Genomic DNA, 70,024 nt, shown 5'->3' on the forward strand with positions numbered 1-70,024 from the left:
AAACAATGCGAAAACAGAATGTACTTTCTTTTCCTGATCAGGATTAGGGTCAACATGAAAGATTCAAGCACTCTTCCCAAAACGCATTCCTATCTCAGCTATTGTTTGGGGTTTGGGGTTTTCTTTCCCCCCTCCCTCCTAACTTTCTCCCTCCAGCCCTCCTCCCCCTCGCCCCCCCCAGCCCGCCCCAGTCCACCCCCTCCCTGCCTTGGAGATCAAGGACAATTTCAAACGGTCCATTTCCACCACACTGCCATGCGGATTTTTTTTTTTTTTTTTTTTTTTCAAAGACGACAATTTTCTTAGGGCTCTCGGGCTTCTGGCCACATCCGTCGGCTGGCTTGGACCTTCCCTTTAGTGCCGGGCTTATAAAAGCTGCCCCGAAACGCTACCGACACCGCAAGCATTTCCCGAGCAGTTCTCCTGGACGCGTGTGGCGGGGAGCAAACAGCAATGTCACATCAAACCCTCGAGCACAGGACCTTGCCTGCCGGCGTTGGCAGGACAAGGAAAAGGCCTAACTTGCAGCGAGCTATGAACATACTTCATTTTCCTGTGACCCGCTGAAACGATGCTTGAACACGCCTAGGTTCACTTGTTAACTGCAGAGACGACTTAACGGCGAAGTTCACAAAAGAAGAATAATTCGCCCCAAATGACTGAACAAGGTCATGAGGAATTTCGGGTCCCAGAGTTACATCGGATAAAAGAACATGCAGTAACGTAACACCAGAGTAAAAATATAAAGTTTCCATTTTTTTATTTTCCTTGTGCGCTGTTCCACTGTATACATGCAACCAAATACTTTCGCATATTAAAAGAAAACTGTATATACAAATAGATGATACATATTGAAAACAGTGATGTCATATAAAGATATTGCATTTTGTGAACGTGTCAAAGAAATTACATCCATTTGGTAAATTTATTAATCAAAAAACATTCTTATCACCACTTCGTTGCACATGTAAAGAAATCCCACACCCTCTAGCCCCAAAGGAACAAAAAAAAAAAAAAAAAGGGGGGGTAAAAAAAGGCATTCGAACAAAATAGGTCATGGGTTCTTTTTTTATTATTTACAAGTCTTGTAAAACACCGTTCCTGTATGAAATATACATTCAGATATTCTCAACAGCAAATTACCTTAACGATAGAACACCGTATCCTTTGTAAACTGATATAGAATTTTAAATATTTTCCTTTTTTTCTCTTTTATTTCTTTTAAATTGCTTTTTTTTTCACGCTTTGGTTCCTGCAGGGAAATATATATATTTATAGATATTTAAAATAACTCCGAACAACTTTCCATTCTTTGCATATGTCGACTGGGCGACGAAGTAGAGCTCGTGACATTTAAAGTAGACAACAACAAAATTACCATATTTACATTGTTTGGCTTCTGTTTAAACTCCTCACTAGTCACCTTTAAACGAACATGCAATCGAGTTATTTTAATGATCCAATGTTAGTGCATTGCACAACTCCAAGTTTCAATTAAGTGTTGTGTGGTATTTGCTAAACTGTCGTTCTCCACAGGTATTTCCTGAAGAAAGTTTGTGAGCCAGAAGCCAGAAGGTTAGTTTCCTTTATGGAGTTGTTTCTTTTTAAACGCAGAAATTCACACTTCCTTTTTTGCCGTTTTATTTTTAGTATTTAAATATGATTTGTCTCCGAAAAGATGGCAACGCATAGTCAGTTGTCATAAATAAAACGAGAGCTAATTAAAATTTGCTAATTTTTCTTTTCAGTGATTGTTTCTTTACGATATATGGCGAATTTATACCTGATTTTTTCAGTAAATAATTAAGTCTTTCATTTACTTCTCTTTCTTCCCCCTACCCTGTCCCTCCCCACACCCCCAAAGGAAACACTATTATACCCATCACTACATCCATATTACAACTGCTCGCGGTTGGCCTCGTGAAGGTGTAGCCATGTCATTCCCTCCCTTCCCTTTAATTCTGTGTATGTGTGTCCCCCCATTAAATTCTCCTTTCAAAACCATGGACAATGGAGTAATGCCTCTAACCTAGACATTTTCCGCCAAAGGGAGAACAAAAGATTATCTCTCAAAGTTTATATTCTGCAGTGGTCCTGGTTGCGTGAGCTCGACCTGGCGATCTCCAGACAACTGTTCCGCAGCAGCACAGGGGCGAGGGAGGGCCGGGGGGTGGGCGAGTCCGGGGACGGAGGGGTGCCGTCCCCGCCTGTGCCTGCCGAAAGCGGTAGCAGGGTGAGCCGCAGTGCCTGGAAAGGTAAGAGGTATGGATTTTGCACTCAGAGGTGACGTGCACGTTTAGAAATGGATGCCATGTGTGTCAAAATCAAATCGATTCCAGTTGATATGTAAATATATATATAAAAATCATCATTGACGTTCCAGAGTAGATTTACATGTATGTAAAACCTTGGATTCTTCTAGTCCCGTCAGATACACACCTCCTTCCTCCACGTAACCCCGTGGCTTGACCTTGTCAAGGGCGAAATCTGAATTTAATCTCGTCTTGAAAAACGCTATGAGTTTTAAAGTAGTGGATTAGCTGAGTAATATTGTAATCGGTCCCTGTTAATTTTTTTTTCTTTCATTCTTCTGTTCTGAAACCATATTTTCACTTGGCGGTCGGTCAGATTGAGCATTCGGGAGAGCTGGAGGCGTTTCTCTTTGTTTATGTAGACACTGAAGAAGAATTCCCTTTCTAACTCTCTAATCTGATATTTGGTGTATGGGCATCTCTTTTTACGGGTACGTTGTCCACCTGTGGAGTGAAAAAAGGCAGAAGCGTTTGAGACCCGCCGGTGGCCGGCGGCGGGGGCTGAGGAGGGGTGCGGGGGGAACACTCTCAGGCAAAACATATTAATATGGAAAAGACGCGTTTTGCCCGCTCCAGGGCCGGCGTTGGCAGGTCCGAGGCTGGTCGCCAGCCCTCCGCCTTGGCGGGTACGGGCAGCCAGGGACCGGGACCCGCCGCGGCCCCGGGCAGCGGGGGAGGGCGAAACCCCCGCCGAGACGCGGGGATCCGGCCTCGTTGCCTCGGCGGGGAGAGCGGCCGGAGGAAGGGGTGGTGGCGGGGGGTTCCTGCGGATTTCACGAGCTGGAGGAAAGCCTTTGTAAGCTGCTCCGCCGGGCGCCAGGCACAAGGAGCTGCCCCCGGGAGCAGCCATCACCTGGCTGCCCTGCGGCACCGGGCGGGGGGACCCAGCGCCCAGCCCTCCCCGAGCCCGGACCCGCTCGGATCTCGCCCTCGTTCCCCAGACTAAGCCCGGATCTACGTCCCCAGCCGAGGAAAAGCCTCAGAGCCCAGGGCTAAGGCGCCTCACTTCCCCCAGCCAGCTTTTTTAAAGCACGCTCTCCACCGCATCGAGGTATTCTCCTCTCGATTAGCCATTACGGTTTTAAAGTTCATTAAGCAGAATATAAAAGGTTTCAAGGTTCAGGAGCTCTTTACATTAAACGTAGCTGCTATCCCTTTAAAAACTTCCTTTTCTGGTACAGTTCATTGTCGAGGTATTTTTTCCCCCAGCCGTATACTAGCTTTGCCTTTTAAAAAGCCCACATAAAAAAATCAGACTTTGACAGATTGAATAACAATTGTAAGTAACAAACTGTTGGACAGAAGGCAACACGTAATTGCCACAGTGCCTTAGTAAAATGGCTTCCTTTAGACAAAAAGGCCAGCTTTAGGTTAATTTGTTTCTTTTAATATATTGCTACAGTTCAGGCGGCTACTTTATCTGTTAAACGCTATTCTAGTACAATCGTTAAAACGGCGAAGGCTTTGAATTCAGCTCCTAACTAGACTCCTGGTGCAACACATGGCTTTTATAAAATCACTGGATTACATTGATATCAAAGGAGTCGGAATCTCCTTTTTTGCCGAATTTACAGGCACCGAACGTACGTTATTATATTTTCGAGAGTTGACCACAGAGCTCTTTTTTATTATTATTAAAAAAAAAAGAAAAAAGAAAAAAAGGAAGGAGAAAGAAAAATTTTTTTAAGGCATCCATTGCCCGGTGGGTATTTCACGGCCAATTTCAGCACTAAACACGTGATCTCGCCTTTTATAACAAAGTTTTGTTGGGGGAAATCTAAAGGCCCTTCATAAACCTTATATGCTTATAAAACAGCATATAAAAATTTAACAGCGGCGGTGCGCTAGATTTCAAGCTGCCTTTCCTAAAAGCGCTCGGGCGCTGCCTTTATACGTACTGGAGCTGCCGGATTTCTCCTCATTGTTGCCGGAAGATGACTCGGGGCTGCTGCTGCTCTCCGGCCGCCTCCGCCTCTCCTTCTCCGCCGCCGCCGCCGCCGCCGCCGCCCTGCCGCAGCCGCCCTCCGAACTTGAAGTTGCCGCCGCCGCCCCGGCGGCCGCCGGCGCCTTCTCGCCATTCTTGTCTACCGGGTAGTCCGCCGAGGCCAGGTTTTCCGCCGTGCCATAAGCCGTCTCGAAAAACTGGTCGAAAGCCTGGGGTAGGACCCCGTTCCTGCCCACCGTGCTATAGAAATTGGAGGAGACGTTGGTGCTGGGGTGGTAGACGTTAGCTGTGTTTTTGCCGAACATCTCGCCCATGCTAGCAGTGTTGGTGGCAGGCAAGCAGTCTCTGTGCATGATCTCCTCTGCGGAGTAGCAGTGGGGCAGATTGTTCCTGGGGTGCCATTTACTGGAGGGATCAATGGCATATTCCCTGAAGGTAACTTCTCTCACAGGTTGGACCTGGGGTAGGTTGGAGGAGTAGGAGTATGTCATAGGGCGAGAAGACGGGGTCTGGGGCAAAAAAGAAGGGAGGCTGGAAAAATCAGGACCCGAGACGTAGTAAGTACAACTTGGCAAATACATGTTAGAGGAACAAGGAACACGCTCATCAAAATCCATCATTAGGGCTACCTCGGCTTCTCCGCATTAGCTGAGCTTAACATGATTCTCTAACGCAGCTGCCTCTTTGAAGCAGATCCGTGAAGTAAGAGATGGGGAGACGTAAGCTGACGTGGAAAGCTCTCCCCGGCGGCGGCAGGGAGGTGCGGTCACGTGGCCCGACGTTGACATTGACGAGCGGCGGGTCCGGGCCCCGCTCCCTTTGTGGCCATCGCGGGGGGAAGCAACAGCTCGTCGCCAGCGCCTAAGGGCGAGCCGAGCGCAGGTTGGCCGGGGGTGGGGGGGTTGGGGGGGGGAGGTTTAGCCTTAGAGGACACAAAGCCGCCTTGCCACTGCCCCAGAACGAGCCGCCCGGCCCGTGGCACCCGCTGGCTCTGGAGCAGAGAGGCTTAGCAATGCCCCCCCCCCCGCCCCCCCGCCAAGGGTTTTAGGTGAGACCTTTCTGTTTGTCTGTGTGCTTGCTGGGGCGGTCGGCGGCCGGCTGGCAGGCTCCGAGACGGAGGGCACAGGAGAGATGCAGACACGGTTTCTTCTGGAAAGCTGCTTCCGAGCAGGAAACCCTCCTCAAGAAATCGGCCGGTGGTTTGGTTTTGGTTTTGTTGGGCTTTTTTTCCTTTCTTTTTTTAAATTTTTTTTTAGTTTGTTTTGGTTCGGTTTGGTCTTTCCCCCTCCCCTGGAAAAAAAAAAAAAAGAAAAAAAAAAAGAAAAAAAAAAAGCCCTCGCCCCGCAGGGTTTTTCTGGAAACCTTGCTAGGAAGAATGTGCCAGGGTCAAGTCTGTACTGATTTTCATGGTGAATAGATTACATGCTTGCATTCATGTTCACTTCCGAAGCGCTTAGTGTCTTCCTTCCCTTACTCACATATTAACCTCAAATACCCCGCGCGGCTTCAGCCAAGCTTTGCTGGAGGTAGTTAACAATGTCGGGTTCCCAGGACGCAGGTTCTCTCTCCTCACACCCCTCCAAACCGTCCATTGCCTTATTCGCGACGCCAGAAAACCCTTTAAATCGCAGACCACGGAGTTAAAGAGTGTTTGCTGATCTCTCCGCCCCAACGCTGCCGCTAAATACTTGGAAAACCAGTGGATGTTGGGCTACTCCGGCTTGACAAATACTCCGAGTTTAATTGCCAGAAGCCTAGTTAAAATTATTTGACATACTGTTAACCCCTAGGAACAAACTTGCCGTACCGAGATACTTTCCTTTTTGCTTCGTACCGTCGCTGAAGGCTGAGACCCAGGGAGACCTATTTTAAAAACGTGGTTAAACTTTTACTATTGTTGCATGAAAGGGATGATATAGAAAGCGGATTGTACAGGGCAGAAACTAAAAAGTACTTCTCTGCCAATAAAAATGCACACCCCACCGAATGAGCAGAGCCAAAGAAAACAGAGAAATACGCCAAAGAATACAGCACCTTTTGAGGCACGGACATCCCTAGGCTCTTGGAAAAAATATTTTTTTGCTATTCTGATGCTCGATTTCAGAAAAGAAATATTTGGGTTCCGGCTGGATTTCATCAAAATAGAAAAACAGAACGGCAAAAGGCTATTGTGAAGTCGGTGCTTTTAGGAAATTAGACGCAGTTCAAGATCCGTGCCCCCGTGGACTATGGAGGCTAATGGAAGGGAAACGAAAATGTTAGGGAAAGAGTATTTGGATTTTCCCCCCTCTTCCTCTGCAGTGCCGTAGAAGTATTTATATATCCGGAGAAAGTTCTCTAGTAAATTCTGGAGATCTTCGGTATTTAAATGTCAACATCGATTTGTTTATTTATTGCTTGGCTTATCGTAACTGACTCAATAACAAATCTAATCATGTTGTGCACAGAGAAAATATTCTCATTATGTATTTTCCCTACATTATAGTTAACTATTGCGTTTGAATTCAAGCTGTAAATTCAATATTATCAAGTAATTACTTTGTAGTGGAGTAAACTAATTTATTAGCATTAATGTTTATATGCCTTTTTCTTATTTTACAAGGGTTACCGTTCACAAATCAAATGCTCTGGACGTATCCCTGTAATGAACTCTTTATTTTGGTTTGCTGCAAGAACTTCTTGTGCTTACTGCATGTCTGCGAGCTGAACTTGAAATTAATGAATTAATCTTCCAGCTTGACATATTTGCTAGAAAGTGGATGGAAAGAGATTGCATGTCGTCAAAACCGCTAGCAGAAGACTGCAGTGTCGTTTAGGGATTGTAAAAGAGTTTGGGGGTTTTCCCTCGCTCTCCCTCTCTCTTTTTTCTTTTCTTTTTTTTTTTTTTTTTAATTTGGGGTGGGGGGTGCGAGAGCTCTGGTTGGCTTTTTTCTTAATGATATACTTTTGCTAGTATTTAATTCCCCCCCAGCTTTTGCGGGGGTGGGGGGATGTGGGGTGGGGTTGGGGGGGTCGGAAGCCCTCTTTTGGTATCCAGGCACTGTTTATTTTCCCTGTGTCCCCCCTCCTTCAATTCCGTCGATGAAAAATCTCTCCCCACACCCTGCACACACGCAGACACCCCTCCCTTCAAACAAAAAGGAATGTATAAGGATTTCAGTGACTTTGAGATAACAAAGGCGCCACCATTGCAGAGCCTCGCCCCGCCTCTGTGTGATGGCAAACAAATTCTTGCACTTGTATTAGGGCTTTTAAGGCTATAATTGAACACGGCGCGTCTAGGAGAACCGAAAACAGTTCTAGACTGACCTGCGGTTTTATAGCACTTTGGCAGTCAACTTCAGCTTGTGTCAGAGCAGACATGACAGAGCTGCCCAACGCTTAATCGCGGGACGCCACCTCCTCGGACTCACTGCAGCCCCCCCCCAGCCCCCGCCCTTGCATTTCAATAAATTTCAAACCTTGGGGGCTAGAAATGGGGAGCAGAGCTGGCACAGGTTTGTATGGGGTTCTTTCCCGCTGCTCTCGGCAGCCGGGGCTGTGGCGCCGTGCGAGGCTCCGCCGTGCCAGAGGTCGGGGGCTGGCTCTGGGAAACAAAGGGAAATTAAGGCAAGAAGGGCGAGAAGGCAACTGTAAATAGGCGTGTGTGTGCCTGGGCGTGGGTGTGCGTGTGTCTGGGCATATGTGTGCTTGCACAGCGTGCACACGTGCAGCCCCGATGCCTACTTTTGAATTGCTTCCTTCCCCCCCCTCCCCAATCAGGCAGCCTAGTTCTTCAAGCGGGTTCGCAACGCAAGGGGACCCCAAAATGCCTCCCGGTTCCGCCTGCAGGACAAGCTGGGAGGGTGATGGGGAAGGCTGCGAGGGGCGCAGCTCGTCTGGGAGCGAGTAGACACCCAAGGCACAGGCTGTTCTCTTCTTTATTTGCTGTTAAGTGAAACAGAGATAATGTACGCTTAAAGCCCCGGAATGTGTGGGTAATTGCAGGGAGCCTGCTGTTAAGTTGCTGTGTTCAGCACAATTATCAATGTTGATTATTTGGTCTAATGTTGAATTGCTCTTTTAATACAGTAATTGGGACTTCCGCGTTGAGGAAGGGGGAAAATCGAGCCTTCCCCTCGCTAACCTCCCTGAAAACAACATAAACAAAGGCAGGCATTTCGTTTGGAGAAGCAAAATGCATTCGTTACGCCTTCCCGTGTATTTCGGCCGGATTAGAGAGGGTAAAACCGCTCTGAATTTGGGAGCTCTGCTGCAGGACGTTTTTGCAAAGGACAAGCGTGGCCAAGAGGTGGGGAGACTGTGAGCACATTTACCCATAGCTAAGCTAAACAAAGCGAGGGAAAAAAAGCTACATCTCTTCTTTGGAGGAATATAAACAGAGCTAGGACGCCTCGATAGCCTAGCTTTTATATATACAGATGGCGTGCAAAGGGAACTGTTTAACTTACTACCGCTCGTCTCCAAAAGGTCAAGTTCTATAGCATCTAAATTGTTGTCTTTTTGTACCCTATTTTGCTCGAAAAAAATTTGAAGCCGACCATTCACCTCGCCAGTAAGGGTGGGTGCCTGTAATTAACTGGAGAAACGTGTGCTAAAGGGAATTTGCGTCAAGGGGAGCTAATTAAAATATTACACGATTGCTGGCTTCCATCGCTGCTGCTCCTCTCGCATAGGAAGGGTGAGGGGTGTTACGGCTCGATCAGGAGAAAATATCTCAGGAATTAGGACAGTGTTCGTAAACTTGCGGGTTGATTACAGTCTACAAGGGCTTGTTAGAAAAAAGTAATATTAGGGAATTCGCAACGTTGTTGCCAACGAAAAGCGCAGCCCCTTCCCACCTTTTCCAATGAAAATAAGGCCAGAAGGCGATAATTCTTCGCAAAATTTGCCAGGAATGCAGCTTCAGAAAAGCGTGCTTATTGTTTGGATTTTAAATATTTCGGGCTCAGAAGTTCTTAACTGGCGTTTCTTCATTTCTGTTTGCCTTTTTGTCCGTTGTGGAAAGGAGCTATAACATAGCCGTCCATATTTTTTTTTAATTTTTATTTTTTTAACTAAATATGTTCCCTTAACACTGTAATAGAAGGAAGGGTTACGATAGTTAGCTAAGATTTTTCAAATAATTTAAATAATAGGTGAATTTTGATATCGGCAAGATGGAAGCCCCGTGCTGTGATATGGGACAGGCTATTTATTGTACAAAACCTGAAGCGGTATGGTTGTGATTTTGCTAGGAAACTCCAGAATACGTGTGAAGAGAAAGGGCAGATGTAAACAGGATTCAAGTCAAGGTTATTCTGACTTTTTGCGTTGTATTTAATCGCATTACATTATTTCAGAGGCTTCAACATCTCAAAATGCTGCGCTCATCTGGGCGTAGAATATTTTAGATTGATTTTTAATATCAATTAACGAAATCCTTTCCTTTTCTCTGTCACCGTCTCTCTCTTTTTAAGTCGCTGAGATGGAAAAGCTTCAGGGGGTGGTTGTTTTTTTTCCTCCTCCCAACCCTCCAGTTCAGTTTGACCATTAGGCATAAACGGCTACAGACCCAAAGAGATCTACCCGTAGTTGGCGACCAACCATGGTATTTTGCATCCCTTTGCGCTGATGAACATCCGAGGGCTCTATCTGAAGGCAGACCCTGACTCCCACAGCTGCCGAAATATCGAGGGCTTTTTTTTTTTCCCCCGAAGAGGAAGCTTATTCCAGACAGAGAACTTCTCTTTTTCAACAACTATTTTCTTGCCCTTTCGCAGTCAACGATTTGCTTTTGTGACCGACTCCCGGCGCCTTCACAAGCGCGGGGAGTTTCTCATAACGCCGGGTCTCCTCACACCTCCCCCCCTCCTCCCCCCGGCTTCTCCAGCCCTGCTCCCCCCATGCTCCAGGGCGCTGAACCCCTCAAAAATTTTCTTAATATTTACTGCTCGTATCTTGCGCCTGAAAAAGAATAGAGGCAGATTTGGCAATACGGGGCATATAAGGAGGTATTTTCTCAAAAGACCAAGTGTATCAGAAATTGATTGACTGATTATGCTACCATAAATGTCTCCTTTTCTCCCCTTGAACGCTCTGCGAGACTTTCCCGACACATGAAAACGCACATCCAGTAATTCATTTTTTTCCTCGTCTATCCAGATACAGGTGCAAGAGACTTCTGGCAAAAATAGGGTGCGGGAAAGGGGTTTCTAGACTAAACGGCGGGCTCTAAAACGAGTGCGAAAGCAAATTTCCCTGATTATAATCCCCCGACACAGAAAACCAGGCACTTTCCACCGGCTCTCACCCGGACACACAAAGAACTGGGTCATTAGCGCCGTTTATAGTAAGCAGGTTCCAGTCCTTTTTCACGCCGATGTATTTTACGTGGAATTAATCAGAGCGGTTTAGGGAACATCCCCAGCAATCCCTTGAAAGTGCGGTGCCATTAAAGGACGCGGTTATCCCTACGGACAGCCACATCTCAGACGATGTTCCCATGCAAAGTTCACCCGCAGCCCGGAATGCCGCTTTACCCTACACATTAAAAAAAAAAAAAAAAAAAGTCCGCCAAAACATTCCCATGTCGACTTACATTTAAAAGTATTGCTACAACTGATGCCTTGAACTTGACCTTAGATTTGTTAATCCAGGAAATATATTCAGTGAGAGGAAAAAAATCCCACTGCGTTGCCTCTGACAAACGACTATTTTTCTGCCTACAAATTCAGGATGCAAACGACACAGCAGCGTTATGAGATATATAATGTACCCTCTAGATTAAGAGCAGAAAGCTCTACAGAAAGTGAAATGCCTCAACGCCGAGGCAAGCTTGTCGTAGCTAGACTGTTCCAGTGATGCCAAGACTTCGCCACAGAAATTCAAGTCAAGGTAATCGTCTGGGATTCTCAGCTAAATTGAATTTTATAGGATATAAGGTTCTCTCTAATGCACATTGAATTTTAACAGTGATTTATAAAGGTATTTCTTTTTTTTTTTTTTTATTTTGCCCAACTCGCCAAGAAACACATCGGATTTTACTGTACCACACTGCTAACTTTATAGGAGATCCTTATTCACATATCGTGAAACCCACCGAAGTAAAGACATTTCTTCATCAAGGATTGTTTCAGGGGGCGGGTACAGGAAGTATCACTATACTGGGGCTGTCAAATCAACGACTTCAAAGCCCCAACTTCATATTTTGATGGACTCTCAGAACTGCGTTATAATGAGCGTACCTGTACTTGTGTAACCTTTATAGGGAGCTATTTGTCTAACACGAGCTTAAAATACGCGCTTCAGTTGAGGACGCAATCGTATGCCCACGTACGGCTCAGCCGGCTCTATAAGGACGGCTCCTTGTCTGTTCTCTCATATGTCACGCAAAGATACCCATAAAAATAGCTCTCCCTCTAAGCCTAATATGGCTGCTCTTGCCTATGCCGGGGTGGAAACCCGTCAGCCGTCCCGTTTATTTCCCTTTCCCGACTCTTCAGCAAACGCCGATATTAATATCACTTCGTACAGAAATCGGGGCGCATCAGCACCACAGGTCCGCACCGCAGAGGCGGGCGGAATTTGGGTAAAATCCCCCGAATCAGACCAGGCGGAGTGTGTGGGTTACTCGTCCTTTCTCTTTCGGTTTTATTTTCCCATCAAGTGTCCATACAGTACGGTATTTTCGTTTTACAAACCCTCACATATTCAAACATAAACCATCCCCTAGCTGGAGACGGGGCCCATCCGAGATGGCTTTGTATTAAAATCCATCATTTTTTTTTACGCCTGCCCGAGGGCATCTCGAAGGCTAAAACCAGACTTAAAATACCCTGCTTTTCCATTACTCCTCGCCCAAGCCGACTAGGGAGGCCGATTTATACGACCGGGGATAAATAAAAGCACTTCGCTTGGTGCGTTCAAATCAAGGCGATTACGACGAAGTTCAGATTAATTTAAACTGGCAGGTTACAACGCCCGGCTGGCATTTTTCTCTCTAGATACACACAGCGATGGCGAAAAGCAAGCAGGTTAAACATCCTTTCCCCCTGCTTTCTTCTGCACAGAGCCGTTCGCCCTCCTCCCCGGCTCTTGAACGATTTAAATAATTCCAGAGGCGAACGCGCGGGAATAAAACAACCGGGAATAAAAACCAAGAGCCACTTTTCTACGCAGCCCGACCCGACTCTGCGAGACAACCCGGCGCAGCACAAAGCCAAGCAACCAGCAGCTCCATCTGCAAGCCTGCCCGCGTCTTGGGCTCTGACCCCAGCCTCTCCTGGCCCACTTTCCTGCCAAGAAGCCTTTTTTGCTTTCCACCTATGTTAGGCTGGGAAGCAGCATCTCTGGGAAAGGTGGAGCCAGCGCCCAAGCTAGGAGAAGCAGTCTTACTTTTCTGAACGGGCTCTTCGGCTGTATTTAGCATCAGCCCAGGCAGCCTTCTTCACCCAGATCCCCGCCGCAGAAACGGCACTTCGGCCTCGTACACCGTGGGAGAAAGGGAGCGGGGTGGGTGGGTGGGCTGGGGGGGGGGGGGGAAGAGCGGGGGCCTGGGAAACCCTCCACAAAGGCCTTCCGAATGACTTTGCTCCAGTCATGCAGGGGGCTTCGGGAGGGGATCGGGTGGGTGTTTGTTGTTAGCGTGTTTGCTTAATTCACCACCACCGAGCAGGGGGAGAGGAGAAACATTCAGCCGCTTCCAGGAAGAGCATGAAAATCTTACCCCAGCATCCAGAAGTCTCTCGCCTGCGCAAAAATATATCCCCACGGTGACTGACAGCTAGGATCCCGCGCTGGGCTGCAGACCTCCAGATCAGTGAGGATGGATTGCACATTTTTTTGGTTTCCTCCCTTATAGATTAAATATACCCGGTCCACAGAATATTCCTTCTCGATCTCTCAGTGACTTGGGTTGATGTTGAATTGGGGTTTTATATATATTTTTTTTTTGGTTCAAGTTGTTGTTGGTCTGCCTTTAGACGCAGAGAAATCTAGCCACTAGGGCACATCGTCCTTCCTGCCAGCTTCAGACAAAATGCAGCAATATCACAGGCTAATGACGATTATTGCTGTTACTATTAGTACAATTATTGCTATTTAGTTTTTCCTCTCTCTCTCTCCTCGTCCCCTAGGATTTCCGATGGCGGTTTGCACACAAGGTGATTGCAGGAGGCTAAAATGCTGTCTAATGCCACGGATTCCCACCGCACGAAAAGGAGAGAAAAAAAAAAAGTAAAAAAAGTCCCAGTGTTTTTGATCACGGGACACCCGGCCGTTCCTCCCCAGTACACCCCGGGTCACAGTACAGTAATGACCGTGGGTTGTGCGTTGTAGGACTTGACCTTTCCTACGTAGAAGAGGGCGCTTTCCTCTACGCTACGGGGAGGGAAGGGAGGGGGGAGCGGCGGGAGGAAGAGAGATGCTCCCTTTGGGGATGTTTAATCACAGTTCAGATCTAGGAACGGGCAAAGCTTCTGCCTTTCAGCACGCCATGTTGAAGCTATTCACTGGCGCACAAAAAAAAAAATCTTTTTTTTTTTTTTTGTTTTGAAGGGGGGTGCGGAGGCGGGAGGGAGGCCGGAGGGAGGAGGGAGGGAGGAAAGACTTAATGAACATTTGCATTTCGTACCCTCGTTCATGAATCAACTGCATTCAAGGGGGAGGGGGCTCGGGGGGGCAAGGAAGGACTCACGGCGTGGTTAAAACACCCACGGACGGACCCCTGCGGCCGGGGCGCATCGGCTGGGCCCGCACCCACCGGTCCGCGGGGAAAAAGCAACCCCTGGTCCCCCGCTCTTCTCTTTGGACTCCTTTACCGGCCGAGAACGCGCAAGGCCATCTCCTCAAATCATCATTAAACTGCATTAAAACGCATCTAAAAGCTATGAATGGCAACCAACGGCCTTTTAGCGCCTGCCAATATTTTTTTTGTATTAAACGCTGTCTTGATTTTATTGCTAACGCTGCCCACGGAGAATGCTGAAATGCACCAGGAATGGGGTTTTATTTAAGCCATAGCCATTTTTTGTAAATAACTTGAATTTATAGGCTAAAGGCCGAGATGCTTACCCGTTCGTCCGGGAGCATACAAAATAAAGTCGTTGCTCTGGAAGCAATGGGCGATTTTCTTTTCTGAGTATTTCGATGCTCAGCACCATATTTTTTCCGTTTGCTTCAGAGGCCATCTCAGCTAGCGAGGGTTTTTTAAGAGGGAGTCTTTCTGAGCAAAAGGCGGCCGAAAAAGACATAGCTTTGCAGTTCTACTTATCATTCTCTTTTTTTTTTTTTTTTTTTTTTTTTTTCGGAAATATGCTCCTGTCAAGGTTTATTTCCCATAGCAAACCACCTTTGCTACTGCCAAGAGCTCGAGGCGGGGATAGATTAAATACCGGATTATTCTCTTAGTGGGAAAAAATACAAAACATTCGCTGTACCCGTTCGCCCGCGTCAAAGACGTGAGGCCACTCTCTGTCCATGGGAATTTCAAATCTGAGGGACCGAAGACGGCCAGAATTAGGTGATTATAAACCAACATATGCAGACACTGAGAATTAAAGTACATGTCGCTGAATCCCGCAAGAGTTACCTGAAGTGAAAGTGACCTAATATTTTTTGTCTTTAATTATGTTTTGCGTTTTACACTGGGAATGAAATACTGCTCTGACATTAACGTTTCAATAAATACGCTAAATATACAGTAATAACTTGCTCCCTCTGTCCCTTGCGTCCCTCTGCACATCCGGTAAAATGTTATACGTAACATTTTAATTTCTCGGGGAGCTGAGAAAATAGAGACCCTACTTTGTTTAGGTACGCTTTGTTTTTTAATTTTGTGTTTGTTTTCCTTTCAAATCCTTCTTCCGGCACATTTTTTTTTAACGTCTGCAAATAAAACTCCTCGCACATATAACTCTACACAGCAAGCCAGGCACAATAAGTTCCCCACCACCATTTTAAAACATTCTCGGTAACGCGGGGAATATAAATAATAATTATCTCCGAACTGCGTGCAGGGACGGACGTCGTGAAGTAACGTATCACGTTGCTTAATTATTTTCGTTGGTGATATATTTACTTGTAAAACATATTAGGGATGTATTTTAGGACGCTGGCGGCAGATTGGTGAGAGGGGAATATGTAATACAACAGCAATTTGTACTTGAAAATGTATGTGCCAACAGCTTTTGGACGGTAAATGAAGGTAATAAATAACACGAACACACACACACCTACACACCCGCTCCCCCCCTCCCAACCCTCGCTGGCCGCATCTACCCGGCGGATGGATGGAGGGACGGGGGGCGCGGAGGGCTGCGTGGGTGCAGCAGTGGGTAGCCAGAGATGCGGGAGGACCGAAGAGGGGGCACCCCAGCCCCGCGGACGGGGAATCTTTCACCAGTCGGGAAACCGCAGGACAACCCCCGCTCCCCGCCCCCGTCTCGGTACCCAGAGCCACCGCACGGACGCGGGGCGGAGGGCTCCGCCGGGCACCGGCGCTCCCCGCAGCCCCGCTCCCTCGGGGTGCCCCGGTGAGCAAGGCACGGAGCTCCTGGCCTTTACTCACCTGACCAAGCCACTCGTCCCCGGGGGCCGTTTGCCTAGCGGCGCCTCCAGCCGGGCCCGAGGAGGAGGCGGCGGGTCCGAGAGGAGCCGCTGGCCCGGCGGGACCGTGCGTCGAGCCGCCGGCGCGGACACCACGGGACCGGGTGTCCGGGGGAGGGTCACCCCGGCGGGGAGGGGGAGTCCCGCCGCCGGTCCACAGCGGGCCTGATCCTGCTCCCCCGTTGGGGCTCTCCGCCTCCGCAGGACCGGGAAACACGACCCGCTCCTTCCGCTGAAGCCTGTGAGAGCCTGGACGCTGACTTACATGGTAGCAAGGGTCCGATCCAAAACGTTACCTTACTCCTGCCAGCGATCGCTCCCCTTTTTACCCTGTGAAATATATATGCGGCAGAGCTATTTGAACAGTAGTGGGAATTTAAATTCGCTAATCCACGGTCAGTCTAGAAATGTTTAGCAGATTTGGACGGTAGGTAGTTCAGTGTGAAAACATAATCTTCAAACGCTAGCTCCGATTAAAAGTTACCTTAAAAAAAAAAAGAAAAAAAAAAAGCTGTTATTTTACTAATGTCGGCCATATTCTTCTTGTGCGTTTCTTTCAAGGCGCCCCTGAATTATATCGCTCTGGGGCACGGTTTGAAAATAGAAGATCCTGCCTAAGATACAAGGGACTCGAATCCTGCCTATCACCCTCATCTCCGACCTGCAATACATGTAATTCGCGGCGTGTCTCATGCAATAATTACACAGGTTGCGAAATATAACGGAATAAGTAGAATTATTCACTCGGAGCGAGAACAAGTGTAATTCGCAAGTGATTTCTCCAGGCAATTTCGCGCCTTCTGGAAAAAGCGTTGCAATGAGAGGGAGGAAAAGCGCTTATCCGCTGCCTGCGACCGAGGCAGACCGGTAGGGATCTGCCCACGGACGGCAGGTACCGTCGGTGAGACACCGGCCCCCGTAGCCAGCCTGCAGCCCCCGACCTCCGCGCAGGGTGCAACCGGGAGAGGCGGCTGCCCGCGGCCCCGGCAGCCCAGCACGGGAGTTTGCTGCTTGCTCCAGCTCCGCTGAAAACCCCAGGCCGCGGGGCTGCTGCGGGGGTCGTGGATGGTACCGGCTCCCACCCGGCTCCCCTCGGCCGTGGGCAGCCCAAGGCCTTGCCCGCCGCGGACGCGTTATTGCCCCCTCGGGCAGCGTTGCGCCCGTGGATCTTTGCCCGTGGTCCCTCGCCCGGCGCCGCAGGCCACGGGCAGGCCGGGTCCTTGTCATAGGGGCTGTCCCCTGTCACCTCACAGGGGCACGCTGTCACCCCAAAGCACAGCCCGACCGCACGGCCTGGAAACCGGCTACCACTTATGCACCTCTCCCCGGCTATTTTCGCGGCGGGACGGGGGAAATCTGGCACAGAAACTCCCTGACCGGCCTCCGAGGGGATGCAGCTGGTGTTCCCACGCTCCGCGGCCGCGGATTACCCGCGGCCTGAAAAAAATAAAAAATAATCACAGCGATCCGCGGCCCCGAGAGCTGCGAGCGGCGGGCGGATAACGCGCCCGCACACCGCGGGAAGGCTCAAATCCCGCACGGAGCGCAAAGCCTCCGACACGCCAGCCTCCTGGAAAACAGATCCCGCTCCTGCAGGTACTTTTCATGTAAGTTATGGCACGAACGCGCTACGGTCAGATCTGAGCGGCGGAAAGGGCTCTGCGCTGATCCCTGCAGAGGTGGGTCCTTTTGAATTTCAGAAATGTAAGGCAAGAAGCGCACGGTTAGCGCGGTATATGATACCCTCTAAATGTACCGTAAAGGTCCCCCAATCGCTCTAATTAGAGCTGCAGACCACCGCAGGAGACAGGCGGCGAAAGCAAATCTCTCTTTGTGCCCAACCGAACTCTTCCGCCGCTCACAACACCGGCCGCCCGGCGGCTCCTCGCACCGCACGACCATCCCCCGGCCGGGCAGCGGCTGAACACCGATTGTCACCCCTCCGAGCCGCGGCCTCGCCAGTCTCCCGCCGCCTCCAGAGAGAGATCAGGGGAGCACAACCTGCTGCGCGCTCCGCCTTGCCGGTCCAGGACATATTATAGATACAGATAGATAAGGCTATGCGGCGGTCCCCGCGCGTGAGGGGAGGATGCGGGGAGGATGCTGCGCGGGTGCGTGCAGCGACGCGGCCAGGTGCGGGCGGGGCGCGGCGGCGGCCACCAGGTGGCGCTGTCGGCCCGCGGATGCCGCGGCGCGGCGAGCTGTCAAAAGTCAAGGTCACAAATCGGCTCTTTTTTTTGTTGTGTTTTTTTTTTTTTTTCTTTTTTTCCCCTTCAAGGTCAAGGTTTCAGGCCTTCCCCGTCCTGTCATCGCCACGCAGCTCTCCCCCCTCCCTCCCCCCCCACGCCCCCTTCCCGCCGAAGCATGGCCGGGCCGGGCAGCGTCCCCCCGTCCCAGGGGCCGGCCGCCGGACTCCATTTGCCGGCCAAGGCTGCAGCGTTGCACCGGTATCATCCTGCTCTTCCTCCCCCTGGTCCCCAGCCCCGCTGCAAAACCACTGTTCAACATTACTTAAACATTAAGCGTTTAGGAACTCTGGTTGTCAGGCGTGCCTGCCCCCAGAGAAATTCTGCCCGTCCAGAAAAATAACCCCACCATATATACATAAGCTACATGATGGAAGACAACAGTATTACAATTACAAGACAGATACACTATATTTTTTTTCTTACGAAATGCACGTAGGTATAGAAAAATAAAGAGCATTTCTTTCATGTTTTGTTACAGTGACTATTTTATTAACAGTAATAATACTACTATACCTATCTACACGTCTTGGGTTTTCATTTTTCAGTAGAAATATAAAAAAAAAATGAGGGTGCACAAGTACATTTTCACAGTGCGCTGATTTTTTTTTTTTATTTACAAGATAGCTTCTTATAGTGAACAAAAACAAAATAATGTGCTGGTTGAAATAACTGATTGGATTAAAAGGTGCTGTAAAAAGAATCCCTAAACGTTCTACTGCGGCCTCATAACAGACAATAAACAAGGAGAAAAGACTAATTAGTTATAGATCAAAATATAGATTATATAAATCAAAATACTTCTGGGGAAAAATGTATTTCAGTTCAAAGTTCTTGGATATTTTTTTCCACGAAGTTTTTGTTTTTTGTTTTTTGGTTTTTTTTTTGGTATTGTAAAGAAATGCCAATGTTCACGTTTTTTGTATCCACCCAGAGTCAATATTTTAAAATTTCCGGGGACTTAGAATATTAATTCTTGAAGATTATTTGAGCTTAAAAATAGGCAGAGTCCTTTAACAAGTATCTATTGTACGGTCTGCAGGAGAAAAAATAAACAACAAACCCCCCCCCTTCAGATGACAAATCATCTTTTGAAAATAAAAAATAAAACCAAAAGGCATCTCCAAGCAAATATTTTCATTTCTACCCCCACTAGTTTGCGATGTTTTAAATTTGCTATCAAGATAGTTCCTCCACAGAGCTTCCTTCATTACTGATGTCTCTGAAATCCTTATTCAGTACCTTCGAGGTTTATTATTACTTTTTGACATTAAACGCATTGCTTAAAAACATACAGTAATTGTACATTTTTTTTTTCACTATGGTTTACCTGAGCAGTCATTCAACATACAGTTTGGATTGCAATGGAAGAAAACCAGCTTATGTGTCCACATCGACCTCCTCACGTTAACCAGCTCTCGCATCGTGGCCACGAAAAGTCTTCTCAAATAGTAAGGTCGTAGAAGTACTTACAACTTTCTCAGAAAACGGTGTGTCTCAATTGAAAGTGTATCTCTCGGGGCTGGGCGTGTGGGCTTTACAGTCTGTCAGTGATACTGGCTGGCTGCTTGGGATTTCAGGACAACTGTCAGTTTTAACCATTTTGCTACAGCAATATTTAAAAAAAAAAAAAAAAAAAAAAAAAGCTATAACTCCAAAGATACAGATCTCTTGTTCTGAAAAAAGAGGTTCATTGTCTTTTCTCTTTTTAATTATTATTAATAATTATTTTAATCTGAACACGAAAAAAAAGTTCTGAAACTTTTGAGTTGCTGCTTCTCCATTTTTAATCCATTAACTGGTAGTCTTCAATTTGTTGATCACTTTTTTCTCTTTGACCCTTCTGTTTTGGAACCAGATTGTGACCTGTCTCTCTGACAGATTTGTAGTTGCCGATATCCTCCTCCGTTTGTCTTTGGTTATGAATTTATTTGTAGCATATTCCCTTTCGAGTTCTTTTAACTGGACCTTTGTGTAAGGCACTCGTTTCTTTCTCCCACGCCTGTACGAGTTCGCATCGGAGGGATGCGAAACGACGTCTGGAACAGAAAAAACCATGCAGGCAAGCGTTAGAAAATCGCTCGAACCGCTTAGGACATCTTCAAGTGGTACAAGGGTTAGAGTTACAGCTCACTCCTCCGCCTGCCCCGCTCCAGTTTAGCTACTAAAACCCGGCTCAGCATTTGGGATTCCTCTCTCCTGGCCGCCGCAGACAGCTTTTAGGCAGGGAAAGGCTCGCTTCTGTCAGGCAGACAAATAATAATAACAAACGCCACGGAGCCCGGCGAGGGACTCCGGGAAGGATCGCGCCGGGCTGCAGGGATTTAGCCAGCCTGCGTGCTGCAGAGATTATGGAAAATAACACCGCAGACCTTCCCGCGGCCCTTTTCAGCTGTTTCCTCTCCCGGTTGCCGGCGGCGGGGCCGGGCGGGCGAGGCGGGATGCGCCGTGCGCCGGCGGGGGGCAGGGGGCGGCACCGGGGCCGCTGCGGCGGGGCCGGGGCATGTGCGGACCGGGGCGGGATGGGGCCGGGGAGCGCAGGCTGGGCGGGGAAGGGTCAGCCCGGGGGTGATGCCGGAGCCCTGCCGGCGGGATACCCGGGAGGGGCGAGCGGGGGAGGAGGAGGTGGTGGGGGATGGGGGGGACAGGGGGAGCCATGCAGGTGTATTACCCGGGAGGGTGGATTTCCAGAGGTGAGGCGGCTGGCTCTGCTCCTTAGGGCAGTACACTTGCCCGTTCCACCCATTGGTGATGGCCCAAGGCTGGTAGCTGTCCATGGGGAGCAGGGGGTCGTGGCGCGGCTCGCCGGGGCCGCCGATGGCGGGCACCACCGGCATATCCAGATAGCCGGGCACCGGCTGGTAGGGCCCGGCGGCGTAGCCCTGGTAGAAGGCGAACTCCTTGGCCCGCGACGTGAACTCCTCGCCGGAGACGGAGGTGTCCATGTACTTGTCGGCGAAGGTGGAGGCGGGCTGGGCGCAGGACTTGATGGCGTTGTGGTGGGTCATGCGGCAGGGGTAGTAGCCGCTGCCGAAGTAGCCGTAGGGCAGCGCGGCGCCGGAGGAGCTCTGCACGGCGGCCGAGCAGGGGCTGCACTGCTTGACAGCGGGCTCGGCCATGCCGGCGGCGGGGGCCTCGCTGGAGGTGTAGGCGGCGGCGCTGGGGGCGGCCAGGGGCGCGGGGTGAGCCATCAGGTTGCGGCAGGGGTTGGCCGCCGCCGCCGCCGCGAAGTTGCTGCCGGCGTGAAACCCGTCCATGTTCTTATTGATCTCATCCAGGCTGTTGTCGTAGAGGAACATGACGGGCTCGATCCAGCGGGGGTGGAGGAGCACGGAGGCTGTCATAGCCCGCTCCGCATTGAGACTAGTGGCTCTTTTTTAAAAGCCCCAAAGACTGAAAAAAGAGATACTCAATCTCCGGGACTTGACCAAGGCTGACGCGCCAGTGTCGCGCCAGGCCGGCCCTCATTGGGCCGCCCGCCCCCACGTGATATGCAAAGCAGCTGATAAACATCTGAAGAAATAAAGTGGAGATAATTAAATAGCGCAATAACCACGCGGGGCCGGGTCCCGGCACGGGGGCGCGGGCACGGGCACGGGCGCGGGCACGGCGCGGTCCTGCCGCCGCCGCGCCGGGAGCGGGCGCGGCGGGGGGGGCCGAGGGGGGGCCCCGTCCGTCCGTCCGCCCTCCCTCCCTCCTTCCCTTCCTCCCTCCTCCCTCCTTCCTCCCTCCGGCCCTCCCTCCCCTCGCCACCGAGGCGTGAGCATTTTGGCCCCGTTGTTGCCGCAGCGCGTTCCCCGAGGTGCGGGGCTCCCCCCTCGGACACCCCCCGCCTGATTTCTCCCCTTGTGCCGCTTTCCTCCGGCCCTCCCCGCCCCGAGCGCCGTGGAAGCCCCGGAGGCCTCCCCTCATCTCCGGGAGGGGGTGGGGTGGGGGAGGAATGAGCCGCACCCCATCGACCCCCTTCCTCCCCCCGGCCTGAACCGCCGCCTCTCCCCGGGGAGCACCGGCGGGGCGCCGGCCGGACGGTGCGGGGAGCCCGCAGCAAGCTGCAACCGGGCCAGATAAGGCTCTCGAAGTGGAGCCTCCCGGGGTCCTTTCTGGGTGTTTTCCTCCTTCCTTCCCGCCCGTCGAAAGCCCAAGACCCATCTCGCTCCTCTCGCCACAAGCCTCAGAAGTCAGATAAGAGGACCAGACCAGGAAATCCCGATTTTATTTATTATTATTATTATTCTCTTTTAGGATGGGGTCGGGGAGCGGGAGGGTTAACTGGGTCTCCATCGTGATTCCGCTGTATTATTTGTCGCTGTAATAATAAAAACCGGGGCCTACAATTCGGCTTGAATCTTCTTTGGCTGTAAAATATCACGTCGGCTTCTATAGTGTGCGCACGGGCCCACGGTGCTTTTTTGTGCTGGGAAAAAATGGTTTATTGGCTGAAAAAGGGTTTTTTTGAAGGTCGTACCGCTCTGCAAGCCAAAGCTACAAAAAAACCAATTACATTGCCTTTTCATGATAAATGTTAGAATTTTTCATAGGGCGAAATAATTTCCATTTTCCATATTCGCCTCACTTCCCACCGGGGCTGATGCTTTTCCCCTCAGCATTCGGTTATTCGCGCACAACCTTGAACTCAAAACGCTCCATCACTGAGCTATCAATAAACTTGACCTAAAGGAGCGTTCATCGCATCGTTAACAGCTCGCAGCCCTCACGCGTGTGGACGAAACAGCCCCAAATACTTCCATCCTGAAAACTAATTTTTTTTTTCCTTTTTTTTTGCAATTGCATGTTGCTTTGTTTTGCGCCTGACAGCTCGGCGTATTTATTATCCTATTGTGCTTCCCATTGACGTTGTAGCATTGTTTTGCCCTCATGGCTACAAGCGCAGAGCGGTCCCGGGACGTACATTGTTACCGAACAGGCTTTTCCTTGCCTAGCGCAGAGCTGCCAGCCATGAGAAATAGCCCTTTGGCGCCCAAGGATTTTTTTCAAGGTGCTTTTTTCCGTGCGATGGGTTGGGATACCTGAAGTCGCTGTCATTCCCCTGCTAATTTGGCAGCATTTTAGCCGCTTTTTTTCTTCATTGTAGCCAATAAAGAGTTCACATTTTGATTTCGCATACCCTTTTCCGCATTCTTCCTCATGGCCAAAAGCAAATATTTATTCCCCGCATATTTTTCCTTTTCTTTCAGGCTCCAGTTTTGAAACCTGTGGATTCCCCCGGCCAAACATTGCTTGGCTGGCACGAATTGGGTCGGTTTGTTTCCCTCTGTTTTCTCGAGGCTCCTTCTGAAAATCGCGTTGCAGCGGGACGAAAGAGTGGGGGGGGGTGGAGAAGGGGGAAGGGAAGGCAGCTCTATGGGGCAGCGCTGTTTTACATACGGGTTAGACACGGCTAGAGGCCAAGGTCAAGTTGAAAGTTGCAGTCTAGCCAATGTGAGAACTGTCATTCACAGCCCGAAGATCTGTCTGATTTGTTAAAAAGCGGGTAGCCATGAGAACACTAATCTCCCCAGATCGTCTCTCACCCCCCAGCCCGCCCCCCTCTCCAAACTCTCCTCTCCCTCAGCCGCGGAGCGTTTCTCGCCTATCTGCCTCTACTTTTCAAGTCCCTTTCCATAAGGAGGGAGAAGCCATGTGAAACCGTAGCTTTCAGCCCCGGTGCAAACTGTACAAGTGGTGGAGGGTTGGGGGGGAGGAGAGCGAAGGGGGGGGACATCCGGTCTGCTGGGTTTTGGTGGTTGTTTTTTTGTTTTGTTTACCCACTTGGGGCTCTTCCAGCCCTGTGTGCGAAAGGGAGAAGGAAGATGGGATTAAAGAGCTCTCTTTTCTCCCCTTCACTGCATGTCTCCCTCCGTCTAGAGCTCTATTTAATCACGGGGGAAGAGGGCCGTGCTTTCCACTGCTGATAAGAGCGGTGATACAACTGTCCCCTTCCCCTGTTTGCCATGACGTGGGTGGGAGTCAGGGAACGGCACCGTTTCCTCAAAACAGGCAAAATAGCATCTGCAGGGTGCGTACGCAGCACCAGAAAAAATAGTTATTGTCGGACTCAGGAGTTTACGCCTTTGTTTTGCTTTCCGAATTTGACTTATTTTTAATAAATTATTGACACCGAGAGAGGAGAAAAGCCTCGTCAACTATTTTAATTCCCCCACACACACACCCACACACCGATACCCAGTTTTCATTCCCCAGCTATAATTCCTTCCTGCTTTAATGGGTATCTGCCATTACATATTAGAAAGGAACCGTGAGGGCTGAAGGCATCGAGCAGAACAGATGTTCTTCGAAAATCATGGACCCTGTAATGAACACCAGGGATAAAAATATGCCCGAGCCTGTCCCCCCGCCTTGAACTTATACCATTCCCTACCAATTGCAGAAGAGCTTTTATTTTTCGCAATGTAAGGCTTGGGATGCGCTGGATAAATTAACCAAAACTAAGAAAGGGTTTACTCGAAGCTACTGATTATTTGCCCATGCTCTACAAACGCTTCATTTTTGAAAATTAACTTGATAATTGAATGTTTCCGTACATGCAACGGACAGACCAATCGAAGCTTCTTCCAATTTTTTTTGGCCCTTTTTCGTGCGAAATAAAGTTGGGATACAGCAAATACAAGCTTATGACAGAGCCTCAGCTTTTTCTAAGAGATTTGATGCAAACCTTCGAACTGCTTTGTATTACATAGAGTGTAAAACATCTTGGAGCGAAATACATGTGCTAAATCGTTTCCTCTAAAACGAGTATTAATTCCTCAGGGAGCAAGAGGATGAACAACCATGATCAGTAGGAGGATTTTAAAAGGTGCTGAATCCTTTCAGGCAATTTCTAACTGGTTTTGCTATTCGGCGGCAGTCACCCCTCGCAGTGCACGGCCATGCCCATCTCATGTATTACAAAATCCTTTGGTGGCATTTTCTTCCCTTGGCTGCACTGAGAGTGGTTAGCTATACTTCGCAGGTGTAAATAAAGGCAGAATTTGGCCCCTACAAGTGTTTTGAACCAAGTCACTGTGTGCTCCTGACGCCATGAAGCCAAAGATAGTCGTGCCACAGTGAGCACTGCGGGATTTTGGCCTTAAACGAGAAAATATGAATTATTCGTAATTCTCCCCATGGGACAGGAATACGACCATTCATTTTTCTAAAGAGGCCTTAAAATTTCTCTTTTCTTAGAGAAACCAAAAGTCCTTTCAGCCGAATGTCAGGATTTGCAAACACGGAGTTTGTCGGCAGAGTATCTAGAAGGCTTTTTTTTCCCCAAGCCAGCCTTTGTGTGATAACACACTCACCCACCCTCCGGAGCCCTGCCGCGGGAATGCCCGACTCAGGGCAACTCTGATTCCTTGTAGGATAATCACAATCGTACGAACACGGAAGAAAAACTGCCGCCCAAGGAAATCCATTCTTACTTTTCCATCCACTGCTTAGAGCTAATTAATGAGCATGAAGAGAAAAAAAAATAATAATCGTGGGTGATTGTTGAAAATATATGTTTGTCACAGAGTTAAATCCCTCTAAACCCGCTAAGAGATCTCAGCTGATAATGGAGGGGCTAGAGGGTGATCTTAGTTACTAATAATAATCTCCGTCCTTCAGAGCCCAGGAGTCTTGGAAGACGCAGGAGTAAAGTGATAGCAGGAGCAAGAGCCTTAATCGAATTTGATTTTCATGAGCAAATGAAATTTACCTGCCAGAAGGTTATTTTGGAGCAGTACTGTCACCGCAGTTTTCTTCCACAATCTCTAAAGCATCAAGGATTGAGATAAACATTCCTGAGTCCGTTTTAAAGACACTTTGTATTTCAGGATATTCATGTGTTTCTAATGGAAGTAAGCAGCTTTACGAGCAGGGTTCGCAGGACATCTTAACTCTCTCCCTCCCACTGCGTGCTGGGGGGGGCTGAGATAATTACAAAATAAGAAGAATTTGTAAAAGCAAATGCAGAGGGGGGAAAGTCCGAGAAGATTTGCGAAGAGCTTAATGCTGCATTTCTCTCAGGTATAAAAGTCGTCCTAAAAATCCTCAGGCGCACACTAGATACGAACCTACCTATTTCAATTCCCCCAAACTTTCAAACTGCCACCTCCTATAAATAAGGTGCACTCGAAAATAATGTAATTGCTTTCACCCGGAGAGTGGGACACGGAATAATCTTTATGGAGAAAGGTCTCAGAAGATTCAGAAGATCGCTTCACTCTGTGTTGGTTTGTTTTTTTTTTGTTTTTTTTTTTTTTTTTTTTTTCTGTTTCTGCTCTAGAAAACACGCTGGAGGTATTTCATGTGGTTAAAGTGAAAATGGGAATGATCCTGATTTCTGTCTCACGAACAAGGTCTCTTTTCTGTTTTGTTTTACATTTTTTTCCTGTAATATTTTCACAAGCGTATTTCCAGGGAGGTGCGATAGTTTTCTGTTTATATTTGGCGGGTGAAAGGAACAGAAGTCTGGCGTTACGTGTTGGTAGTCAGCAGAAAATACTTTACTTAAACTGTCGTGTAAATGCAGCGATGAAGAGAGAAGCCCTTGCAGGAGCTCTGTCAGCCGCAGGCTGCTTGAACGCAGTGATAAAGTTCCCCCCTACAATTTCAATTAATTTTGCCATGCAAACTGAGACGGATTTCTTCGCAATCAACCCTGCTCGCTTGCACAAAGGGAGCCGAGAACGTTTTTATTTTACTCTTAGTAAATTCTGATAAGTAAGGAGGCCAGGCTGGCCGTGCAGATATCCACTGCAGTGATTTACAGGTCGGTTCCATCTTTAGCTAAAATTGTTCTAGCATGAACGTGTAGTAGCAACAGATAACAAAATGACACTCAAGTTAAGCTTCCTTGATTTTGTTGGGCTTATCCTCCGATTTTCAGGATTTAGCGTTTTGAGGGTAAATGAATTTCTTCCCTTATCTACCAGTAGGTCAAAATTTTTTTGGGGAAAAAAAAAAAAAGAAAACAGAAAATAAAGGAAGGGTATGGTGAACTGCAATAGCATATCCTCTCTATTTCTGCTGGGAGCTTGTAATAATTGCTACCACATGATCACATGGTGTATTGTTGCAGCCTGATTACAATTAAATTTATCCCTCCACCTTTTTCATTAGGGGAAGAAAAAAAAAAGAAAAAAGTTCTTCCTGAGCTTCGGGCCCACTTTGTGCTGTTTTATTTCCCTTTGAAAAGCTGTCGGAGAGAAGCCGAAGTCGCTCTTTCCTTTACAATGAGACAGAAAGCATTTCCACAAAGCCCTTCTCACCATAACATTCCTGTAGTAGCGTGACATTTACACAGTGTCCGACCAGGAGGGCTCAGGGACAGGAGTGGACGCTGCTGCTCTCTGCAAGAAGTTGCAGGGTCGTTATTTTTTAATTTTTTTTTTTTAATTTTTTTTTCATGCTGAGTCCAAAGCCGTATCTTCACCTAGGGAAACAATAAGGCTCTCGGTGTTAAAGACGCCTGTGCGGAGTATCTAGAGAAAGAAAGGGGGGAGAGAGAGAGGGAAAAAAAAAATTCATACAGGAAACATTGGACATGTTTGCCTTTACTGGAAGACAGCTGTTTGAGTACATTCTCCAAGAGGGTTTTTTTGGTTCCCTTTTCAGAAGTGGTTTTAGTGATTAAAACATTGACTTGATGGAGGCAGTTTATCTCTAATGTCTATGTCTGTCTAACAGCTCTTTTTCCTCACTTTTCCAGCCCTTTGCTTAGATGAGACTGCACATACCCGGGTCTCTAATCGCGGCTGTCTTAAGAAATATCTTACAAGACAGGGAGACTCACCGGACAGACGGGAGGGGAGGGCTGGCCTCACGGGACAGTCTAGCTGGAAGTTACCTGAGCCACGAGTGAAGGAGATCTTCCCCGCAGAGAGGAAAAGAAAATATATTAAAAAAAAATAAAAAAAAAATACCCCAAACAGAAAATAAACCCAAAGTATGCTGCATCTAGCAAAGCCCTGCACCTCTGTCAAAGGTGGTGGAGAGGGGGGCAGGAGTGGGAGAAGCCCCGTGGGTGCTGTGCCATGCCCGCGGGCTCCTCCCGCAGGCTGGGCGGATGCGGGGCTTCCGCGGCGCTCCCGCGCGCCGCCGCCGGGCAGGGCGCTGGGCTACCGGCCCGCAGGCTGGGGCTGGGCCTTCCGCACCCGCCCGGCGCTGGCGCGCGGGTCGGCAGCCCCCCCGAAGCACACCTGTGCCGGGCCACCCGGCCGAGCTGCCGGCTCCTACCCGCGGGTCCCGCCTCGGGACCTTCCCACAGCTCCTTTCAGCCCCCGGGCACGGACGGGGCTCCGTTTTGGGGTGGTTTTCTTTCCCTTGGCCCATTTCATCCGACGCTCTCAGCTCCGCGGGCGCGGAGGGGGGCTTTTGCCGACAGCGGGTGAGAAGGGAGGTGCATGGCCGTGGGGAAGAGCGCACCCACGCAGGCAGCAAGCGCGCACACCTGAAACGAGTCCCGTGTCCCCTCGTCCTGGCTGGTGGGGGTTTGTGTGACCACACACGTGCCTCTCGCCTTGCGACACGTTATATTCGCCCCTCCGCTGAGAGCCGTGCCGGAGGGAGAAGGAGAGCGGGGAACCCCTTGGTCCTAACGGTCCCCTCACACCCCCAGGCGCGTCCCACCTCGGGGTCGGCAAGAGCCGCCTTCTCGCGTGGGTGGGACCCCGCAGGGACAGCCCTGGGGATACGCTCCACGAGATGTAACGCACCATCTGCACGGATCTGCGATCAGTTTCGGGCAGAAAGAGACAGCTGGCTTCTGCTGAGTCCCCAGCGCTGCTTAAATGCCCTCCGTCCATGTCGTGGGTGCTCCCAGTACCAACCACCTCCCAGCAGAAAGCTACTTGATACCGCGATCTGATTCCATGTTCTCCAATTAGCTTTACATTTCACCAAGCACATGCATTTCTGTTAAAAGTTTATTTGATTCTTAAAAAAAACCAACACCAAACAGTAAACCCGGGCTTTAGAAATTGCTTTCTAGCGCCTCGAGTACGTTTCTCAGGTATATATAATACGTGCTGTCTTTAATAACAAGAGACATTTACTGCTCTTCATGTTAGATGGAACTAATGTCTTTCTATCCATACCGTGAACACATTCTCTAAATAGGAATTATACAGTATTTTGCTTTAAACATAACACCAGCCAAATGCAGACTAGCTGATAACTTGCATCTCTGGGCAAGTATATTACTCCCTTTATTTTTGCTGAATCATGAATTTTCCCAAAGCTTATTGTATTTTATGTCTTCTTTAGATAAGCAGTTACATATGTGGCCCTGTTGAAGGCTAAATCCCATCCTTGCATACGCGACAGCTGACTGTACTTCCAATATGTTATTTACTCTGGAACCAGCTTAAAGCGCTGCGTTTGAGACTGGTGGTTCATCAGGAAAGGCGGGAGCCGAGTCGGTCCCTAATTAACCCGCACACAGCGCACTCCAGCAGTTCCCATCTGCCCATGCCTGGACTTAGATCTTCTCATCTGGGGTATGGACTTCATCTGGCTGAGCACACCGGATTGAGGTCATTGAGGATGGGCGCTCGCCCAGACCACCGGCACCGCCTGGCATTGGCCACCCCTGTGTCCCCACACCCACGCGCGGGAGTGGATGTGGGAGTACAGACTCTTCATCCTCTCCAGTGCGGGAGGGACGGCCTCAACCCAGTACAAACAGTCCTGTGTCAGTGCTGGGAGCCTTCTGAGGGATACCCGGGGAGAAGGAGCCAGGCTGGTGCCCAGGGGCTGGAGCGGAGCTGAGGGCATACGCCAAGGTTCCCACGCTCCGAAGACAATTCGCAAAGTCCCGGGAGCCAAAGTATATTTAGTGCAATAATGGCACAGAGAAAAGGGAGTGGTTTCATAGCAACCCCCCTGACATGCAAAATAATGAGCGGCTAAACAATAAAGGTTAGTCTCTAGTCAAGCATGCCCCCTGGGCTGACAGCGGAGGCACCTAAAGGAAGAAATTCCCCCGTCCCCTTGCACGCAACCCGAGGCCGCTTTCCTGCAGATGTGGCTGCCCTGGTGCCAGCGAGCGAGGATCCTCGCTCGGAGCCGCTTCCTTCCCATTGTGGGGAAGATACTCGCTGCCTGCCAGTAATTACCAATTGTCATCCACTTTCACAAGACCATATTTCTTTGCAGTTTCTCTTGCCGAGTGTGGGGACTATGTCACATCAGCTGTCATCTCCCGGCGCAGCCACCCCGCCCCCCTAAAAAGAAACAAAGAAAAGAAGAAGAACAAAAAAAATTTTAAAAAAGCGGCTGGATGTAACATAAAGCTACATCTCGTAGGTCTTGTTGCAAAGGAAACATAAAAGCTGGTGTGCCTTTGCTCAGCAGAAGTATCCGTATCCGCCGGACGCTGGTGCTCGCTGTTCTCAGGTCAACAAATTCTCAGCCCAGGGATTCTACCTGGAGAAGTCCAGCACCATTTTGGGGTCTGAAACCTGTGTGTGCAGCCCTGAGAAGCTGGCCAGGTTGAGGGGGTCAGGCCAGAGGTGTTGGGACAAGGCAGTCGCCCCAGCGGGGCTAGGGACAGCCCCCGGAGGAGCGGGGACACGTCCCGCAGCCCCGGCCCGGGAGCCCACCTGCTGCTGGGGGACCACTCCACTCCCGCTCCCATAACCCGTCAGGAAGTTTTTACCCACAAGGAATAATTTCACCGTGAGGTGATGAAGGCACGAACAGACACGTCATCACCACTTTGCATGATGTAAATATTTGGCAAATAAAGGAGAGGGAGCTTGTCTGACCTATTAATTTTAGCAGGAGGCTGGAGGGAGGGGGGTTCCGGGTCTGTGACTTCCCTGGGGGTCACTAAAAGAGGGGTCAGAAGTTTGTGCTGAGGTACCTAGGAAGTTTGGACGCTACCTAGCTAATCAAGTAATCGTCATTTCATAATTAGCTTTCAATCAAGTTCTCATCTTCGGTAGGATGGCAAGACCACGTCGAAATAATAATAATAATAATAATAATAATAATAATAATAATAATATTTCCACTTTAGCTAGGAAGATGGCATTATATATACACAACTACTCAGTCAGAAGATTAAGATTGCACTACTTTTTAAACAATAACCACAGGATCGAAACCTTAAAAACTGTAAGCAGGAATATTCCAGCTGACATAAAAGTTGTCTATATATAAAAAGAGAATCCCATATAACTCCACAGCGGAAATCGGTTAGCAAGTATCTTCTGCCCGTTTGCAAACATCAAATGTTCCTGCCATATGTCCGTTCTTATTTGTATACCAGCTAAGAAACCTGAAACGTATATATGCGATATTAAAACAAAACATGAAAGATTTTCTCAGAAATCTGTGAGAGGGGAATGTAAGTCTGAGGCGGGGGTTAAAGGAAGTAAAAAAACAAGTGTTGCTATTGCCAAAAACTTTAATATTGAACAACGCAGCTGAAGCTTTTATCACGGTACGAAATTTACAGCCTAATAATTTAAATCTGTGTGCTCATAGCAAGATGTCTCTTCCCCTTTCTGAGTACCCAAAGGGAAGGTTTTGCTTTCTCAGGTGAGGAGCATTCCTGCAAGCCAGGGAAGTCTTTGGGAACGGCAGGTGACCGGGAACTTGCGGGAAAAGGGAGAGGAAGAGGAAAGAAAACAAGATGATGGCTCTTTAGGATCTGAAGAGATTTCTGATACCTAGAGTGGAAATCAAAATGTGGCCTCTGGAGAAATCACTGAAGGAACAAAACGACAAGGAAAACCCTACCTGGTAAAAAGAAACCCAGAGAAAAACGTGTGGGCTGGAAGAACAGTCGTTTCGTTTGAGTCTTCACAAGGTGGAGGAGATCTCCGAGGCTTCCCCTCCGCATCCTCAGCATTTGGGCAGGTGACGGGGCTTCCCGCATCTCAGTTGCCACATGATTAGGTGCCAGCTAAGAAGCTGGAGGTGATCTGAACTCCTTGGGGGGGGAAAAAAAAAAAAAAAAAAAGGATGGGAGGAGACCACCCAATTTAGAAAATATCCACCGACCTCCTCCAACTCCCCACAAAATAGGAGGAATCCTGGCACTGGGTCCCACTGCAGCTTGGAAATGCTTTTCGTGGCCAAGGAGAAGCCACCTGTTAGACGGGGACAGCCTGGGACCCCCCGTCACGGCAGGGTTGATCGCTCAGGTGCCAACACGTGTTTCAAAGCTCAAGGTCAACGCCTCCCCCTCCCCCGAATACTCCGTCCTCTCCCCAAAACCCGCGGGGTAAAACAAGACGTGAATTTCTGCCGTGGCACCGGGGAAGCCGGGAGCTGAGCTCTCCCGTGTGGTTTAGCCAGTCCCCCTCCTCCTCCCGTCTTTCCTGCCTACCCCTGCCGAGATCTGTAACACAGAAAGGAGCAGAAGGGGTTTCGGGCAAGCTGGGATGTCTTCCCTCCCGCCGGGGGCGGCGGGTCGCAGCGCCCCGCGTGTCCCGGCTTGCTCGGATGGCTCCGCCGGGCGCCGGGGCCGGCTCCCGTCCCCCGCTAGCGATAACCATCAGGTATTTGCAAGGGTAAACAGAGCCCCGAGGCTGCGGGAGGAGAGGGAGGGGGACATCCTTGCCTGGGTTTCCAGCACCGCCCGTGGCAAACGGAGCGAGGCACCGGGTGGAGCAGCACGGCGGGTTGCGGGGTGGCCGTTGTGGGGTTGAAGCCGGACGGGGGCCGGTCTCGCCGGGGCAGGACCCGGGCGGGGCCGTGGCGGGCCGGACTGGCACCGGGAGCCTCCAATGGGGGCGAGAGGGGGCCGCGCCGCGGGGCGCCGCCGTCCCCGCTCCCGGCTCCGCGGCGGCGACGGCCGGGCTCCGCGGCGGCCGGAGGAGAGGAGGGGAGCGGTGCGGTGACGACCGAGAAGCCGGGGTAAGCGCCTTCCCGCGGGGCGGAGGAGATCGGGGTGCAATTGCGAGGGTTTCCCACTAGATGTCTGCACAGCTAATGATAATTGAAGGCTCTGTCCTTCCCCGGTGTACCCCCGAGAGCCCGACCCTCCAGCCTCTTTGAAGTCTGCCACCCCCTTTAGAAATTAAATCCCTTTCTCCCCTACCATCCTGCCCCCCCCGCCCTTGGATCCTTTTTCTTTAAAGAGCTTTCTGGAGCTTAGGCTAGAATAAAGTACGGACTTCTCCACAGAGAAAGCTCTCTGGTGCACGACTCATGCTATTGGAATCCTTTTATGACCTTTGATGTGTTTAAATAACACGGTAAAGCTGTGCACACACCTCGGATTAAACTTTAATCATCCCAAGTCAAGGACATCCAGGTGGTAAATGACTTTACTTTGACATTTCTACTTTAGAACAATATATGATCCCAGTCGCAAGTCAGAGAGACGTTCCCAGTCTTCTCACCCTCAGAAGCGCAAATACGGTTTTACCTAGAGATTAGAAACTCGTCGCTCTTGTTACCTTATTTAAAAAAAAAAAAGAGAGAGAGAGAGAGAAAACCAAACCCAAAAATCAAGGCTCCCGGGATTCTAGTTCTATCAGGTACCTACAACCTACAGACTTCCCACAGGACTGCGAAAATGTTCCTCGCTGTTAAGCACTGCTCTGCCGCTCCTGGGGGGTGTGTATGTGTATAATGATCCATACAGGAATCTAGACAAGTTTTCTCTGTGTGTGTACATATATATATGTGCATATAAAATTTTTAAAATTAAAATTTCCAAGCTTTCCCTTCGAGCTCAGATAACGATTCTGAACTTCTGAATATTTCCTCATGAGGACTCCCTTCCTGCAAAAGGTTTTGCTGTAGTTGATTGCTTTAAGAAAGAAAAAAATCTTCTGCAGACTTTCTCTCTGGTCCCGGTGCGGTGCGAGCACCCCCTACGAGCCGAAAGTGAGCTTGGTTCCTCACGAACAAAAAAACCAAGCAAATAATGTAAGTATGTTTAAGAGAAATCTGGAAGTCTTTATTTGCTTCGCTGCTAGCACCTGGTTTTAAATCAGACAACTTTGGGTTAACACGTACAAGAGAGGGGGATTTGTGGGCCCTTTTATTGCCAATCAAAATTAGTGACAACTAAATTTTGCGTTGATTTTTACCAATGGATTCCTGCTCAGCCTCGGCTAATGCTTGTCTTGGAAGCTGTGGAGCGCAGGGAGCTAAAGCCAAGTCTTCCGCATGGAGTTTTAGGTCCTGGACTCAGTTGTTGGAAAGGCCTAAGCATGGGAAATCCCATCCTTCTTTTTTATTCCTTTTCATCTCCGCTTTGACCCACAGAGACTTTACACCCGCTCCGAAGAAAATTAAAATATGAATAAATATGAGATAAATTTTAAGGGAAACTGTCGGGAGGGAGGCGGGCTCGGGCAGCTCGTTTTGAGGGGCCGGTTAGAAATAGACGGGTCCGGGTGGGTAGCGCAGTCTCACGGGGGAAGGGGTGAGATTTCGGCTCCACTCGAGAGCGGGGACAAGTTCAAATCCTCGGGAATAAAGTACTGGCGACCTTCACAGCATAGAAAGCAAGACAGTGAACGGACAGTCAGCCCTGGGGGCACGGCAGGAGGGAACCGAAAAAGAGCATCGACACCTTCTTCCTGGAGTCTTCCCCAGCCCCACGGACGACGGAAGGTGCTACGGACCCCACGGCTGGTGGCGGACGGGGGGCGCCGGGGACGGAGTGGGGTAACGCTGCGGGGGCAGGGCGCTGGGGTCGGGCGCGGACCTTGCGACGACGCCCGAGACTTTGCTCATTTCCAAAAGTTTGGAGGCGTTGAGTGAGAAATCAGCATCTTCGCAAAAATTTGTGGGGATTTCATGATTTGTAGGAGAGAAAAGCTCCGCTCCCCTGCTCCCTCCCGGCCGCCGGTTGCACGCAACCGCCTTATATGTCTGGGTTGTGCCAGGCGGCGTTATTGCCTTATGTACTGTTGTTATTGAGAGGAGATAACTCGGAGCGAAGGAGACGTTGTAGCCATAATTGCGGCTCCCCGAAAGACAACAGGCTGTTCTTTTTTTTTTTTTCTCCCCCCGCCCCAAAAAAATCTCTGAGTCTAATTATTTAACTGTCCGCTCTCTCCTCCGCTTCTAATTATGAACTCAAGATGTTTAATGCTGGAAAAATACATCAGTTGTTTTATACCCGGACAGAGCCTTTACTTGTGAAACTCACTCCTAAAAAAAATAAATCTGGAAATAATTAACTCGTACAGTTGAGAACATTATGTTGCTTATACTGTAAACGTGTCCTTACACCTTTACAAGACGTTACAGAGGACTTACTCAACTAATTGAAACTGTTATATAGCAGCGTTATGTATTCAACATACTCGTTACATTTCATCTTTATGGACTTAGAGTTTTATTCCTTTCACAGTCTTGTGATTTTTTTTTTTCCCAGCAGCCGGTCTTTTAATCTGCAAGAAGGAGAGATACTCGGAAAGCTGTGAAAAGAGAAGCAATTTAATGTTATTTTCACTATAGCAGGGTGAGGCTGTTCACATCATCACGGACAGAGTATTGGAAAAGGAGCTAGCTCGGAAAATATGAACGCCAAACATTTCTCCCCATCCCAAACAACGCTCCGAGGAGAAACGTATATATGTGTACCGGCTAGTTTCTACGCTAGCTGGATCGGGTGGTGGGACCTCTTGCTACCTCCCGCCTAAAATAATAATTAAAAATACAGTAATAATTATTAATATTAATATAATTATTAACATTAATATTAATTATTATTTTTAAAAGCGACTTTAAGGAGCTGCTTCATTTACATCCTTGAGCCGGGGAAGCGGGACAGGGCGAAGCCGGGTGGGCAGCGAGATGCACCCACCCCGCTGAACGCCGGCGTGGGCAGCCTCGCCGGCCGACCACGGGGATGGGACAACCCTCGCGTGGGTCCTGGGAGCGGGCACGGCGGCGCGGAGCGTCTGCGTGTGTGCGTGTGAGGGTTACGCGCGCCCGTGTGTGTATATCTACAAGGAGCAGTGGCATCACTGCTCTGCGGGGTCCCACGCACGAGTTTTCCCCCCGTGTCCCCTGCCCATCCTCCCCGCCGCTCGGCAATGTCCTTTTCCCGGCCAAGGCGACTTGGTCCCGCAGACAGTTTGCCCTTCATGCGAGTGGCCAGCGAGCCCACAAGGAACCGTTTTCACTGCTCCCACCAATGTCACGCCTTCAGGAGCTGATGGAGACTTTTGTTCCGCCCGCAATAAGTAGCACTCACATAGGCTAACACAAACACCCGATTCACTGGGCAGCCGGAATAGGGACCAGGATGTGGGCTGCGCTCTGGGCTCGGATTTGTGCCGAAGACACAGTTCTGCAATTATTATATTACGTTATTTTCAGTGCAGAGGGCAGGGGCTACTTCGGATGAATGAATTCGTCTCCCGCAGAGATCGCCCCCAAAAAAACTTTTTCCCGACTGATATTTAAAGGCAAAGCCTGACATATCGAGAAGAAGGACAAACTGAAGAACGGAAAACTTCTAGTAGCGGGAAGGGTCACTTATAGGAGGGGGAGATGTGCATATCCTCACGCTCATTGCACGAGCCAGTATGCCTATACGCTCCCAGATGTGTTTGTAGATGACGGGGAGGGTGCGTGTTTGAAAAGATGTTTTATGAAGAAGTATTTCCAGGGCAGTGGTTCAGTTCCAACTCTACAAGCCAGGCTTTCCGCCCAGAAACCAGTCTGCATCCCTGTCCTTTCCCTCTCGGCTGTCAGAGGAAGGAACCGCCTCGGCGAGCCGGAGATAAAACTACATCTAGAGGCTCGTCCTCGTCTTTCATCCTGCCGGTTCCTCGGGCGGACAGGACCGGCTGCCGGGAGGCAGGTGATGCGGGGACGGCGGCGCGGCCCCGGCGGGCTCCCGGCTCCGCCGGCGCGGGGACCGCGGCCGCCGAAACATGTGGTCTCCACGCACCGGCACTGTCTCTTCTTGACAAAGTGGATGTGTGATTAATGCCGACCGACGTCTCCCCCCAGCCCTGCTCCCCCTCCCCTTTTCTCCTCCCGCTCCCGCCCCCTCCTCCCAAGGTCCTTCGCTGGTTTCAATAAAAGGCAGGATCTAAGCTTTCCCCCCTTCAAATCAAAGAGGTGTTACGATTGGCCGAAACGAGGGGCAGATGGGGTATTTTCAAAGATATTTCCAAACAATATGCAGCCGAGACACCCGAAGTTTCTCGGGAAGCGAGCATTGTCTAGTAAAACAATGACGGTAAATAAATCAGTCATCGGGGTCCCCGTCGGGATCCTGGCGGGGGCGGGTGTTAACCCGTGTGGGTGACTCGCCTTCCCCGGCTCTCTCTGCTCATTAGAAAGTTAATAGGAGGCGCCGGAGATTTACCCCGGGGTGGCGGAGTTTGGCGGGGGGGGACGGGACACAGGACTGCCAAGGCCGAGAGCTTTGCTAACAGCCCTCTGGCAAGTGAGACCGCGGGTGGCGGGGAAGCCCGTGGGCACCGCGGCGCGCCCGGCAGCGCCCGCTCCGCGCCCCACGGGCAGCAGCGTGGGGCTCTGCCCGGCCCATCGCCGCCGTGGCGGGGCTGGGTACACCCGGCTGGTTTGCTGTCGCCGACGCTGCTTTCCACCCCCCACCCCCTACCCCGAAGGTTAAGCGGGTGCAAAGAAAGATTTATAGGCCTCTGTGAAAACGTGAAAATTAAAACAAGTCTTTCAGGTATAAAATACACCTCTGAAATAAAGTTTCGAGATTTATTTGCTCAATTTTTAGTTGATAAACTCCGTATTACTCCGAAGGGAAAAAATTCTCTCGCTTAACTGCGTGCACAAGGCAAGATTTACATTCGCACAGAGGAGTCATATTCGGAAAGAGATGGTAAAGTCCGTTTGAACGCGATCTTTTCAGCCGCGCAGCTGACTTTCCCCCCTAGAACAGCGTGAATTTTCTGCTGCTTTGGTTAAAGGGAAGCAAAAGTTTTTATGGCCTCCACCGCGGCTTCAGTTGAAAAGATTTGCATGTAAGACGGAGAGATTAGTGCCCCAGAGCTAGATTTTCTGCTGGAGAGCTTGGAGTCCTGCACAGTCCCGGCGTTTTACTAGTCAGTATGCTTTTTACTGCAGAGCTCGTGTGCTCTATCGAAAGCGATTCCTGGAGGGGTATTTTTGCACTGGGTTTCACTTTTACGTGGTCACTCGTTTTAAATCTTGAGAGGCTCAAAATCAAGGTATAGACCTTTAGTGAAAAATAACCCGTCCCAGCTCTCTACTGTTAATGAAGAGAAATTATTCCACTTTCATCTCGCCCCTCAGAAATATTTTTACTTAGAAAGGGCTGGCTGCTAATTGGGGAGCGCAGTTGCCTTTAATCTCCAACACAGTGCTTGGAACCTACCCAGAATGAATTAAAATAAGTCTGATAAACAAGAAGTAAACATGGCTTCCCAGTAAAACTCGTTTTATGATCACAGCTTGTATGCCACCTCAAAATATTAAGTTTAGGCATTTAGGGCATAAAGAATAAAACCGCATTCCAAAGTCACTAATGCTCACATTTGGTACTGTTTTAATCTTCTCTATTAGAAGTACAAGGAAGGAATATCTTTTGTTCTAATAAACTACGGATAGAGTACAAATTTGCGCGTTTACATGTACTTTCTGTCCTGGAATCGTCCCCTGAACCTATGGATAAATATGTGTATTTCTTTCAAAAGCAGGCTGCAGGAGATTATCAGATCATCGTCTGCACAGAAGTGCTCTCTCCCCTTCTCTAGTTCTGCTAGGAAGTAGAAAGAGCAGAGAGTGTGCGGGTGCGTGTGTGGTGTGTGTGCAGGAGGGAGCTCTGCCACACGGTTGTGCAGACTTTCAGATTTATGCATAGCGAGATGGGTCGGTCTGTAGGAATTATAGCACGGAAAAGCTTAGGTTGAGTAAGCTGTAGATCACGGTTTCATGATAGCTCAGCGAGTTACCAGAAAAAAAGCCCCCAGACGTGGAAATGGCTCTGATAAAGCCTGTGTCATATGGCTTGCCATGCAGAAGTAAAAGCTGCACTGAACACCTAGAAGCCCCAAAATTGCTGGACCCTGTTCCCACCAGAGAAACTTCATCGAGTTCCTATGGTAGGAAGTGCCATTTGCTTGTTTGTTTCTTTGTTTGTTCTATTTATAGCCATTCCTATGGAGCTCATCCGCAGAGCATCTGCGTGCCCACTGGAGCCAGATCTGGTTTCCTGGGCTAAGCCCCATCCTTATTCAGCAGCAGCGCGTTTGGAAATGTCTGCTAAAGAAGGAATCAACCCGCCTGCAGCCTGTGGTGCTCCCCTTAGGGAACGGAGTCTGCTTTCCTCCCAGGATACTTCCACACAGGAACACATAATAATTAAATGAGCCTGAAAGCCACTCAAAATAACAACGGTGAGGTGAAATGTCCCTTGTTTGTCAAAGAATTTCAGAAAACAGGTGAAGAATTAAGATAGGACTTAATGCCATGCATATTGCATGTAAATGAAATATTTAATCTGCCATTTCATCTCTCCTGTGTGCTCAAACACCTCCAAAAGTTCTTTGAACAAATATTTAGTTTCCAAGCTATAAATTTGTCTTATGCAAAGAGAAAGCTTTTAGGATCTCCAGTTTAAACTCGTTCCTACCACTTGTTGTGGTGCTGAGAATTATTAAACCGGTCAGCTTACCTTTCCCACGAGTGGTAATTAAAAGAGAGCTAGGGGGTATGAGGGGTGGAATAAAAGAAAGAATAATAGCATTAAAAAAATTGTGAGCTCACAGATTGTGATTAGCATCCTTCCTAGTTCATTTATTTCTTTAGTTAACTCCTGATTTCTTTTTTTTTCCAATACCCCTGCAGCAGTTCTGTGTTTATAGTAACCCTGCAGCATATCAAGAGCCCTTAATAATGTCATTGTCAGAAGGGAAAACAGAGAAGTGAAACTTCTAAGGAGAGGAACTGCTGCAGTATTCTCCAGTCTGCCAGAGGAGTTATCTAAAGTGAGATCATCTTTGCCATGTTCTCTCCTGAGATCCAAGAAAAGCTTACAGGGATTGACTGGTGTTTTAGTACACTGGGTTGGGATGAGATGGGGTGGGATAGGAAAGGGAGAGAGGAAAGGAAGATCCTTCTGAAAGGCTTCCATGGAGGTAAGTTCTCTCCACTTCCAGGGGAGAGAAAGCTGGCCATGGTGACAGTGAGTTAGTGGCTTTTGACAGGCAGGTGAGGGGCCCCTTTCCCAGCCACAGTCTTCAGCTGGGGGGGTTGGAGGGGGAGTGGGAGCTTTTCCCAGCGACTCTACACTACTTAGACAGCATTTATGGACGGATAAAGCTGAACATTGGACAGGACTCCCCGAAGGAAAAGAACCTTTCAGTGTAGCCATCAACCTGTCATCACTGCAATAAAGGTGTAACACACAGGAGTGCTGGTAAGAGCCCAGGGTTTATTTCCTGGCCCTGTCACATGACATGGGGCCAGGGTTACCAAAGGTTACCCCCTCACATGGAAAAGATCAGTGGCCATCAGCCCCAGCGGCTGCTTCTCCCTCCTCCTGTCTCATTTTTTTATTCACTTCATGCGTGTGACTTGTTAAAAATGCAAACCCAACAACCCTGTTCAGCTACAGCCATGCAGGCGATGGATCACACATCTGCCCACAGCCCCGTAACACCATCCAGGTCAGAGCCAAAGGCTTGATCAACTTTCTGTACCCACCTCCTGTCCCTGGAATAGTTGCTTTTCTCAGCTGGTGGAGACATAGCCGGGGGGTCGTATCCCAACATTGCAATGCTTTTCCAAACAAGTTATTTGGTGTCTTCCAAGCCAGTCCCTCTGCAACAATCTGCTCGCCCACTCGTGTGAAACGTGCTGGTTTTTTGGCTATGTATTGCAGTGTCAGACCTTTCACACGTGTGGCACTGTGAAACCAGCACCAGGACTTCTGTGGGAAAGCTAGGCAGAGACTTCGGCTGTATCATTCCTTGTCATGCAATTCCTTGCTACACGAGAGATGCAAGCTCTGTTACGGCCTCCTGGCCAGTGTGTAGGGACACCATAGAAGCAATGACAGGGAAGGCCTGGAATCAGGGAAATGGAATGGAAGTAACCAGAGACTACAGAATTAATAAGAAAGGCTGCTTTCCACAAAATGTTGGTTATGATGGCTTTGCTGTGGTTTCTGCCAGACAGACACTTGTCAGACAACGCTGTCCTACCCAGGATGTGGGTGTAGGTGAATGGCTTTCTATGAAGCCTTGCAGTAAAATCTACGACAGAACATAAGAGAGTGCAAAGCATTGGTTATAGATCTTGGAGGTTTACATTACTTTTATAGAGGATTTGGACTATATTTTAGATTTACTGAGTGCTTACAGAGCCAAGCAGTGGTGTTACAGACAGAAAATATTTGCCGTAACTATGGCTGGGTCCTTTGATTTAGCTTCCCACCCCGCTGTACAAAATACCGGGACAAGGGTGGCCAGGAATGCCTGCACTGCCCCTGCTCCAGGGTGGGCCTGATGCTCCATCTGGATCAGGCAGACCCAGACTGGCTTTGTGCAAGCAGGCCTCCATGCGCTGCTCCAGTGGCAAGGCATTATTAGGGCTAACGATCCCTTAATCATATATTTTCATTGTTATTATTACCATTGCTCCTTAGCAGTGTAAGCAGGACTCAATTAGCGGAGTGTTGAGAAAGCAGAGAACACTGAGATTCCCCTACCCTGGAGAGTTTTCCATCTACGTGTAGGAAAAGAGATGGTGGATGAACACGGGAGAGAACTGGGAAACACAAGACATCAGCAGCTTACCTGACCAGCATCTGCTTGAGGAGATGGGAGCCGGGTGGCTTGGAAAAGAGCTGACAGCAAACAGCCTGTTTTTCCTGAGAAAATCTTACACAAAGACATTCGATCTGCTGTGTTTTAGGAGTTTCATTTTGATTTCCTGAGAGGGAAAAAGGAGAAGTTTCCTCATGATCAAAATGGGGAAAAAGAGAAAGTGGTATAAAATAGGAGCGCGAGAGAAAAACATGAACCTTGCCATTAAAAAAATAGAGTTTTTCTTCCAGTCAAAATCTGCTTTCATGAAAACTGGTTTGTTTTTACTTCAGATGTTGCACAGCAGCTGTATAAGGCCTGGGATTCCCCTAAGCAGATTAATTGGATTACAAATTGGATTTGTCCCTTTTCCAAAGAGAGACTCTTGGAGGAGTACTGTAAACTTGATCCTAATGAACAGGGTAAGGGGGTGGAGGGGTGGGTTGTTCTTATCTTATTACCCTCAAATATCAATGTGAATAACAAGGACGTTGTTCCTCTTTAAAATACTATGGGCAATAGTATTCAAAGTTGTTGTTTGTTTGTTGGGGTTTTTTTACCATAGAAAAGCTGTGGACTGATCACTACTGCAGTCATCACCATGAAGGAAAGAATATCACCCCTATTTTACAGGCCGGGAAGTGGTGTCACAAAGATTAGGGCTTGCCCAAGGCCACAGAGCCAGCAGTCAGGCAGGAAGAAAACTCCAGATTTCCTGGCTCCCACTCTCCTCCTAAGTTCATCTTTTGCACTTCAGTGACGTCTAAACAGGGCCTTGTTTTCTGAGATAAAAAATATCCTCCTCCAAATGGTTAAAATATATCATGAATTTCTGCCCAAAATCTGCGTCACGGAATCAGGCATTGCTGGAATGTGATTTAGTGTGTTTTGGAGCAGCTTGGCAATACCTTGCACAACGGGACACAATGCGTGAGTGCCATGTGGACACAGCCGCAGCCTCTGCTCTCTGAACTAACCAGAACGGGCTACATGGGAGAACTGGAACATGAGACGGTGTGAGTCAGAAACGTTGGGGGAACAAGGCTGCAAGAGCATGTATAGCATCAGAGTGGATTTGCTATGGGGGATTCATGCATTGTCTATAGCAAAAACCCCAGTCACTTCAACTAAGGTTTTGCCCATCCAATTGCATAGGCTAAGTGACAAGTAAGGGTTGGTTAAGCTATTCAATAGGTGACATACCCATTCTGGAGCCATTATAGGTTATAATATTGATTCCCCTCTAACTAATTAAAAACCCATCTATACATAAATGAAATACCTAAGTGGGATCAAGTACATAAGCAGGAGCATCCCCATAATGCAGCATTTCACTGAGGGATGTGATTGATGATTTATCTTGGATTTAGCTGATGTAGATGAAGAGGTTACCGCTGTTTTCACTCCAGCTGTAAAAAAGGGGGGTGCCTGTTCCTCAGCCATGGTGTGTTAATTTAAACTGAAATCATGTTAGGTTAATTAATAACAGTAGCTGTGAATGAAGCAGCTGAAGGTAGAGTCTCTTCTGCCTTGTCAGCAAAGCTGTCAGGGCTCAGAAATCAGAGAGACTAATTAATGTGTTCCAGCAGCAGTTTCTATAAACCTATTTTCCATTCTGTTGCAATGGACTAAGAGGTGCCGTGTCCATCAGTGGTGCTGTCATAGCTGTGAGGTGGTAACGTACAGCTGAGCGCATCATTATTGCTAAAGGTGCCTGTCAGGCAGACTGGGGGCAACCGGGTCTTCCCTGCTCAGGTGAGGCCTCCTTGATTTCAAAAGAAATTAGTTTCAACACTTTATATCCAACCTCTGTGCAGAAGTGCTCTGGGTTGTGGTTTGTGCTGGAAATCTACACGGAGACTTATGGGAGCCCTTTATCTCAGCTGAGTTTAATTTGATTATATTTAGATTAGATGAAATTGGTGCAAACCAACAGAAGACACTCAAGCCAAACTAGGAACTTATTGAAAAGATCACACTGTGTTAATGAGCGTCTACTCTTGAAAGTTCATGCAAATTAAGATAGGATCTGAGTTTAAAATACAATGTCCCTCCCTGAGTACTTCCAAACATGAACATTCTTGTTCTGAACAAGTTCCTGTGTTCTTCCTTATCTCCACTGGGAACCTAGGTTTGTCTAACCAGGAAATTCACCTGGGCTGAGATCAGGTGTGGATTTGAGGTGGAGCAGCAAGTCCTGTATGGACATTGTTAGGTGTTTCCATGTGCGAACAAGTCCTTACCCTCCAGTCAGACTTCATCAAGCATAGCTCTGTATGTTGAGATGTATCACCCAAGTTCTACAGATTACAAAGTACAAATTACTCTGTGAACTTGCCTGGTTCATAGGTCAGATCCACCTTCTCTGTTGTGTGGTAGGTAGGCACCTGAAAGTCAATGCTCTGGTGTCATTTTATATGCAAATCCTCTGAAAGGTGTCGGTTAGCCCAATACAAATACCCACCACTACCTTGACTGTGAAGTGTACTAACCACGAGAATCAGTTTGACTCCCTTCTACTGAACAAAGGGTGTGCAAAGCCTTCCAGACAGGAGGCAGAGAGAGAAGGAAGGCCTAATCCCTTAATTAGTGCACCCAAAGGGCATCTAAAGGCAGGTACTTGCACATTGGAAACTCCAGTTCTTCGGTGTTAATAGGAGATTACTGCTCTTTAGGAAGGATCTCTTACTAGCGTGGAAAATACAGTCTGTGGGCAGCGTATCTGCCATTCAAGTAGTGCTGGTGGCTTTTACCTTCCTGCAGGGCTTGGAAGACACCGTATTTTCATTTGGAACATCCGTAACTCATACATGTGCTCCTGTGTCAGAAGTGAGGAATTGGCTTCAGTTCCAGACTGCTTTCACCGTGACACATGCAGATCTCCTTTTATCTGCCAGAGGCCTGAGGAAGACCCACTTGCTGCCTTTTTGGGCATTTACCCCATGGATATCTGTTGCAGAGACGTTTCTTGTGAGGGAGGTAGAGACAGGGTCTCTCAAAATGTTGTGCTATCAGCAGAAAAGTTGGAAAACACACAGCTATGGAAGAGTAAAGAGAGTGGAGTAACATCCCCATAGAGAGAGATGAGTTGAGAATTCCCCCCTACTCAAAGAGCTATCAGGTTTAGGACACTTCTTTCCTGATTCCCTGTCATCATCACCATTTGCCTTCATTTCCCTTGAGCTGGTGGTGGCTGGATTGGGCTCTAACCTTTGGATAACTCAAACCCTTTGGCCCTCCCAGCAGCTGCTCTTCCACTGTCCAATTTTCATGCTGATATACCCATTTGATTTCATCCTAATCCACACAAAGTTCGGATTTCCTAGTGCTGGGAGAATTCTGACCTAGCAGGCACCAGAGTGGTTATTGCATGGGATTAATGCATCTGCCATGCAAAGATTCTTTCAAGACTATTCAGGGTTTTTTTTGGGGGGGGCAATAGGTGTCTTCTATTTTTATCTTTTCCCTTTTACAGCATGTAACAAATTTTAACTTTTCTTTAGGCATGACTTTGTGTGCATGTGTGCGTGTGAGTGTGTGCCTCACCCCCTAATGTGGGTGCAATCAATTTAGGGGTTGGTTTACAAATCCACTTTTCCAAAGCCCTCGATGTTGCATGGATCTGGCATGGAAACCTCAGAGAGCAGCCAGAAATCAAGTCCTCTCCACTCCCGCCCTTTTTATTTCTGTGAATGAGTATGTAAGAGACCTATAAATCTAAAACTGTGCAGGCGTGGAGGAAATCATAAGAGTCAGGCTGGTGATATTACCGTGGGGAGCTGTGAAATCACTGAGGATTTATACAAGCACACACAGAGATGTTGTTGTTAAAAAGAAAAAAAAATGAAATAGGACAATGGCCGTTTTGCACTGTGCTGTGTGTAGTAGCCACCTCAGACACATGGGTTTGGTACATCCCCTCCATGCTCTGCTGGGGGACAGCAACTGGAGGGCAGAAAGTTTTGCAGCCACACCAGCAGTTTGGAAATCAGCCCTTGGGCAGTATAACGCAAAGCAGTTCTGGCTTGGCGTCTTTGGCATTTGGAGAAGGGCTTGCAGGAGGGGGACGTCATTCCTGCTGCTACACCCAAAGCTGGGTGGTCATGGAGGCCAGGCTCAGAGCAGACTCTCTCTGGGGCCAACTGCATGGACTGGGCCCTGGCCCATCCTGCTAGGCCAAGAGGATGCTGCCAACCAGCCAAGCAGGCCATGCAGCTATTGAAGGGAGGTGGAGAGTGTTGAACCCGGCTGCCTGCCCAGGGGTACTCCCATAGTTTCGGGGGAATGGGATCTTCATAGGATTCTTTATATTTACAGCATCAGTGATTATCTTTACTACACTGGGAGTACTTGGGTTCCCAATGGGGAAAATATGGCCTTGGGCAGCCAGCCACATCCTCCACTGCCTGCCAGAGTAGGGGACTAGTGCAGGGAATAGCTCCAGAAACAGTCTGGTGGGAGGGGGACGAGGGCTGAGGAGAGAGATTTCTGCCTACCCTTTGCCATCCCAAGGCCACCACAGAGCTGTTCTGCTCCCCTCTCTTGCAAGAGGGCCCCTTATAGAGGATAATGCCCCAATTTTGAAAGGGGTTAGCTGTGCCCGGGTCCGGGGGAGGCAGGGGCCAGGAGCTGCTATGGGGTCCGGGGCTCGCCCGCTCCCTCCCAACCGGCACCAGAGGCGCTGGGCGGCCGGAGGTGCCGCCGTCAGCCCGACCTCGCCCGCCGGAGCCGCTTTCCCAGGGCACTCTGTGCCAGCGTCCAGTGGGGAAAAAAAATCACGGCACAGGCTTAATCGCACCCTCTTGCCTAGAGCCCTGCCAGTTCGGGGGCGGGGGCAGGATCCGAACCGTCTCGCTGTTTCTGCTGGGGGGGGTGGGGGGTGGGGAATGTGTGAAATAATAACCTCTACGCAATTAAAAATAACCCGGCTCCCGCAAAGTCGGGCGGCTTCGCTCCCGCTGCCCGCGGAGAGGGTGCCCGGCGGGCAGCGACCTCATCCCGCGCTGCCTGGAGCCCCGTTGCTGCTCGGTCAGAGTGGATTTGCGGCTTAACCCTCCCCAGTGCAAAACCCACGCGTGTTCAGCCATGCGTGAGGGGGTAAACCACGAGCCCCCGCCCCGCAGGCTCTGCCCCTGCAGCCCCCGGGCATGCTTTTTTCCCGCTCTGGGGGGTGTTTGGGAGCACACGCTCTCAGCTTTATCCCATTGCCAGTGCCTCTCCTGCACCCAGCCTGGATGCCAGGAAACGTTTCCCTCTTCACAAAGTTTTATTCCGCTTCTTCTCTCCAAGCTGTGAGGGCTTTTTTTTTTTTCCCCTTTCTTTTCTTTTTCTCAAGAAACACGCCAATTCCGAAGGATATATTCGGCTTTTGCTGAAAAACTGCGGTGCCTGAAATGAAACGTATTTAGGAAGCAGAAGTAATCCCATCAGATTTATTTTCCCCACCTCTTCTTCACAGAGGACTTATTTGCGATGGGGGAGATGGGAGCGGGGAGAGGGTCCGGGATGCCTTAGCGAAGCGCGGCTCCCCGTAAAGCGGCGCAGGGGGGGCGGACTTCATGTGTCTCAAGGGCCCATCAACCTGCTGCCATGTAAAAGAAAATGAAAACCTGTTTAAAGCGTGAGTGCCTCTGCTCGCGTTTGCTGGAGCCCGGCTCTGCCCAAGGGACCGACCTGCGGCTCCCACCGCGGGGGTAGGGGTGGGAGTGTGCGGCGACGGTTCCCCCCGCCTCCCAGTCTCGGATTGCCTCCAGCGCCCGGGGGAGCACCCCGCTTCCTTAGGGCTCTTGGTGTCCGCTCTCCCCAAAATATATGTGGGGGCTGAATCCCGTAGTCCTCTTCTAGGGGGAAGAGGTATAGGGGGGAAACCCTCAAATGTAAAGGTGTTTCAAAGTTTCCCGACGGAACCGTCCTGCCGCAGTGATGCCCAGGAAAGGAAGCTGATCCCGTAAAGTCATTCGTGTTTCCTACAGGGCTTGGTAGAAAAATAGTAAGAAAGACGTATCCACGCACCAAAGGAGAATGGAGCAGCCCATGGGATGTGTTCCACATGCATAGATTATTAATTTTTTTTTAATTTCTTTTTTTTTTTTTTTACTGCTGGTTGGCAGCAAGACTAAAAGCATTCAAAACGAGTTTTGTGGACTGGAAATGAAAAACTCCTACAGGTTGCCGTGTACCCATAGTAGGAGGCATGTACTGGCGCATCGACGTAGTCTTTCCAGATTTGAGCGGATTTTTCGAAACTGGATTTTAATGGGAGAACAAGGGCGGGAAGAACGTATCTATATGCATACATGCCGTAAGTATGTGCCTGTTCGTGTGTGTATATGTATATACAAATGGGATAAGATGTGCTATGTGGCACACACCACGGATCTAAATGTGGAGCGCATACTATGTTTTAGAAGAAATGGACGAAGGCGATTAAAGCGCAGAGACGTATTTATTTGGACGTATTCGAGTTCCGCACATCTAAACCGTCGGCCGCCCGTGGGAAACGTTGATTTTTCGGAGACCCTCGGAGGGCAGCGGAGAGGACGAGGCGGCTCCGGCCAAGCTGCTGCCGTGTGCCGCGACTTTCCCCGGGTACCGCCCCAGAAGGACTTGAGCTCATCGCCAACAGGTTTTACCTGCAAAAGCGATTTCTCTCCCGGGGCGTGTTTCCCACTTTTAAGTTTCCGGTTTTAAGTTTGATTGGGCAAAATGGTCTTGACCTCGAGGGCTGGTGATGGTGAGGATGATGTAACCTCTGAGTGAACCAGCGAATTAGCCGCGGGCTGGGGAGCCGTGCCCCCGCGGAGGGAAGGCGCAGGGCGGTGCTGATGCCACCCGGACGCTCGGGAGGCCGCTGCCCCGGTGGCTTCTTCCCTGCCCGTGGGAGAAACGCGGGGGGGGAACTTCCCGCTAGCCGGCACTCCCGGCAGGAGCCGTCGGAGGTGCTGCCTGCCCGCCATTCTCCTTCGCTCCTTCTCCCACACGCTTCCCTGGCACGGGAAAAAAAAAAAAAAAAGAAAAAAAAAAAAGGGATCTGCGAGGGCGAGCGGGCTGGCTTGGCTCCTTTCATCTCTGCGGCCCATCAGCAGTGGGGGGCGCAAGAAGACAGCAGTTAGTGTAGGGCCGCGGTGATCACAGCCAGGGACCGCCGGCCGGGAGGGTGGGAGCCGGGGGGATGCCGCGGTTGGCGCTGCGGGGAGGACGGATGAGGCCGGGGACGGCGGGGGGGAGGCGGGCGGCTGTGCGCAGGTCTGAACTGACCGTGGAAGGCAGGGACCTCGTCTTGTCCCAGACCCCCACACGCCTGGGGCTGGGTCGTGTTCCCTCCTCGTCTCCTTTGTCGATGGGGTTTGCCTGGGACTTCGGGATGAGCTCCTGGGAGATGAGTCTCTAAAGCCGCGCACTCCAAACCGGCAGAGAAACAGAGCCGTCCAGCATGGGACAGCAGTGCAGGGAAGCCCTGGAATGAGCAGCTGACCCCGTCTGTGTGCCATGGCTACGTGCTGAAGTCTTCATGTTCTCGGCCATGCCTTGTGCAATGCTGCCCTGCCTGAGAAACAAGCCCTTGCCTTTCTCTGACAGGGTTTCCCAGTACGTGCTCATTTCCTCTTTCAGAAACAACAAATACCCGGGCTTCTCTTCTAACAATATTTGGGCTTTGCTTCTGACATTATCTTTTCTCACATCCATTCTCAGGCAACACAACAGGCAATTGCATGAGCATATCCAGAATTTTCTCTCCACACAATGGTGATACGCCCCCTATTTCCAGCAGAAATATGATGATCTGTCTCTCAGCCTCTAAGCAGCTGCAGGGGCTTTCCCTGTGGGCCAGCAGCCCCTCCATATCCTGGGCATGCCATGGGACCACCTGGGTGTCCAACATTCTGGGGAGAAACTGCATTTCACTTGTCACCCATGTGGGCTGCAATTTTCTTTTTGAGTGTGGGAGCACCATAGTCAAAGTCAATCCCCCCTCAGGATCCGTGGGGAGACAGATTTCTCCCCGTTCAGCTCAGCCTGGGTAGCAGGAGGCCTGAAAGACGAGCCTCCAGGAGTTAATGCAGTTCTGTTGCAGCGATGGGTAACTCAGGTTTTTCTCCTTGTCCACTTCATCCTTTCGCTGTTCCTGGCCCTCACTGACTGAAAAACTCAGATACAGTGTTTGTCAGAAACTATTGATATAACTTAGCAGTAGATAGGATCAAAAGTCCTTCAGTAGTTCCAGCAAAATCTCTGGGATCTTTGTAAATACACATCAATCAAGGAGGGTAAAAAAACCCACATAAGCATAAATGAATCTGCTCCAGAGATTTTATTTGCCCTGATATAAGTTTTTTTAGACAAACTCTCAGAATTTCCTACTTGTTCCTGAGCTGAACTCAGTGCTCTCTGGCAGAAGCCCATGACTTGCTGTGAGAGTTTCCTACATCTCTGCTTTTGCCCTGATTACTATCTCATAGGCCCAATAGTCATCTGAGACATGACGTGCATGGTGTGCCCAGAGCTGAGCTCTGAGAGCACAGAAGGCAGGAACAGGCCATGGGAGAAGGATCCCCATTGGCACAGTTCATCTGGGTCACCGGCTTTGCTCAGTGCACATTCCCTGCTGCTCCATGCTCACCTAGGCTGTCAGTCACCTCTTGTCCAGGAGACCATGGGTTTTACAGACAGGAGATGGAGAGCTACTGGTCAGGCATTGGTGATCCAGCTCCCAAGGTGCAAACCCAGGCATTTCTGAGTCAGGCAGCAGTGCTGAAGCACTAGACCACTGCTCATGGAGTCAGGATTAAGTTTCGTTTTTGTGGGACAGACACAGCCGTGGATGTGCATCCTCATCCCCGAGGGCTGTGCACAGAATTGTCAAGCCAAAAATAAACCAGGCAGCTAAACCTGCTGTTAGGATACACCGCAATAACTGATGATGCCATCTCAGCTTGGCCAGCTGTAGATGAAGTTTCTTGAAGGTGGGACTGGAGCTTAAGGGGTTAACATTTGACTTTTGATAGTGAAAAACTAGGCAACATTTTCCTTCAACATGCCTTCCAGGTCCATATGTAAGTTTTGATTTGTGTTTGTTTTGGGGAGACTTTGAATGAGGCAGATCTGGACAAAAACTGATGAAGCCTTCCGCGTCAGTGTGGCTGCTTCTTTCCAAACACTCAGCCTTGGTGAGGGGTGAGGGAATTGCCATTGAGATACCTGTCTTAGGTGGCTGGGATTTCCTTTTTGTTTCCCCCCCTGTTTTCTTTTTCCTTCTTTTCATTTGTTGTTTTCATATCTAACTTTCCATTCCTTGTCATCCTAAATGGATTCTCTTTACACATGTCTATATCTTATTCCCATGGGGTCAAATCTGACCCTTTTCCAATCAAAGAGGAAATCACCTTTTCATTAGAAGAAGCACACAGTTGGGTCTCCTGGAGTAAGATACACACTTCTGGCATTTTCCTAATTGCGAGAGGTCCCTCAGCAGATCCTGTACCCCTTGGGCACCCATATCTCCAAAGGAACCTTTCGTAGGGATTTCTCACCCTCTCCCTAGGGAAGAAAAGGGTCCCCAGGATACAGTATATGAGCTGGGACTTTTGCATCTTTTTTCTCTAGGCAGAGCAGATGGGGGGTTAATTTCCGTATCTTAGGGTCAGACTCCAATGCTCTGAACCACAGCTACACCCCTCTCCACACTTTCTCATAAGGCTCCCTGTAAAAAAATACCTTCCGCCCAGTGAAAACACTGGGATTTGGCGTACCTGGAGCAGAACCAGGCCTAAAGCTGCCAGCACGGCTGGAAAGCGGAGGACTGCAAGAGGGCGCAGACAGCCGCCGGCTCTGACCATGCGCCGCTTGTTTACAGCAGGCACAGATGACACCGTGCATCGCAAACGCCCCTCGCTTCAGCCATTTCCTTCCGGGAAGGGCCGGGAAACGGTCTCTCCCGGGGCTCTGCCGCCTGCCCGGGGCGACATCGCGGGGAATGGCAGGACACGGGTTTTCAGCAAACCGAGCCCTAACACGAGTTCGGGAGGGTGGGTTCCCCCCCCTGCTTCCTTCCCCCCCCTTCCTTCCCCCTCTTTCTTCCCCAGGTTAGCTTCGCGTCTTGAGACTGCTGAGGGCGAGCGATAGGAATATAATGGGAATAAAAGGAGCGGGTTTGGGTACAGGAGGAAAACACAAGCGAAACACCAGGCGCCGTTGCCCGGCTGGAGGAAAATACTAAATGCGGTGAAAGGCTGTGTGCTCGCTTCTGACGTGCCTGCGGTTTTCTGTTGGTCATGCTACACACACACCCCCCTTAAGGCTCTTCTTTCGGGCACCTAAAGACCCCCTGAAACCCCTCAGTGTTTCTGTAGGAGATGCTTAGGCGCACTAGGTCTCAGGCGACGCGGGCGGGTTTCGCGAAGATGCAGGGCTGAGAGCTCAATTCTTAAATCAAATCTAAAAAAGAAAAAAAGGGGGGAAAAAAGCCTCCTTGCGGCACCCACCGAAATGCTGTCGATTTTCATTTACCTGTGCCTTCCACCGAATTAAATTCACACCGTAAATACTATTCTGCTTTCAAATCAGGGAGTTTGCAACGCAGATCTTGTTTCTACCGCTCTTTCTAACACTTGAAGATTGCCGCAGTTTTATGGCTCTCGACGAGTCTGGAAGCGATGGCAATTGAAATCGAAAGACCAAATTCCAGCACGATTTACTCACTGCAATCAGTGAAGCAGCAGATCCAGTTTCAAGTGGGAAACTTGTCCTGAATGTTCTAGGAGTGGGAATCGGGCCTTTTTTTTTGTTTGTTTGTTTGTTTGTTTTGTTTTCCCACACAGGTTTTGATCTAACAAGGTATAAATTTCCAGAGCCTCCCGCAGTGGCAGGGAAGCGCTGCTTCGGGCAGCCAATAGGTTAAAAAAAAAAAGAATAATCAAGAACAGGCAGATGCCCTCCATAGAGGTGCCGGGATCCGACACTCGAAGCTACACGGAGGCAGAAACGTGTCCTGGATCGAATCCTGTAAATACCATTACATGCTCTCCTAGGCACATCCCACTCACGGCTCTGTCCTCTCTCCCCTCAACGCCACTTACGTGTTAGGTGCTGTCATCGTACCAGCTTGTCTTTACACCCCAGAATAATGCGCCTATTATTCTCTTCTCTCCAAAGCTTCCACCTCTAACCATGTCGTAAAAAATAGCCTTAATAAAACAGTGATAATTACGCCATTATTGTTAACACTACCCATTAAAAATTTAAAAATAGGCTTTCTGGTTTGGTCACCCATTTATACTGCATATCAGCTTTTGCGGCACTAAATCGTTCCGCGATATGTCAAAACTTTCTTCCTTTTTAAAAGACGACAAGACTTGGGCTTTTTTTAGAGAAACTGAAGGCGCATCGTGGGTTCACAGTCGTAATTGGACTGTATCGGTCAACAGTTATTGACACCCTGTTGACCGGCGAAGGAAAATAAATATCCCGCGGGTAAGAAGTGTGTGATGTGTCTTTCCTTCTCCAGGCTTAGCACTTTCAAGGGAAATACCTGATTTATGAGCATATCGCTCTAGCCATGTTTTGATGTCCCCCTGTTATTTCCTTGTTTTGGGAAAGGAGGGTGTTTCGTTTGTTTTTTGTATACGGGGCACCTTTCAGCAGAGGTAACACTGAAATCGGCGTATTACCCTTTTGAACGCGGTCGCCCTGGTGTCGCCTTGGCCGTATATCAGCAAGGAAAGCTGTAAACTCGGAGAAATAAATCAGTTTGAAAAGTTTTGAGAGTAGTTATTACATCCTGGCTGTAACCAAGCGAGCGAGAGAGACTTATTAGGTTTTAAATCTCAGTCTGGAACAGGCAAGGAAAAAAAAAAAGAAAAAAAAAAGAAAGAAAACCCCGTAGAGATACACTTTCCAATCTGCCTGGAAATTAATCCCAAATGAGGGAGTCTCCTTCCAAATCGGGCTTGACAGATCTGTGGGAAACACTAGACAGAAGGCAGAGCGCCGGACCCCGCATTCCCGGCGAGGCAAAGCTCTGCCGCCGCGGCGGGGAGCGGGACGGGGCTCTTCGCTCCGGCACCCCGCTCCACAGGCTCCTCGACGTGCAGAGGGGCTGTCGCGTCGGTACTCTTCCTGGGGGATGTAAAAATAGACATTTTTAAAAGCCTTTACTAATCTAACCTAAATGGACCCCAAAACTTCGAGTCCATCAGAGCCTTTCTGTTTTCCTTTTTTTTTTTTTTTTTTTTCTTGGACTCCACTCGGGCCTTTAACTCTCTGTGTTTACCCTTAGTAAATAGCTGCATGTGTATGTGTGCGGGGGTGTGCGTCTGTCCGTGCGTGGGGGTCCCGCAGCCTGGGTTGCTGCGGGCTAAGACAGACGGTCCGTGGCAATGACCGTCATCCCGGGCTCAACAAAACCTCCAACCCGAGGTACATGACGGGGGGCATCCTCGTAGGAACGGATTAAGAATGGGGTGAGGAAGGAGGCAGCAGCGTCGGGTAAACGAAAATGATAAAATTTGTGGGGATCGGCCACCATAATCCACGGGAACCATCCCCGGGGTTCCAGTCTGCCAGAGACAGGATTTCCCGTTAACTTCCCCGCAGTCGTCTTCATCGCTCTCTCTGGGAGCGCCTCCCCGTATTCTGAATTCAGCTCCCAGCCCCTGTTTTTTTAGAAAGAGACATGAATACTACTCTTCTTGCTGCCCCCAAACTCGTAGTAATGGGGAAATCCTCTCCGTCTGCCACAGACAACGGCCAGCCTCCTGCGACACGGCTACCTGGCCGAGCTAGGAAGGAAGCTGGTGGTGAGTTTCCCCGTGAGGCTGGGATGTCCTGGACCTCGGGGGAGGCCGAGCCTTCACAGCCCCCGGGAGGTGCCAGGGAAATCAGCTCCCCAGCAAAGCGCAGCGACGATGCCGCCGGCCATGGAAAGCGGCACAAGGGCGACACTGGCACAGCGCTGCCCGAGTGCCCCCGCCTCGCCTTGCCTGGCGCCACCGCACAGCTCCGCGCCGCTCCGCACTGCTCTGCGCTGCTCCGCGCAGCGGGATCAGCGCTGACCCTCCGCCCATCAGGAGCAGGCGAACCGCGGCCGGCGGGCAGGCGGCAGAACCAGACTGCCTTACCCATCCATCCACCCATCCATCCATCCACCCATCCATCCATCCATCCATCCATCCTTCCATCCATCCATCCTTCCATCCACCCACCCACCCACCCGCCTGCTCCTCCAGCAGCCGGACCTGGTCCTGCTCCCCCGGCTCCGCGCCCGCGGAGCGGAGCCTGGCTGCGGCGGGGGTGGGCGGCGAGTCCTCATCCGGAGCTGGAAGGGCACACAGCGGTCTGGAGGCTGGCAAGGGAGAAAAGGGAAAGGGAATTTAGCAATGAGTTTTCAAGGAACGGGCAAGCTTCGGAGCAGTGCACACATCACATGTGTGATGAAAAGCAGCGCAGTCCGGAGCGTGGTGTGTGCGTGATGGGTGTGTGCGTGGAAACGTGCCTGCGTGTCTACACAGGGAGAAAGAGAGACGGGTGGCGGTAGTCCCCTAAAAATTCCTGGTCTATCCCCCTGAAATCAGTATGCTTATTGCTAGAGGCACATCTTAATCCATGCATCCAGTGGACCGGGAATCCTATTTGTTTGTCAGTTGTTTGTTTGTTTGTTTGTTTCTCTCCCCGCATCGTGCCCGCCTTGCTCACAGGGCTAGACAGAAAATCCCAGCGTGTTTCCCATTGCGCTGCCTGTTCCCCACCGAAGCAACGTCACCTCAAATATGCCAGTAAATTCCTTACCAAGTTGAGAACGTAATTGGTTGAATGTTTTCTGTAACCTGACTAGCCAATAACACTCAGAGAAAAAATTTAGAACAACCTAGTTACGACAGATGGTGAAAATGACTTGACACGTGTGAGTCAATATTAACTAGAGATGAGATACTTGCCGCACTCATTAGAAATATCATAATACGCCAAAGAGACTGCGTGTGCTGCTATATTTACGGTACAAGGTCCCTTATTTTCAGACAAGTGCTGTCCAAATGGTTGCCCTTGTCATTTCTGTTTTAACAACATCTGCTAGCTAGCATAAGCTCTGGCCTTGATAACTTGCATTTCTCTGAGCCTGAATTATTCTTGGCAGACCTTCTTCTCGCAGTTTTTCCTCCTGAAAGCAGATAATAATTTATGCAAAACGATTAGTTAAAAAGAAGAAAGGGGAGGAGACGTAAAACCCTCTCAAAAGCACAAGAACCGTGGAGCAAATGGAAACTGCGAAGGAAGAAATAATGGTAAACGATATACAGCAGATAGCCAGAATAACTAGTAACGGAAAGTGAAGTAGTTGTATCTTTTCAGCTGTAAAACGCAATAAATATGTAAGCGCATTTCCAAGTTTTAAACTAACGATTTAATCTCAATCAATAGAAAACAATACCAGTTATACGAATAGGAACCCATATTGAACGAGAACAAGAAGTCAAAGCTATTTCTGCATTCAAATGTCAGCAGCGCATTTCCTTATCCTCAAGTTTGCAAAGGATTCTTAAAGCCTTATATATGCAGTTATGCGGAAGCTGATTGCCAGCAATAAATAATGCATCCAAGGAAGAGGCTTGAGTACGTATCTTCTCACTTCCAGGATGCGGCTAGGGATCTTCGCCTCAATTCTACATCAAGGTGGTGGCTTAAAGCAGTCAAAAGGCTATTTAATTGTCAGGCGAGGCTTCCCCCTGCGGAACTCTCTCCGCATGTTACAACCTCTTTGCAGCTCAGCTCCATATGCATCTCTTTTTCACACTTCCCTCTCCATCTCGGGCTCCTACACCTGGTGCAACACGCATTTAGCCCATTAGCTCCGGCTCTTCCTTTCATCTTCCCCATGGCAGACGTTTCTATTTATCCACTGGCAATCAATGTGTGGCGTCACCGGTGGTACTGTAATGACGACTGCACCATTGAGGATGACAGCTTAGAAAGAAGAGGGCAATGGTGATCCCTCCCAGAGCAGCACAGCAGAGTGTAGCGCTCGCATCACAAGGTCACCCTATCTCACCGCTTGCTCCTCTGCATTGGCAGGAGAGGGTTGCTGGGTTTGTACAAGGCTGGGGCGGGAGCGGGAAGGAGGGGGGGAAGAGATCTGGATTTTTTTCCCCCCTCCCTTAAGCAAAGCCACAATGGAAACCAGGAAGGAGATGGTGATGTTTCTGGAAGGGACACAACTTGGCGCTCTAGTTGGCAAGAGGGTGCCTAATTTGTCCGAAGCAGTGGGAAGCCCCGCTCCGGAGCCGCAGGAGAAGATGATCCATCGGAACTGTCTCAGCCCCAGACCTGGCCCCTTGTCGTCCCGGGAGAGAGGAGGAGGAGGAGGAGGAGGTGGCGGAGGAGAAGAAGAAGAGGAGGTGGAGGTGCTGCCAGGGACAGGGACGGTGCCGGAGAGCCGCTCGGCGGCGGCAGCACTGCTTTCGGCCGGACAGCAGCCCCCCGCCCCGGACCCCCCCTCCAGCAAAGGGCAGCAGAGCAGCTCGGACACCGAGTCGGATTTCTATGAGGAAATCGAGGTGAGCTGCACCCCGGACTGCGCCACGGGGAGCGCCGAGTACCAGCACAGCAAAGGTACCCAACTCCTTCCCATGCCTCCAGCCCCCCGCCCGCTCCGGGGCTGGGGGGCAGCACTGGGGGGGGGGGGGAGGGGGGAAAGGCGGGAGGGTGGTGGGGAGGGGGCTACCGGAGGGGGGCTTCCCCTCGTCAGCTGAGCGAAGGGCAGCGAAATCGGGGTGTGTGTGTGGGGATCTCCCTTCCCGGCTGATTCCTCAGCTCCCGGCCACCGGGAAGCTTGTTTGGGAGTCAGAGGACACGACACTGGGCAGCCCCCGCGTCCCTGGAGGGGAGCCAGGCTTCCCGCCGTGGATGCATCAGGTCTGCAGCTTGTCTCCTAGGGCCCCCTTGGCCAAAACCACCACCCACTCTCCCCCTCCATCTTTTTTATTATATATATATATATATATTTTATTATTCCCCATTGCCTGGAAAGTGTATGCTCCAGGAAATCCTTTCCGATCCTCCCCACCGGCAGGGTTTTTTGTATGTGTTGGGGGGCGGCGGGGGTGGTGGTGGTGTGTGAGAGCAAGATCAAACGGGTTTTCTGGCCGAGAGCTGTTTGTGGTTTTTCAGGGTGAAATATGCCCGGGCGAGTGCGGAAGCGCCCATAAAGACCGTAAAATCGCTCGCCGACTCCTGCCTGCCCCAAGTGCGGCAGCGAGGTCCTTGTTTGCACGTTGGGTTAAAAAAAAAAAGGGAAAAAAAAAAAAGATGAGAGGTCCAAATTACCTTGTCACTTCTATGTCTCGGTGGCGCCAGCTCGGAAATGGTCCCAATGAATTAATTGCCTTTGGTCTCGGGCACAATGAGGGAGAGTTGCATTTGAAAGCAAGCGCAGCGGCCAGGCCCCTTTTCCCCCTGCCCCCACTCCTTATTCCCACCTTCCCACCCCGTCAGAGCCCCCCCCCGCCAACAACAACAGCCCACTGCTCCCCCTACTCCATTTCCCCATCACTTCAAGAAGAAGCCGGGAAGCGCGGGGAGCGCTGTCTGCCCTCTCTCGTCCCTTAGAGGCTCGTTGGAAACATCTCATCCTGGGCTTTGGAGGCTGAGCGGAGAGTCCCCGAGGCCTGACCTCCCCCTCGGAGGGAGCAGGGTCCCTGTCTACCGGCTGCTCCGTTCCTGGGCCCTTGCTGAGCTGGGGGAAGGGGCCGCGGGGCCGTGCGGCTCAGGCGGTGGGCACACCTGCCTTTCCGAGCCTCTCAGAGTCGGGGGATGCTACGGCGGCCGCCTTCGGCTGCACAGTGCAGGAAGCGAGCGAGGGGGGCATCGAGCAGACACCCCCAGGGCGGTGTGTGTGTGTACTGGGGGCGGCGGCGGGGGCGGACAGGTAGCCTTCCAGCCAGAGTGAATAAGCACCCGTCAAATCCTTAACCGGTGCTGCATCTCCTTTCTCCCTGCCCTCCCCTACGGTCCCTCTTGGATGTCTCCCCAGCATCCTCAGTACACCCGGCCAGGCAGAAAACAGGCGAACGGGGAGGGATGGGGGGAGAAGGGACCTCGCTGGGCAGGCGGACGGGGAGCATCCCTCCGTGTCTGCCCGCCTCCGAGCCTGTGTCTCCGCTCCGGGCTCCCCACGCAGGGCCGTGCTCCGAGGGGCTGGCCGGCAGCCCCGGCGGCGGAGGGGATCACCCCAAGGGCAGCGGAGGCAGCGGCGGCTCCCAGGGCTCGCTGGCCTGCAGCGCCAGCGACCAGATGCGCCGCTACCGAACCGCCTTCACCCGCGAGCAGATCGCCCGGCTGGAGAAGGAGTTTTACCGGGAGAACTACGTGTCCAGGCCCCGGAGATGTGAACTGGCGGCTGCTCTAAATCTGCCAGAAACCACCATCAAGGTACACACAGCTCGGACATGTTTCCAATTAGCACGATATCAAGCTATACGGCCAAACTTCCTTGCAAAACTCGGGAAAGCTCTTCGCCAGCACAACCCTCCCTCTTCTCTTCCCCCCCCACCCCCCGCCCCTTTCCTGGCCCTGCCCGCACCCTGCAGCAAGCAGCAATGCGGGAGAGGGGACATGGCTCCATCCCAGCCAGCACCGCTAATCCGCCCTCTCCCTAGCAGATTATTTTTAATCCTCCCGTCAATCCAGTCCAGACCTGGCTCAGCTCTTGGGGGAGGGAAGAGGAAGGCAGTAGCAGATCTTGTTTTGATCTCGCTTTCCTTTGCCTTTTTCATAAGCATTTGCACATGAAAATAAAACCGATAATAATAATCCCAGGTAGTTCTGGCTGCAAAACGTCAGCAAGGAGGCAGAGCTGCTGGGTTTGCCCGGAGCCGGGGGGGTGGGGTGGGTCAGCAGGACAAGACCCAGCAAGAAGAAAGGAAAACAAGCACCCTAAAAGAGCTGCTCCACTGGGTCTCCCTGTAGATTTATAGGGGCTTAACTGATCCCTCCGTACGTGATGACAACTCCCTCTGGGAGCGAAAGCTGGCGCCCGTCTCCGCTCGCCGGCAGACCCCCTCCCGCCCGCGCCGCCGCGGGGTCGGTGCTGGTGGTCGGGCGGAGCGGGGCGGCGCGGGTGACGGCTCTCGCCTCCCCTCTCCCCGCAGGTTTGGTTCCAGAACCGCAGGATGAAGGACAAGCGGCAGCGCCTGGCCATGACCTGGCCTCACCCGGCCGATCCGGCGTTTTATACCTACATGATGAGCCACGCGGCGGCCACCGGCAATTTGCCGTACCCGTTCCCGTCCCACCTGCCCCTGCCCTACTACTCCCACATGGGCATCGGAGCCACATCGGCCTCTGCCGCCACTCCCTTCAGTACCCCCCTGAGGCCGCTGGACACCTTCAGGGTCCTCTCCCACCCCTACCCGAGACCAGAACTGCTGTGCGCCTTCAGGCACCCCTCTCTCTACCCTGCCCCAACTCATGGACTCAGCAGCGCCGGGGGCAACCCCTGCTCCTGCCTGGCTTGCCACAGCGGCCAGTCCAACGGGCTGGCGCAGAGACCCTCCGGATCAGACTTTACCTGTTCGGCCACAACCAGGACTGACTCTTTCCTCACTTTCACGCCCTCTGTGCTGAGCAAAGCCACCTCAGTTTCCATGGACCAGCGAGAAGAAGTACCTTTAACGAGATAAACCTTCGTCTCAGGGTTATTAAAAACTCGCCCCTTTCCCGGGCTTCTCTTCGAGTTAACGTACCTACAGCCGATGTTTATTTAATCGTGTTCTCTCCCCAGAAGTGGACACCTACGGAAAGAAAAAAGACTAAAAATAGCTCAGTCTTAAAAGGATTTACATTCCAAGGGGAAAGAAGAGAAGACGAAGAAATGACTAGCGATTTATCTCTGAGAAGGATTTTAGACACGGAAGAGGAAGAAAACCAACCCGAATGAAATACACTTCGGTAGCTATAGAAATAAGCTGGGACTTTCTTTTCCATGGATAGACTTCTTACCAAGGGCTGGGGCTTCTGCGGGTCGCAGCAACAAACCTTATGCACAAACCTACGAGACGGAGAAGGAAAATCTGAAATACTTGAAAGAAACGTTATCTTGATAAGGAAATGGCTTGTGCGCATGAAGAAAGCAAAGATGTAATCTATCAGCGTGTTCAGAAAATAAAAACAACGAGCAAACAGCAAAGCCGAGCGGTTTCTGGATCGCAACTCAACAGTATTATCCAGTTGTCTCCATAGAGAAAAACAATGCTTTACCATAAAGAAAAAACTGTCATTCTGTACATTACTTTCGTGGTTTAATTGCATTCTTTACTCTCCCTTGTCTCCTCCTTCGTTTTGAGCAGAAATCCAACATTTCGTCTCCTCTTTCACTCCAACTTTTATTTTTAAGAGGCAGACTGGAATTGGCAGGGAAAAAATACGAGCTCCTGCCTCTTTATGGGTCAGAGCTATTTGTCCTTTAAAAAGCAATGTCCCATTATCAGTCGCTGAAACGTGCACACACTGACGAAATTAGCAAGTGATGTATATGTAAGGAGGGTTTTTGAATATCGAATGTATAATGCTCTGTGAGCAGAGACCCCGTGCCAAACGCTAACAAGCCGCCAAGGGAAGAGATTAGGTGACAGGGAGCACAACTCCTTCAGACAATCACCAGTCTGTAAATTGGAGCAAAGGCGATTTCCCTTCCTTTGTACTTCAGTCTTCAGTTCTCTCATTGACTTTTCCTTGCTGCGTCTTCTTCTTCTTTTTTTTTTTTTAAATTATTTAATTCGTGCGTTGAGTTTTGTGTTTCCTTCCTCACCCCTAATCTTTGCATTTGTATGTGTCCTTCACACTGGTCCTTCTTCCTTCTTGAGGAGTATTTCTTTCACAAGCCCCCCACCCAACCCCCCCGCCTCCTCTTTCAGGTATTTCGGAAGGAGGTAGCATCATTGCTTTTGCTTGGATTTCTGTCAACCTAAAATTTAAAACACACGAACGCCGGTCTGGGTGGTAGTTTCTTCCAAAACCGTAATTGTTTATTTCATTCTGTTTCAAAATAGCCCAAAGAATACACTGTCATAATTTGTTACCATGTCGGAATAAAACGTAATAACAACACCAACAACGATAAAAACAACAGACAAATTTTAACAACATACCACCCATATTTTTATTGTGTTTGTTTAACAAAAAAAAAAAAAAGTAAAGTGTTGCTTAAGACGAATTTCACCTTCGTGCAGTTTCTAATAGTTATAGTTCAACAAGCAGGAAAATAAATGCTGGACAGAACAAAGACGTGTTGACACCTCCGCTATCTACTTTGTGTTAAATTGTTGAGGAGCCTCTGGTTTATTGTTACACCGGAGACTTTTCGTCCTTAGGACAGAGGGTGAATAGCAGCGTTTCCCCACAGCGGATGGAGAGCAGGGAAGAGGCACGTGTGTGCCAGGATATATTTTTTCATTCAAAAAATTTGTTTATTGGAGCTTTTTAAACACTGATCCAAAGTCACCATCTTTAAATCATTAAGGACAGATTGTTCCGCCCTTTCTGAATGAGATGTCCTCATGGACATGGAAACCGATGGCCCTTTTTGGACATTCACAAATAGATTCCTCCTCCCCCCATCCCCCCGGAAATAACAATTGTAAACAGCATCCAAGGGCAGCGCTGAACACCATCCGAGCTTTGCAAGCCTTTCCCCTCCTTACTTTGTCTTTTAGCAGACAAGGAGAAGAACCGGTCCGGCAAACCGGGAGCTGCGGGGCGAGTGCGTGATACACCCCACCCCCAACCCCTCGGCGACCCCGGGAAAAGGGAGAGCTGAAGAGGTCGGGAGGCAGCTGAGCGCTGCCCAGCAAAAACGGGGCGCCCTAAATGGCCCACGGCCCCCCCTTCCCCAGCCAGGCGGAGGCACCTGCTGGGCCGCGATCGTAGGGCAGGATGCGGCCAGGGCTGCGGAAAAACCGCGGCACCAGTTTGCTCCTGCAAAACGCCCAGTTCTCAAAATGCCATCGGCTAGGGCGCAAGGCAATACGTATATATACGTTTTCAAATACATATATTTGATATATCTAGTGGTGTGTATGTGAGAGAGATAATATTTAACCCGCTGTTTACCACTTCCACCCGTAAAGGGGACATCCCCCCCACGAAGGAGCGGGCAGCAGGAAGGCAGGGATCGGGAGCGTGGGACGCGGCTCGCCCGCAGCCGGCAGGGTCCCCGCTCCCCCCCGCTGCTCAGGGCGGCCATCGTCGCCCTCCCAACCGCCCGTTTTTGGGGGATGCTGCGGCAGAGGGTGGCTGTGAATTTCTGCCTGGCTCGGTCACAGGGCAGAGATTGCCTGCGACAGGTAAATAGGCTGCGGGTCGCAGTAACGCCAAGAGTATTTTCAGTTAATAGGGGAGGGAAAATGAGGTGTCTGGAGCGATATTGGAAAGTACAAGATCGATGATCCGTCCTCGTGTCCAATCAGCAGCCTTTAATTGACTGTATTTTCTAGGTAATTGAGCCGCTGTGCTCCTAAATTGAAGTGGAAGATATAACAATACATCTCACTGGGAGGAATTACTCATTACTTCATAATGAAATTTTCCTTTTGCTGCGTGGGGCCGGTGCCGTTAACGCCTTCGCCGCCGGTGGGGGTGCCCGCGGCCCCACGCAGGGATCCGACTGCGGGCACGCGTGGGGCATCGCCGGCGGCGGGGGCGGACACGGGGCACCCAGCCGGCAGCAGGTTCTGCCTCTGTCCCCGGGCCACCGTCACCAGGCAGGCAGGTTTCCCTTGCCTCACCCTGGCCGGGGATGAGACCCTTAGAGGAATTAGGGTGAGATCCGGGCCGGGGCCCCGCGGGGAGTTGTCCCCGGGGAGCCGGCGGTGGGTACCCGCCCCCGTGTCACCAGCGGGCACGGGGTTGTCTTGGGCGTACCCTCATGTGCCGCATCGGCTCGGCTCCGCTCCGCTCCCCAGCCAGCCAAATTCAGCTCCGAAAGGCCTTCCCCGCCTTGTTAGCGTTTGATTGATTGCCTTATTAAAGCGTGTTCTTGTAAGTGTGACCGAGCTGATTGCACTGCATATGTTTGGGATAATGCTCATTTTAAACAACTGAATAATAATAATACTAATAAAAAAAGGACCAGAAGTGGAAGAAGATGAGCTCTAGAGAACGGGTTAAGCCTAAACGATCCCGGGGAGCAGTGCTGTAACTCGCGCATTAAATTGCTCCGTTACTATCAAATCACTCAGCCCTTTTCGGCTCTACTCAGACCATCTTTGTTGTGTTTTATGTGTCACCTCCTGTACCATTAAGTGAGATAGCACCGAGACCGCCGCTTACTTTCCCGTCTCAGGCTATATGTTTTTATTAAGGTTGTATGATTAAACTGGATCGGATCTGCTTTCCCAGCACTATTCTTTACTCCAGCGCCCAAATCATTAGAAAATCGGCTCTCCGTATTTCACATTTTCTGCTCGGTTGTTAGGTCGTTTGCCGGCACCTGCAGAAAGGCATGCGGCTCCTTTAGCTTTTGGCTTGTATATCGAAGCAACCTTTTGTTTTCTATTATTCTCCTGCTCGCCTGGCTACTTTATTTTACTACTGAGTTTAGCCCCTGAAAACACCCCCCACCATATGTCACCCCAAGGCCCGCTGTCCTGCCGCTTACAATAGTGTCACCCTGGGGTAAAGCCAACGTCAGGATGAGCTGAAGTCTCGTTAACACAAATGGCTTCATTTAGGCGCATCAGGTTCCTGAGTGGATGTCAAGGGGGAGGGAAACCAGTCCCACGTCCTTTTGCTGCATCTTTCACCCCGGAACCCTTTAACCCTTTTTTTTTATTTTTTTATTTTTTTTATTTTTGTGTGTGTGTGTGTGTTGTTGCCTGCTCCCTCTAGATCTTCTCGCTGCTCCTTTTGTAAGACGGGAGTGTCCCGTCCCCCCTCCGCATCCGCGGATGGGCTGACCGGGGAGAGCTGGTACCGGGGAGGGGATGCGGTTAGGGTCGATTAGGGTAGATCCCCCCCTGAATTGGTCCCTGTCTTTGGAAAGTTTTTCTTCCTCGCTCTCTCTTAAGTAAAGGGAGGAAGAGATGGCCAGTTCATGATCTTCAAACAAGAAAACAAATAAATCACAACCTCTGGCTTCCAATTCACCGTTTGCTTTTTTTTTTTTTTTTCTTTTTTGTTTGAATCAGTTAAATCGACTGTACCTACGACCAAGAACGTAGCGCAGGTTTACGCTAATATTTACAAACCCCATTTTAAAGAATCATCATCGGTGTCTTGCATGCACATATACACACAAAGCAAACACCCAAAGTGCTGCCCTCTCTGCAAAGAAGTGCCTGGGACTTCAGAGACAGAAATTGCCACTTAAGAACATCACATGAAAGTATTAAGTAATTATTTAAAACAAGGCTGTTTAGAAAAATATTTGTATTTATTGCAGCTGCTCGATTGGCCTCGTTAAAGCCGGGAAGCATTTAAATTGTGTTACAGTCTCATTTAAATCCAGTTTCGTTCCAGCAGGCTGCAAAGCCTGAATAGAACCAATCACTCCATAATGATGATGAATGAGAAATTAATTCAGATACAAGCAAGACAATTTAGGCCTTCATCTGTTTAAATAGCCTTCCAAGATTATTCGCAATTGCAGGTCACAGATTTAATCAATTGTCCAATCTTGTGAAAGTCATATCCTTGCATCTTCATCGAGATTATTTATAGCGCGGCGCAGCCCAGTGAAAGGTATACGCTTTTAACAGGAACAATTACTTAAAGGGAAGCGTTTGCAAAATGAAAAACAAATGCCTCCGTGGGTAGTAAATGATCAGACGCCTCCTCGCTCTCCCGGCACATCCTCCCCGGCCCGAGGAAGGGAGCGGAGCTGCAGGTTGGGTATGAAGGGGACAGTTGCCAAACTCCATCCCCGCCGCATCGGTGGCTGCGCTCCGCAGCGAAACCCTCCGTGCCAGGCGCAGCTCCTTCGTGGGCCGCCCGGCCCCGTCCCCGCGGGGCTCTGCTTTGCTCCCGAGAGCGTTGCCTGCGGAAGGGCCACGTTACAAAGCAGCTTTTAACCACGCATAACAGGGAAACCGCGCTGCTGCTCAGCCTGGGGATGCCAAGCCCAGCTGCGGGGAGGGATGTAATTTTCTGCCTCTGACTGCCCGTTCGAGGTATAGACATATATACGTACCACCGGCCCTGCTTTTGCCCCAGCCCTGCGTCTCCCCCAGCCCAGCCTTACACACTACCGACCTTCCCCCGGGCCGGGGAAGCCGCGGTGCAGTGCCCGCCTGACTCGGGATGAAGCCGGCAGAGCATCCCTGCTCCTTTCCTGTAAACGCCGGCTTTTCCCTTCGGCTTGGTCGAGCCGCACCTGGAAAAGACCCAGGTCCCGAATAACTCAGGGTTAATGAAACCTCTGCTAAAGTTGAAGCAGGCAATTTGGTAACCGGGAGAATTGTTGCATTTCTCGAAGAGAAGATGAAAAGCAAGGAAGAGACCGGGTTTACTCGTCAGTGTCTCGGTGTGTCACTGACTCCTCCCTCTCCTCACCCCTTCTCCAAATTCAGACTTATTTCCCTGAAGACTTCATCCCCCCTGTCCCTGAAGCGCTGCCTGGAAGGGCCGTTTCAGGCTCCTGCCCGAATTCGAGAGGAGATGCCGGCCTTGGAGAAACACCTGCTGCCCCAAAAAGGCTCACCCCAACGCACAGGGCAGGCAGCCCGAAGGGAGCCCCTGGGGTGTGTTAGGAGTAGGGCCCGGCCTCACGTCCGTTGTCCACGGGAGTCTGAGGGTAGGGGCTCCGGAGACCCGTGGGCAGCGTGGGTCCGCCGGTCCCGTCTAACTCCTGGGGACCAGCAGTAAGCGAGGACCCTCTGGGAGCCACCAAAGTTTGGCCGCAGAGACGGATGCCCGCGCTGCCCACGGAGAGATGGGGTTCCTGGGTGGCAGTGTGCGAGGGGCGAGCGTCAGCGGTGACACGTCCCCCCAGTGAGCCGGGAGCCCCGAGTCAATACAGTTTTCACGCACCTCAAAGAGCGTGGGGCGCACCCACCCGCGGGCACTGCTGGGGTGGGGAAACGCGAGGGTTTCGGGCAGCGGGCCGGGCCGGAGAAGTCGTGCGGGTGCGTGGGTGTGAGCCCCCGCTCCCCGCTTCGCCGCCCGACACGGGAACCCGGAGCAACGCCGGTGCCTAAAACAAAACCCTGACTACAAGAACCCCGGAGCTCCGAGGAGCCAGTCTCAGCGGCGGACTTTGATGTATCGCTGTCCAATTAGTGCCTTTAATTGGTGTCCTCTGGGACAGGCAACCCGGGAGCGGGGACGGCGAGCGCTCTCCCGGCAAACCCTGCCCGCTCGCAAGGTAACAAATAAATAATCCGTGCGGGAAGCACGAATCCTCCATCCCTCCCAGCAGGAGAAGGGAAACGACCTCGCAAACCCGAGACCAACTGCTTGCAAACCCTCTGGCGGTGGTCCCTACCCACGGACACCCGTGTACCCGAGCGAGATGTAGGTGCTCCCACATTTACCCCAGCCTCCGCGATCAAATCCCTCTCTCGCTGCAGAGGGGAAACGACGCTGCTTAAAACATACCGCACGTTCCTTCCAATTTGGCTAATGAAGGTCGCCTGTTAAGCGTAATTTTAGAGGTTAAATGAGGCTGACTGCAGATTTAAAGACGCCTGATAAAACGTCTTATTTAAATGACACATATTGTATATATAGATGCCATTACAGCGGTCTAGATATACCTTGGGGTAGGAGGAAACAAAACAAATACACAAACAGGCAGGGAGCAAAAAGCGCCGCCAATTTATTCCAAACCAAAAACGCTCAGTTGAAAAAGAAATTGATCGCTTCATCCATCAAACGCGTAAAATACATTTCTGAGATCAGAAGTAGCTCGGAAAGAGAGGGAGAGAGAGAGGCGGGGGGAAAGTTCGTACTTGACAAGAACCCTCAAAAGGGGCGTGCTAGAAAAAAAAAGGGGGGGAATAAAAGACATCTGTCACTGGCAGCTCACCTTGATGCAATTCTAGTTTTCTTTTTTTTCCCCTTTTCCTCGAATAGTTGTACAACGCTTTAAGAAAAAAAAAATCACCTGAAGCCAGAGGAAGATGAGATTTTTTTGATTAATAAGGAAATAAATTTGGCAGAACGGAAAGCGCTGCTGACTTCTCAAACCCGCTGTTAACGGAGGCGTCTCTGGGGAAGGCAGGCAGTTCGAGGCTGTCTCGGGAGCCATCAATCCCTGCTACTCGGGTACACCTCGAAACTCAGTCACCAGACTTTTTACGGGAAAGCGTCTCTGATCGATATTTGTAAGCTGAACTGTTTTATTTGCTCTTCTGCATTTGCGTTTTCAGCGTTAAAATATTGTTATTTTGCCACATTCTTCCCGAGCAGCAATACAGTGTTACATTAGGGGCATCTTTTACATCCTGTCCCCAGAAGCTAAGCCCTAGATGTGTCTCATGCATTGCCACCAAAAGTCAGCCTGAAAAATGCCAATTCCCCTCTCTATAGAGAGACCTTAATTGGCCCAGGGTTGAGTGCTCTCAATTTCTTATCCAAGAGAAGAGACCCTAACAGTCTGTTCAGTCAGTTCTCCCAGTTCTGTCCTTGCCAAATTTCCATTAAAAAAAATTTACACTTTCTAGATCGCCTGCCTGGGACCAAATTCTGAAGGTCCTAACTCATGCCAAAATGCATTTTTGCCTACTTAAGTTTGAAGTTTGCTTACTGCTATTGCAGTGCAGGATCAAAGATGAGTTGGAGAGTAAATAAAGCAACCACTATTACTAGATCCACATGATTAATATGTGGCCTTCTACTCCCATAGACTGGGAATCACTCCTGGGAATTATCCTATAATTCTAACGTTTACTCAAGTCTGTGTACTTTAGGGTGGGAAGTTTTCTCTAATGTGGAGATACTGAGTCATAGGTTCCAAAACCACTTTCCACAAATGACCTGACCTGAAGTAAAATTTAATCCAAACCCAAAAGGTCTGATTTACTAAACCTTTAGCTAGAAAGGAGCACGGACTTGCCTCCACTGACAACTACAAATTAAATAGAAAATCATACAGAAAAAAAGAAGGAAAAAATAATAAAGAAGAAGGGGGGAAACCCTAGCTTTGTTAATGTTTATGCTCCCCTCGCAGACAGATGAAATGTGGACTGGGATCTATTCTGGAGGCAGGAGAGCACTCAGTCAGTTGACAGGGGCTGGTTTGGCTCCAAATGATGTTCCTAACCTGTTCCTGGTTCAGTGGCGACGTGGATTTGTATGAGTGGAGAAGCCTGAGTGTCTCGGCCGTCCTCAGCCCCACACAGTGCGTTACTGCCCATTAACGCTGGCTCACGAGGTACAGGAACATAGAGAGTGCATGACCCTATACCTCTCTCCCTCTGCTTTGGCAGTCACAGCTTCCCACCTGAAAGCCTGTGTGCCATTTGGGTCACAAAGGCAGGTTTTTACAACAGGGCTGTACTGCAGCACTGAGCAACTGAATCATGCATTGCTGGTAAGGAAGCAGTTACTCCTGCATCTATTTAGCTCATTTAGTCTAATCTAACTTCAGATCATGACACCAGGTCCTCCAAGAAAAAAGGCAGTAGCATCACTAATTACGGCTCCCTACTTTTGATGTCATTAGGGCAGCCGACACCCATGTCTCTGACACACCTCCTGATTTTTGTATTATAACATATTCCAGTCGGCCACTTGTGTCTCAAGGACTGTGCCCAAGCATTTGTAAGCTAATACTGCAAAACAGACAGGAAAAAGGACAATGTGACCTCCATTTTCTAATGCTGCTCCACAGAGAAAAAGCCACATTGGCCAGTTGGAGTTTGGTCTGGGATCTCCAGACCCAGATGCAGGAATAAGAGATGCTGCTACTAATCGTGCTGGCACCCAGTGCTGATCTCCCTGGCATTGTCCCAGATAGTATTCCCCAAACTAGCATTCCCCAGCCAAACCCAAATCGTAATTAACACCACACAGGGGCAATCTCCTGAGATTTGGAGCAAGTGATGATCATACCACGCAATTTTAGCATATTCAGAATCTTACGTGATTCCTACATCTAATGCAAATTTTGTACTTTCTTTGTCTTTGGTGCCAGCCTCCCCCTTTAGCCAAAATAAGGATACTCCAAGGTTTGATTTTAAACTTCTCGATACCCAAGTGGGCAATTGGGGTAACATTTCTACACCG

At 50.0% G+C, this 70,024-nt stretch overlaps 3 protein-coding genes across 4 annotated transcripts; 1 reads left to right on the forward strand and 2 right to left on the reverse strand.

Annotated features, from left to right (window-relative positions):
* Window positions 1-743: 743 nt before the first annotated feature.
* Window positions 744-13,587, reverse strand: HOXA11 (homeobox A11). 2 transcript variants are annotated; one of them, XM_063325077.1, is made up of 4 exons: window positions 12,965-13,587; window positions 5,313-5,547; window positions 4,211-5,118; window positions 744-2,756 (listed from the first exon to the last, which is right to left on the reverse strand). In XM_063325077.1, exons 3-4 carry the CDS (start codon window positions 4,875-4,877, stop codon window positions 2,524-2,526), a joined length of 900 nt encoding a protein of 299 aa, XP_063181147.1. In that variant the 5' UTR covers window positions 4,878-5,118; window positions 5,313-5,547; window positions 12,965-13,587; the 3' UTR covers window positions 744-2,523. The 2 variants fall into 2 exon arrangements, with proteins under 2 accessions (XP_063181147.1, XP_063181148.1); XM_063325078.1 differs by lacking the exons at window positions 5,313-5,547; window positions 12,965-13,587 and having other exon boundaries at window positions 4,211-5,300.
* A 6,279-nt stretch (window positions 13,588-19,866) lies between these two features.
* On the reverse strand, window positions 19,867-21,467 carry HOXA13 (homeobox A13). The gene is made up of 2 exons (XM_063323904.1): window positions 20,761-21,467; window positions 19,867-20,128 (listed from the first exon to the last, which is right to left on the reverse strand). The coding sequence occupies exons 1-2, from the start codon at window positions 21,431-21,433 to the stop codon at window positions 19,884-19,886; spliced, it is 918 nt and encodes a 305-aa protein (XP_063179974.1). The 5' UTR covers window positions 21,434-21,467; the 3' UTR covers window positions 19,867-19,883.
* A 35,509-nt stretch (window positions 21,468-56,976) lies between these two features.
* EVX1 (even-skipped homeobox 1) lies at window positions 56,977-60,483 on the forward strand. The gene is made up of 3 exons (XM_063323905.1): window positions 56,977-57,415; window positions 58,983-59,233; window positions 59,953-60,483. Exons 1-3 carry the CDS (start codon window positions 56,977-56,979, stop codon window positions 60,481-60,483), a joined length of 1,221 nt encoding a protein of 406 aa, XP_063179975.1.
* The last annotated feature ends 9,541 nt before the right edge of the window (window positions 60,484-70,024 follow it).

This window comes from Chroicocephalus ridibundus, chromosome 2 (assembly GCF_963924245.1).
Source record: "Chroicocephalus ridibundus chromosome 2, bChrRid1.1, whole genome shotgun sequence".
Lineage (NCBI taxonomy): Eukaryota > Metazoa > Chordata > Aves > Charadriiformes > Laridae > Chroicocephalus > Chroicocephalus ridibundus.

Coding starts and splice junctions, on each gene's coding strand:
- EVX1 (XM_063323905.1), top strand. CDS start 56,977: ATGGAAACCAGGAAGGAGATGGTGATGTTTCTGGAAGGGACACAACTT. Junction 57,416..58,982: donor CGAGTACCAGCACAGCAAAG/GTACCCAACTCC, acceptor CTCCCCACGCAG/GGCCGTGCTCCGAGGGGCTG. Junction 59,234..59,952: donor TGCCAGAAACCACCATCAAG/GTACACACAGCT, acceptor CTCTCCCCGCAG/GTTTGGTTCCAGAACCGCAG.
- HOXA13 (XM_063323904.1), bottom strand. CDS start 21,433: ATGACAGCCTCCGTGCTCCTCCACCCCCGCTGGATCGAGCCCGTCATG. Junction 20,129..20,760: donor CTGGAAATCCACCCTCCCGG/GTAATACACCTG, acceptor TTTCTGTTCCAG/ACGTCGTTTCGCATCCCTCC.
- HOXA11 (XM_063325077.1), bottom strand. CDS start 4,877: ATGATGGATTTTGATGAGCGTGTTCCTTGTTCCTCTAACATGTATTTG. Junction 2,757..4,210: donor GGAGAAATCCGGCAGCTCCA/GTACGTATAAAG, acceptor TTCACTCCACAG/GTGGACAACGTACCCGTAAA.